Here is a 71,861-nt window from a genome sequence, read left to right on the forward strand (position 1 = left end):
ACAAACAACAAGCATAGCAGCAACAAAGCATAGCATCGAAACAACTCAATTCAAAAGTATTACAACCACAAACATAAAGCATCAGATAAAGGCATCATACAACAAGCAATCAATCACACCACATAATACGAGTAAAGCGTGGAACCTGGATTTGCAGTTTGTAGGAGATGACATCTAGAGATTGAGAGGTGAGATATAGACTCCTTGCTCCACTCCTAGCTCCACTCCTTCTTCTTCTCCGAAAATAAATCGAAAGTTTTGTGGTTATTATGAAATTTCACTTCTCTTGCACGTTATTGCGTTTGAAGAAGAGTGCTGAATTTGGTCACGATTGTCTGTGAATCGAAATCTGCAGAGTTGAAGAAGTTGTTGAGTTTTCGGTTTCCTTGCGATGAAGATGATCTGATCCGGAGCTGATGAAAGTTTGCTTGCAGGTTCTGTTTCAATGTGCTGAAGGTGATTAAATGATGAGGTGATGGCGCGATGATGTTGAGTTGTTACGGTTTTGAAATTGCTGGAATTGATACAGCTATAAGGATGCGGACCAGTGGTGTTGAGTTGGATTTTGTGCAAGTTTTATTGTGTGAAGATGATGATATGAAGGTTTATGGTGGCTTGATGGAGACTATGAAGGTGTGTAGGAAGGATTCTCAGGTTAACAGAGCTTGTGTTTGGAGGAGAATTTCCATTTCCATTTTGGCAGCATAACAGTAGTGTTTTCTCCCCCTCTTTTCAGTGTGATCTCATCTGTATTTATAGGAGAGTGAGGTGTGAATGGTGTGATCAAAATGAAAGGGAAAGTTGAGTGAAAATTGTTGAAGTTTTTCGGTGCAGAAACCGTGCATCCTTTGAGGCAATCCTTGTGATTTTGCTTAAATGAATAATAGCCTTTGATCAAATTCAAATGGATGGTGGAGATTTTACTTGGATGAAACTCTGAAATTGTTAATTTGTATTTGAATGAAGGAAAAAAACTTGCTGGAAACCGTGACTTGTATGAATCGTGACTTCTTGCTGGGAAGAAAAACGTGACCTTGCATTTGGAGTGTGGGCCCCACTTTGCCATTTTTGTTTCACTTATCTATTTGAACATACAAAAACATATAATAAAAGTAATAATAATAGATGTTAATAGTATTGATTAGTAACTACTTAAAAAAAATACTAACAAGGTGAATTAAAGAAAAGCTATAAAATGTGAATTAAAGAAATAAAAACTAAAATGAGAATTAAAATAAGACAATTTGAATTTAAAAAAAATAAGAAAATGAAACTTGTAGTTTTGATTTTAACTTGGACTTGAAATGTTGACTTTTGAGTCGAATCATCTCGCAAATCCCACTTTTCCTCGATCCAGTCCCTATGACAAAAATAAAAGAGAAACAAGACATATTTTTGCAAATTTTGAATTAATGGTTAGTAAACATAAAGCATAATATAATGGAATGAAATGATGCAAATGACATGGGATCGTAGGGTAAAAATCAGGGTGCAACAGTAGGGATCCGACACCTGGTTCCCTCTAAGGGGGGTGGAAGCACTGGCACGTGACATGACCTCTGTGTACTCTTCTACCTCTCCCTAGCCAATAATGTCTGGGAAGTGTTGTAGTATCCAACCCTAAAAAAAACACGATTATTTTCAACTACAATAAAAAACTATAAAAAAATAAAAAGTGTAAGATTGTTAACAACAAAAGAGTACAACTGCCTGCAACTGTCCTTGCCTTCCACATGCTTCCCTCTCCAAGTCTATGATAATTGTACGCCAGTACAGCCGCTCCCCAGTTGTACTCATGGATACGTGTTATATCTCATGAGTACGTCAGGTAGACAACGCCTGTGTACGTGGAGCACGTGTCCACAAAGAGTTGACGCAAATAAAAAGTAATTAACAAATAAAATGTACCTCTCCATTCCATATACATATAGCTGCATGCTCGTTATACTTTGTCAAAAGGGATGCGTCTACAGGACCCCTAGGGTACCAAATAGGCTCCGACACCAGCTCATCTTCGTGGCCTTGCGTAGGTGGCACATCAGATCCTGCATCAGGATTAGAAGTAGAAGTGGTGTCACGACGATGTCTGCAGGGTGGTGGCATCTGTGAGGAACCCTTAGCATCGTCCCGAGGCCTCCGTGGTGCAGTAGTAGAGGGGGGGAGTAGATGGTGAAGGCCCGACTGGGACGGGTGAAGGAGTAGGCCTGACTAAAGCGGGTGATGGAGAACGTATGGTTAAGGCGGGTGTATCAGATGCCGTAGGTGAATTTGGTGGAACAACTACTCCATTAGTGACCTGAGATACTACACGCGACCGTTCTCGTCGAACGGATGCGAGCTATGCGGTCCTCCCATGAATGTATCTATCCGGACCGTGGGTCATGATGTCTACATTATGATACAAAAAAGCACGATTTAGATACTGTGTATGTATAAATAAACATCAAAATAAAAACAGAAAATTACTCTTCCGTAGATGCATATATGGAAGTATGCTATTTACAAAACACTGGATTGTCCCGTAGATGCATCTACGGAATTACCTTTGTTTCAAAAAAATTGGGTGCTTCCGTAGATGCATCTACGGAAAGCTATAGCACCTCAAAATTTGCCCTCTTTATCTGAGCTATAAGTTATGGACGTCGTTTATTTCGTCAATCAAAAAACTGGAAAAATAATAAAGTGTTCTTGTGGTCTCAAGGAAATATGGTGCGAAATTCATTTTATACAGTGGAAATATAAAAATTTGCAAATCCTGTTTGGAAGGTGCTATGTGATTGATTCCAGTGGTGCTGGGAGTTTTTTGCCATTCTCTACATCTTTCATGTTCGGGCCGAAAATCAATTCATAAAGGAAAGGGACGAAAAGTTTTGTTTTCGATATTTCGGGTTTATTACGTTGGAGTCCCTTGGATGCTCAAAAATTCATATCTCATGATCCGCTTGTCGGATTTGTTTGAAATTTTAACTGCAACTCCATGCCATTGTCCCCGAGATTTCATATGTTCAGACTAAAGACCAATTATGCACCGAAAGTTCCCAACATTTTGAAGATTGTCGTGATTTTTCAGTTAAAAGTGTGGTTTCGGGTATGTCGCGGCGAGTTTGAAAATTCATAACTTCTTTGATTTTTATCGTATGAAGTCCATTCTGGAGGTGTTTTTTTTGAAATTCCATTAGCTTCGACTCATCGTCACATACTCAGGTTCAGATTTCGAGTGGAAAGTAGAGTTTCATCGCGTTCTTTGAGCATTACTCGTAAAATTCTGCACGTTTACGTCAAATGAACTGATAAAAATTCTCGTATGTCGGTGATTCTCATGGCCACACACACACACACACACACACACACACACACACACACACACACACACACACACACACACACACACACACACACATATATATATATATATATATATATATATATATATACACACACAACACACACACACACACACACAAATATATATATATATATATACACACACACACACACACAACACACACACTCATAATCTCAGATTAAGTGTTTAATTGTTGATCATCATGTGAATTTGAATATAGATCTATGATTTGTTAGTGATGATTGATGATTGTTGATGATTGATCTTTACTCTTATACCTTAGAACCTTGATTTGGTGATGATTTTGTGTGCATAATTGATAGGACCCATTGTTGTGGTTTGTTGTGAGCCTTAAGTGTTTGTGTTAATGCTAACATGAACTTAGGAATTGATGATTGATGTTGTTAGCATGTAATGCATGAAAATTGAGGCTTAATTGTGGTTGTTTGATGTTCGTAATGTTGTGCAAATTGAGGCAAATTTGTGCTTAGATATATCTTTTGATGGATGTGTGATTGAAGTACTTTTGGATGTTAATTTTGCGGTTTTTTTGCTTCTGGTGCTGATGTAACTGGTTACGCATCAGGCCGTAAACGATTACGAACCCGTGTTTGCCTTGTTACGCTGTTTCTGTGCACAATGTAACCAGTTACACTCCTGGCCATAACCGATTACGAACTTGTATTTTCTTTTTCCTTTTGCTTCTGTGCATATCGTAATCAGTTACACTCCAGGCCGTAACCGGTTACGAACCCGTGTTTTGCTTTGTTTGTGCTACTGACTTCAGCGTAATCGGTTACGCTCCTAGCCGTAACCGATTACGTCGCTGGTAAAAGCTTTGTTTTTGCTTTCAACTTAGGAAATGCATATCTTTTGACTCGTAACTCCAATTTGCACGTTCTTTATATCGTTGGAAAGCTTGTGAAATGTAATTTATTATGGATTGGTTTATCTTGCTGAATTATATATCCTTCATGATTGTATTTTGGCTCGCTTCCGATGTGGTTTTTGTGCGTTTACTCGCGTGTATTTGTCGTTTGTTTGTCGCGTGTTCCGACATGTTTTCGTATATTTTCTCATGCATGCCATTGCCATCCTGTTTGGATTTTGTTTACTTGTTTCGTGTTTCCGCACTTTATGTCGTTATCCATTTTCGGTTTAGTTTGTAGTATAATAATGCAATTCCGATTGCGATATGTTGTTATCTTTAACTTGTGTGCTAGTGTGCAAGGCATTTGGAAGGATGATTACCGATGACGCTTATCTCATTTGTGTTCCGCTTTATTTGCGGGACAAAATCTCATTCCCTCGTGTCGTGTTCTCATCTGGGAGACACATCTTATACTTTATACCTGTTTGTCTGAATTACTTATTTCCCTTGCAGGTGTATTGTGGTTGTGCTCGACGCACATGTCGACGCGTGATTTATTTTCAAGACGTTCACTCTTGTTTGCTTATGTGGCTAATCGGTGTGCTGACTATTTGTTGTTGCCTTTGCTAGCTCGCTTGCGGGATCTCTGGTTTTCTTTCTTATTTTGCTGCAGTTTACGGATCATAATTCATTTGGTATTGATCTCGTTTCATTTTATCTTCTTCCAGAATTTTATCGCTTTCCTCATCCTTTAAGATGAGAAGTAGGACTTTGGAATGCATTGTATCTGGCCAAGCCCTCGAATGAGGCTCTATTTTTGTAGGTGTATTTACGTTTGTGCTTGCAGGAAGTCCTAACAATTGTAAGTCCTCTAGAAGGCAAGCGGAAAGGGTTAGCAATCAACCCCCGCAACTTTCAGTCCCCATGTCGTTCTTATGCTCACTTTTTGCAAGTTCTGAGCTCTGAACACATGTCAAAGATCATCGAGTCAAAAGACATGTACAAGGCAAGTGAGAAGGGTTTAGTAGATAGACCCCGCACTTTCTATAGCTCGCGTCGCTCGACATAGATGTTCGGTGTACGCACGCACCGTTCCCCCCAGATCTTTTCTTGCCCTGGTGACATGATACCGTGGCAAGGGACCCCTTTTCCCACAGTGTGACGACTTGGTTGCTGAGAGGGATTCACTCCTCTTGTCTATGGCCCTATCTCCTTATTGTGTTTGGCCTAATGCTTGGCTGACCCGGGTGATCAGCTCCCCTTGGCTATGGCAGGACCACTTTTCTACTACTTGGCCTGCGCCAGTAGGTGTCTGCTTTACGAGCGAGACTCATTTTTGTGATACTTTTGTTTGCATTCGCTTTTTCCCCATAGGTCGCTAGGTTAGTTTAGACTTGTACCCTTTGTATGATAACATAGGTAGCAAACTTCCCCCCCTTAGCTTAGGTTTTCCTCATGCATCTTTTAAAATACAAACCAACTCTTTGATTTTCTTTTCTTAAGAGCTTATTATTTCTGCTCCATTCCCAAGCGTAAGCCTCTAAAGGTCAAGCAGCGGAGTGCGAATGTAACTCGCTCACCTAAAAAACATAAAACAAACAAAAATTAGTTAGCCGAGCTACGATACCTCTGATTCCTCAAAAAGGATACGTAGGCAGCGGGGTAGGGCCCATGCGAGTATAACTCTTTCTTTTTCCTATGTTTTGCATGCATTTTAGTCCAGATTAGCGAAGTTTGCTTACACACCCATAGTTTTAGACACAAGCGTGGATACCATCGAGTACGATGGGCGCGAGGGGTGCTAATACCTTCCCCTCGTGTAACCGACTCCATTACCCTCTTCTCTGGTCGTGAGACCGTTGTTTTGTTTCGTGGTTTGTTGGCATTCCCTTCCTTTTCAGGATAAATATATTAGTGGCGACTCTGTTGATTTTCGCGGGGTAGCGACAAAAGCCCCGACGTTCATCTCTTCCGTAGATGGATCTACAGAAGCAACTGAAACTCAAAAACGCAACAATGGCGTCTGAGTCAGTCCAGCCACTACGAAACCTATTTTTTGTGGCTTGATCATCCGTTTAAAACTTCAAACAACCCCTACATTGTCTCTAAACACTATTGCTAAATCTATCAATCCATTTCTACTCCTAAATATCAAATTCCAATTCAATTTCAAAACTACTCTAAATTAATTAAAATTAAAAAAAAAACTTACCGATTAAAGTTGATGTAGATGTTGCTAAACCTTGTTTGAAGTTGATGTTGACAAGAGATTTGAAGTAGAACTTGAAAGAGATTTGAAGGTGAGAGAGTATGAGGAGAGTTTATGTTTGTGTTTGAGTTTGAAACGAAGAGAATGAGGGAGGGGAAAAGTCTGACGCGAGCTATAACACCAAACCGTTCCGTAGATCCACATACGAAATACTTCCGTAGATACATCTACGGAAGCAAAAAAGATGCTTCCGGAGATGCATCTACAGAAGCACGAAGGCAAAATAGACAATTCAGTGGTGCGCAAGAGGGCCATGGAGTTGAGAGAGAAATTCTCTTAAAACAACTCAAATTCCCTCCTCTCCAAATCCCCCTAATTCGGAGAAACGCAAAAAATATGGTTTGGAGGGATTTTACTCCCCTCCCTTACCTTCCCCTCCTAAAGTTTAAATCAAACATATTTAATTAAAAATTTCCACTCCCCTCCATCTAATCCTAACCAAACACATCCTCAATAATTTCTCATCTGCCTCCCTCAACCCACGCCTCCTTACACCATCACCACAATCAACAACTCCCTCAACCCACGCCTCTTTACACCATCACCACCATCAACAACTTTACGATATCTGCATTCTTTTTCTCTCTTCTTAACTTTTTCTACCACTCACAAGGACAAAAAATGGAATAGACATCGTTCTTTCGAAACCTTCGATGATCTTCAGCAATGGTTACAATTTCTTGACTCTTTCCATTCCAACTCTCAAATTTGATTGATGTTAGTGTGTGTTGTGTTGTGTGTGACTCTTTCAGGTTAGCTAGCACGGAGGGCAGTTCTTTCATGGAAAACACATCACGACGAAGAGTTATTGTTCTCTAGTACTAAAGTAGATCAGGTTTTTTAATTTGTGTCTAATTTGATTTCTCATAAAAATTTGTTTGAAATATATAACAATTTTTTATCAGGCAATCTTTAGTCCTCCCAAACCGGCCAGAGGAGGTTAATTTGAGCAAATTGGAAATAGCTGCATTGCGGAGATATTGGCTGACACTTCAATCTGGTAAGCAAATTGTTTTACTCATCTTGTAGTGTGGAATAAAAGCACATTGTTTTACTCACCTCTATTTTCATGCATAGAAATTAGAATGATAGGGAACCGACAATAGGTGTGTCAAACTTCATCTTCAATTCGGTTCATGTTTTTATCAGCAAATAAGATTTGAGACTACAGTTTGTTTAGACTATTTAAGGATAGGTAGTTTAGGTACATAACTGAAACGAGCTTATAGTGTATCGTAGAGCATGTACTGGTGCATATAGGCCTCAGGATAGTGAACAGAACACTAAAGTTTATGTTCATATTTGTTTGGTATATATTTGGTTACCTGATGTGCTTGAGCATGAACCCCACCCCAGTCAAATTGTAATTACTAACATGAAAGAACAATACCACCGAGTATGCTATTTTTGTTCAAGTGGCAGCTTTTTAAAAAATATGTATCGACAGCTCTATTTACATCATTCCTTTTTTTTGACCAATTAATTATTTGAATGTAACTATTAGTTAATAATTTATAAGCATCTCTTGAAATCTCATAGTCATGTCTAATATCTTCACTTCTACTGCTAGGTTGGGATTGATCTAGAAAGAAATTTTGACGGGAAAGCTTCTAATCTTGTGGAGCAGTGTGGAAAATCATCTATGAATCTTGTTGCCCTTGTTGCACGTCATTTTTCTGGTAGAACATTTTCCTCTTTTCTTGTCTTCCATTGCTTAAGTTCTGGTCGGTATTAATGTCATATTTGGATCAATAATAAATTTGACAAAGTTATGGTGAAACCTTCGTTGAATTGAAACTACTAAATACCAGGAAACAACTATTGTTACACAAATAGCAGTAAACTCATCTTACAATAGAATATTTTAATTCTAACTATATTACAATCAATCTAAACATGCAAACTGGTAATGTGTGCTATCTTATGTGCTATGCTTATGTGCTTATGCTAGTTTATGGAAAATCAAATTTGTGGTATCAATTTTGTGCTTACTGAGTGAGAAAATGATGGAACATCACATCCTTAAGTTTTAAAAGACAATCAAAATGGTAATGTGTGCTATGCTTATGAAACATCATATCCTTTGGTTTTTCAATAAATTTTTTGTTAATTCTTGGAGTTAATTGCTTATGGTTGTGGTTGGTTGTCATAGTACATGAGTTAGGATTAAGTATTTTATTATTCTTGGTGTTAATTGCTTGAAAATTCATATATAGTGTTTACTATATATACTTCACTTCAAGGTTTATCGTGATATGGTAGGCAGTGCTTACTATGTTGCTCCTGAGGTACTGCGTCAGGGTTAGCAAGGAAATAGACATTTGGAGTGCATACATGATATTGTATATTCTCCTTAGTGGTGTACCACCTTTTTTGGCTGGTAAGATCAACTTGTAATTTCAAAATTTGATACTATATTTATAGTTTTTGGTTGAGATTTTGATTGAAAAATTAACACATATATGGTATGGTTAATTTTCTTTGCAGAAACTGAAAAGGGAATATTTAATGCCATATTTGAAGGAGAACTTAACTTTGTTAGAGAACCATGGCCATCAATGAACTTAATTTTGTTAGGGAACCATGGCCATCGTTATCAAACAGTGCTAAAAATCTAGGCAGGAAGATGCTCAATCCAGATCCAAAAAAGAGAATCACTTCTACACAAGTCCTTGGTACTAGACTATTGTTTATATTTTAGCTTAATCCTCAAATTACTCCAATCACAATTGTTCTTTAAATAAATTAAAAGAACTAATTAAAAGTATTAGACTATTGTTTATAATTTGAATTTATGTAGTCATTTGGATTTATGTTGAATTTAACTTGTAGTAATTTGTAGCTCAAAATGTGTTATTGGGCACAGTAAAAAATCAGCCCAATAACCCGATTAAACCGCTTGTATTAACCCGCGGCCCGTCATAACCCAACCCGGCCAAACCGAATAAGAGAATAGGCGGAAATGGGTATATATTGTTCAACTGCGGGTTCGGTTGGGTGAGGCTTTTGGGCCCGAAACCGTCCAACCCGGCCCGTTGTCGAGCCCTAATCATAATAATCTATTATAGTAATATATAAAAATTAAATAGTTTGAGTACAATTTAATAGCTTGAGTAAACCAGACATCACTTCCAAGAAAAAGCGACTCCCTTTTTCACCTCTTCAAAATCAATCATCTCTGAACTCCGAAACTCCCTTTAAATTTCTACATTCAATCAAGATCATTAACAACATCTCAAAACCCTAGTCAATTCCCATGTCGCTGATCTCATTTCAATTCTCACAAATTCAAATTTCTCTCTTCTTTGTTTTAGGCGGATAAGGAAATCCACAAAACCCACCAAACCCACTTTTGCTATTATTCTATCTTGTGCTTAGTTTGATTTTGGAAATAATCATGTTTTATTCTATGATGAAACTATTCTACATACATTTGGGTGCTTTTTCTGTATCTGAAAATACTAAAAATCTGTGCTTGGATAGATAAATGTAGGTTGAGTTGTTTGTTCTTGCTGGATTTGGGTCATCTTCTGTGATATGAATGTTCATTTTGTAAGAATATTGGAATTACGACGTATGCAATTGTTCGGATGGAAATGATCTTCAAGATAGACTTTTACTTCAGTGTGTTTTGTTTTTGAACCTTTCCTCATTTGTTTGCCTTGGTTTGACATTGTTAACTGAGATACTCCTGTACGTTTTTCTCGTGAATGGAACAGTAGCCCGAGCTTCTCATTCTGTGTTCACTGAATTTATGTCTATGGCGAAGGAATCTGAAAAGTACTATGGAGTCTCTTGGAAGGAGAAGCTCATTTTCCATTACATACAAGTATGTTTATCAGTCATTATTCTACCAAAACCAGATTGATAATTTTGAATATATTTCTAGCTATGTTATGTTTTACTAATGTCAATGTATCTTTTATTCGTCTGAATGCGATATATGTTTTGCCAACTTTTACTTAATACATTTTACTTTTTATATTATCAAGGTGTTAAAAACAAAGGCAGTGAATCCAATTACCATTGCCACAAACAAGTATGCATAGTATCTCATATGAGTCATACATATAGTGTCTTTACAAGGCTGCAATTTTCTACTTGTAGAAATATGTTAAGCAAGATGATGCATGACTATGAACTAGTATATTAGACTGAACATGAAAAATTGTAATGTGTGATTGCTTATTGCAATTTCCTTTTACTAGATGTATATATATAGTTCCACGTGCCTTGGATGAAGCTATGACATAGCTTAAACGTATTGAATTGAAAACTCGCTAGTGAAAATGGCATGACAGTCGTGGTAATAATTTTGTTGCATATGTTCTACAGGTTCATGTAGTTGTTAGAACTACAGGTGATATTTAGTTGTGTGCAGACTTTGACAGAAACACGGATACGCTAATACACCTGCAAGATGATTAGACGGGGCTTGGGTGGGTTTTGGTCTGGAATTCGGCATTTGGTAGGTTATATGTAAGTTCTTATGTAAATTCTTACTGGGGTTGTTGGTTTTCTCTGATAGAAATAGAAATATGATTCAATTCAAAATTTCGGCATTTGGTATATTCAGCAATTGGTAGGTTATACAAAAGTTCCATTCTAAATTCCAAGATGTTAACTATTTGACATGACTTGATTTTTTACGCGTGCAGAAAAACTTTACAATGTAAAAACATATAAGTTCATCTCTAACACTATTTGTGTAAGGATTTTGTTATCCTAGTGTAATGATATGAAAAAAAAAAAAATTAGAAGATTTGATTAAATATTGAGAGACTAATCTAATTATCAATCTTCGTTGGCCGAGGTATACACCTCAGGCAGCAGGTTCTTTGCAATAGATTCAAAACGCTCTAGATCATTGAGCCACAAAGTTTCTGGTGTTGTATGCTCCAAATTTTCAAGTTCCTCTTTCATTCTTTTCCTTTCATCTTTCATCTTCGGCAAACTGTCATCATCATCAAACAAGGTGCCAATAGGCATGGATTTAACAAAATTGTATACATCATCATGATTATGTTCTTCCGGATAATTATGTTCTCCCTGCTCTTTCTTTTCTGATAACTTTTCCTTGAATATAGAGAGCAATTCTGTTTTCTCCATAAAAGTTGTCAATGGAGAGTTTTTCTTCATATTCAACAATTCTATAAACACAATTTTGTAGTATAGACTCTTTATATCACGCTCAAGTTTGGCTACCTTATCTCTCTGCATTGACAAATATCACCTCAATTTGTATTAATTACTAGATAAGCTGATGTTAATAACTGTTCTATTTAAACTTTACCTCATAAACTCACCTTTTTTTTTCCATAAAAAGACAATTGATTTTCAGAAAATTCTCTAAGAACTGCAAAATAATAAAATAACATAATTAAGTTTATATACGACATTAAAAAAGTTATATGCAAAGGAATGTGAAAGAAGGTAACGTACTTGTTTTAGTATTATCATAATTTTTTAGTTTCATATTTTCATCCAGAAGGTTCATGTTTTTGATTGAAATGGAACCTTGAAGGCGAAATTTTTTCATTAAGTCTTCGACCTTTAGTGGCTCCTTATTCTCTCTGGGAAACAGGCGAACTTTAAAGTAGGTAATTTCTCCGGCTTTTTCTTTTATTTCTTCAAAACACTGCATTGAAGAAAATATTCCCATAAAATCATTAAAAAAAGTATGGTATATCTTGTGGCTAAATATATATCTAAAAAATTAATTATTTATTTAGGTCATTTACCTTGATGCGAGGTGTTTCTCCACGAGGCCCCTTAGTTAGAGATGTAAGAAACTTTTTGTAAGTTTCTGTAGACCACCGAGTGAAAGGAATCTCTTGTATTTCAAAGCTATTTAAACCTGTTATTTCCACTTTGCCATTCACCAAAAAAGATTTCTTGTCTCTAAATCCTTTGTACCATGGAACTAATTGCTTCATTGTCCTATCCTTCAACCAACTTTTAATATTTCTAATAATACGCATTGGATGATACTTTGGAATATATGAAATCCAACCCACACTCATTGCTACACAACCATTGACAAGAATCATGGGTATTATTGGTCTGTAGCTGTACCACATTTAAATACAATTTGAATAAGTTATGGTATTTCCACATTATATTATAATCACTAATATAAATACAAAGAGAAAAAAAATACCAATATGGTTCTACTGACACTCCATCTTCATTTAAGTAATCAAGAAACATATCATCATCTTTAAGGAATATGTATCTAGTAATACAATTAAGTTGAGTGCGTATGTATCTATAAGCTGCATGATCTTTACCTTGCTGAAAAGAGAAAATTATAGTTACTACTAAGACTAGATAGTATGATTACTAAATAAGATTAAGTATAAAACAACAAAAATGTTAATCTTCAACGTAAATAAATAAGAAACAGATTTATCTTACCAATTTAGAACTACCAAAATGACCCAATGGTAAGAGAAGATTTATGTTATTACTATTCATATGATCTTGCGCCATTTTAATAATTGCGTCGGCAATAGAAACTTCGTTATGGTGATAGCAGGTGTGCTCAGACACATAACCAATTAAATTGCCAACATATGTTGGTTTTACTAGTTTGATTTCTTCACGTAGAAACAAGGAAAAAATAACCTTTCTCTGAACTTTGTTAAATCCGTCAACTAATGAGGGAATCCTCCTTTGAATATTAGCTATTGAATACAATATTAACTCTGAGTGGATGAAGTCTGCATAGCTGGTAGTACTCGCTTGTAGGTAGGTCTTCGGATTCTCATGCTAAAACAAAACAAAAAAAATGAATCAGTCTCCTTAAATTTATTAATGATGTTCTTAAAGAATATTATCTCATTGATAAACATCACACCTTAAAATTTCTGATCCAATCTTTTCTACCCGATGTATTTTTAGGATCAAATGGCAGTTCAATAGCCTGATCATCTTCACTTTTCCAAATAAAACTTTTTTTATGCTCTTCAATGTTTTGAAAGTACTCCACCGCTTCCTCAGAAGTGTTTGTACTCAAACCCTACAAAAGAGAAAACAACATTAAAAGGAGAATTTATTTATGTAAATATAAAATTTTCATTGCAGCAACAAACCTTGTAGTAACTTATCTCCCAAGTAGATGAATCCTGGCATTCTTTTTCCCATGTTTCATATTGCTTATGGAAATAAAATGATTGTTTTATCCCCGATTTAGAAATCTGCATGAAAAGCATTATGTATATTTTTCTTCTTCATATAAAAACACAATTAGCCAGAGCTACGCAACGAAAAAATTTAAATCACCATATTTAGTAATAAGAAAACGACAATGATTCCTTCCAATTCCTTTCTACTATATTCCTTGCAAATTTTATCATCTATTTGTGGAAATACTCACTATATTTTTTATTCAAATATTAACTCATACAAGTTTGGATCCTATATTCAGTGGCATAATTTAATAAAATTTCAATAAGTACTAAAATTTCATATCACTCTGGTTGTTGTATTTAAGATTAAAAAATTATATAATAAAATGATTAAAATTGTAAAATGAAAACGTGAGAATAAAATTAATAAATTAAAATAACAATAACAAGAGGATTTATTAGATAGTTTAATATAAAATTAACCTTGACTATTGGTGTGAGAAGATGAGACAAAAAATTCGGACATTTCAGTAGTGAAGGGCATAACATGTATAACAAATTTATGACAAGTCCTTTAAAGTGTGAGCCGTCATAATCCTGTACACAAAAGACATGAACACTTTAAATGAGTAAGAAATTGAAAGTAACAAATACAATTGAGAAAGAAAAAGAAAGATTATTACAGGATCGCTCATTATCATCACATGACCGTATCTCAAAGAATTTGAGCCAGATTTATAAATATCATTTTCTTTTTTTCCTCTAAGTCCTAAAATAGTAATAAAACTTTGAATTTCTTCATTGTTTATTATGTCATTTAGCCTAGACCTCCTGCGTATGTTTGGAATCTTTCCTTTTAGTGGAAATACGCCATAGATGTCTTCACCGTTGATTATTGAAGACAATCCACTCATCTACAAAACAATAAAGAACATTAGAATAAAAATCATAATATTCATAACATATATTGAAATAGCGATTAACAATAGACAGAAACTTACAACAAATGCTTTGGCGGAATCTCCCTCCGTCAATATTAAGGTGCACTTATGAGATTTATTTGTTCCAGCAAATTTTGCATCTTCAAGTTTTTCTATAGAACTTAGAGGTTTGTATTCATTATTGAAAAATATCATATATTCTTGTTGATCGGCTAGAGTTAGCTTATCAACCACTATATTCTTGATCGTGTTAATAGAATCATTAGTTTTTACCTTCAATTTGAAAATAGACCTTTTGCTTAAAGTCTTAACAAAAATCTCCTCCTCCATGTCACAGGTTTGTCTTAGTTGCTATTACTGTATTTTCTAATATGTTTATAAAACTTTAGGTAACTCAATTTATAGAGTGAAAAAAAAATCTAGCCATCAATATACAAATATATTTTTTTAGATACGATATATATATAGATAGATAAAATCATATTTAAAAATATCATAATATGTAAGTAATATTTAATAGAGAAAAATAAAATATTTAAAGTATTAAATGATTTAAAATATTTAAGAATCAAAATAAAAAAAATAATATGCTTTTATTATTTGACAAAATTTGATTAGATATATACCCAAAGATTTGATTAGATACTGTACATTATTTCATACCTCAATAAATCCAATTTGCCAGATGTACTTACCTTCTTTACTTGTTAAATTGAATTTATTAGCAAGAAGTTTAGAGATTGTATTATTGTATATAATATAGTGCTAGGTAATAATATGCGCAAACATTCTTTGTCATTCAAGTTACAATGTCTCATGAACATTTCAAGGAAATTATGAGAGAAGTTAAGGTTGGTATTACACCTTCAGTGCTACCACGAGAAATTAAGAGAAAACCATGTAGGTTGCAATGGCTTGTAACTTTCCTCATAGCTAAGTGGTTTTAGTACTTCTGATACAGAAGCCAGAGTGGAAAATATAACATTAACATTGAGTTTTTATTTTACTTATATAAGCAGCATGCTATCATGTCTTGTGCAGTAACAAATAATAAAAATAAATAAACTAAATGGCTAGAATACTGGCGGTTTAAGAACGCTGCAAAATAAAACATTAAAGTCGCAAAATAAAATTATCGGGGGTTTAGAACTGCCGCAAATAGTCGAGATATTTTTTATAAACTGCAGCAAAACATGCTTTCGACCACAAGTTTAACAACAAATGTCAATCCGCCGCAGTTCTATTTTAACGACACTTAGAACCGTCGCAAGACCAAAAAATATCCGTTCATCATTACAAATTTTTTCTTATAGAGACTATATATTTATTACATAAAGATTTATTTATTTATTTTAATTTTTATATATGTATATGGTTTTTGCACAGATCTTGAACAGAAAACTACATTGCATTGTAATAATATTTTAGATGTAGGATTTGGTGTGGCTAAGTGTCTAGTGCTCGTTTGTCAAAAAAAGTGTCTAGTGCTCGAGAAATGAGAAGTGTTTGGTGCTCAAAAATGAGAAATGTAATATTTGTTGTTGTGCTTTTTCTAGTAAGTGGTTTTAAATTCCAATTAATGCTATGGTATTAATTGCGTGGCATATTTTTGAATTATTCGCAGGTTTATTTCTATCTAGCCGAGTTACTTCATGTTGGTAGATCATGCTTTGAAGCTGTTGCCAACTAAATAATTTTTTTTTTTAATAAATATGCAGGCATCTCAAAAGGGTTTACTAGGGATTACCTTAAACTCTGATTGGTTTGGGCTTGTCACTAAAGAGATATCAGATGGTGATGCGGCATAAAGAGCCCTCGACTTCATGTTTGGGATGATAAAGATTAAACTTGACTATGCCGAGCTCAACAAAGAGATTATATTATTTATTTATTTTTTTCATAAATAACTCTTGTATTAAAAAAGAGAGTACTACGGGTACTCAACCCTTACAAGAGAGAAGGATAACCTGAAGCCCAGCATAAAGCAAAATCAAATGCACAAAAATGGGTTTTTAAACCATTCGTAGAAATTACACATTATTCTATCTTTAGCTACTATTGCAAACCACCACCAAGTATACCAAAGGATCGAATAAAATAATTCATCGCTATCATACTCCACATTATTGAAAATCATGTCGTTACGAACCTTCCAAATGCACCAATAAATTATCACCCATATCGCTGTAACTCTTTTACTTTGAAACTTACTCGACAAGGAGGTTACGCCCATTCGAATTTGACTACAACAATCTACTGCAACATGGCTGTCCATCTTGAACCATTGAATGATACCAGTCCACAACCTTTGGATCTTAGGACAAAAATGAAAAGATGGTTTGGGTCTTCACTATGCTGTCCACAAAAAACACACTTGGCCACTTGATTCAACTCAATAATTCCTTTTCGTAAAAATTGTTTCCTCGTCGACAATCTGTCTTGTAGTAATCTCCAGCCAAAGATCTTTATTTTAGATGGCACCCGAGCCCCCCAAATAAAATTCAGCCCATGATTAATGCCAAGATGCTCCACTCCATCTACTTGCCCTTGAATTAACAATTTATAACAGGAACAAACCGTAAAGCATTAGGACACGTCAAAGGGCCAAACAATTACATGTTCAAAATTCGCTTGCAACTCGGTTTCCAGCAGCAACTTTTGCAATTCTATCAGCTCCGAGGATGCCTCCTGCCTTAATACCTCTTGAGCTCTAATAACATCCCAACTTCAAGAATTACCTCTTTAAAGCTCCAAACAGTGGGCAGTGTCATTTTTAAAGGTAATTTCTTGGTACAACATTGGATATAAATCAGCCAAGAAATTACTTCCAAGCCAGCGAGAATTCCAAAAGCAAGCCACATTACCGTTACCAATTTTGACAGAAATATTATGCAGAATTCCACGAGGAATGGCACACAACGCCACTAGGTCCCTCCACCAAAAAGAGTCATTTGAATCATACCTTCCAACATCCCTACTCCATAATCTTGATCTCAAGTTACTGTCCCATTTCACCCACACCACACTTCTCTTTTCCACGACCCCCTGCCACAAGAACCTCCTTTGAATTTCTCTAATATCCTTGATCACTTTCAAAGAAATCTTATAAAACGAAAGTTAGTAGCTAGGTGTTGCACCCTCAAACTTTCTCTCCCATATTCAAGATAATTGGCTTCAACATGATCTCCTCATATCCTAGGGTTCTCAAATGTTCAAGAGGACTCAAGGTTCATCAGGCAAAGCTCCTCCTAAGGGATAAACCCTCAAACTAGGGATTTTGGTTTAATCAAAGGAAATTGGACCTCTAAGGCCTCAACTGGACTTCGTGATATCTCATATAACTCAAATTATCCTCATGCCAAGTTTCAAAGCTTGAATCATAAGATTGCCCAGTCAACTGCTCAAATGATCAACGATCGACCATGTTGACCTAAAAGTCAACTAGATTCCACTCAGAATGGAAGAAGATGTTCTCGCTCTCAAATTTGGTTAAACCAGACATGGACAACCTAAACTCCACCATTATGTGGTCACTGCCATTCCACCTTATGTGTTTCCTGCCAAAATCAACAAAAAACCAATGGTTTCATATGTGCCAACATCGAGCATTCGATGGTTAATAAGTGTAGAGAAGAGTTCTCTAAAGCTAGACTTTCATTCATATAAAACACTTCCGTCATAAATGCTTAGCAACCATGAGAGACAAAAGAGTGTGACGCATCTTTTACAATCATAATGAGCAGTAACACTTGTCAATACTGAAAAAGAAAATCTCTCAACTTCGGTTACTTTATAGAAAATAAAAATGAAAGGTGAAACTCCTATAACAGAACTTAAGTTTAAATTGTGAGTTGGATGTTGAGAAGAAATTTTACTATCGCAATGAACAACTCTTTGAAATTCAGTTACTCTTTCCCAAACATGAAATTAATAATATATAAAAATAAAAATGAATGGTTTATAGAGACTGAAAAGTGAATCTCCTATAACTGATATATCGTCCAAGTTAACTTCTTTTTCAAATACTATAAATAATGTTTGTCATTTTCACAGTATAGTAAAGTACTCAAATAAGATATCATATTCACATCAAATTCTATGCATCAATTTTTTCAAAGTACATTAAAGTACTAAAAAAGACAGAACAAACAAATTAATTTAAAAGTCAGTAGACTCAATAAGCACCACAACTTCAAATCAGTAGACACAAATTTCTCAATAATAATGTAGCACTAAATTGTTGTTACCGAGAAGAATTTAACTCTCGCATACTCACTCAACTACACGTAGTTCCAGCAGGCAGCACACTGTCTTAGCTACTAGTAGTTCTATCAAGGCAGAGCAAGGTTATTTCCACAGCAAATAAAACAGAAGAAGAAAAATTGATTAAATCATAAGCTAGAGTAAAATTAACTAATTTTTATTGTGAATCAAAGTACTGGATGGAAGTTGAAGGAGAGATTATACGCAAGTTGAAGGAAGCTCTTACCGAAGCGACAAATCTTACTCATCATGAAAATGAAAAATCCACCTCACGACGTGCTATGACCCTTGCACCTTCCATGGAAATCATTGTCACCGTCGAGAGACTTACATTAAACTTTTGATTGAAATGTTTCTTGAAACCGTTGAATGACATAATTTCGTGAAGTAGTTGACTTTTGTGAAACCCTTGATAAATCCTAATTATGTGTATGCAAGTTGAAGGGTTCTAGAAGAAAAAGAGAAGGGAAGAAAAGATTAGGGTTAGGGTTTGGGAGAATAATCATTCACATATTCTGAAGAATCAATGGAGAAGGGAAAAAGGGTTAAGATGAAGGTTTGACGAGTTTGGGGGAGAAGAATTTTGAGTTTCAATTTCAGCACAAGTCATGAAATAATTTGTTTTAGCGCTCTATATTTCAGGGAGGGAGGGAATGAAATTTTTTGTTTTAGCGCGCTATGAATTTCATATAGGAGCGAAATAGTTTGGAAGAGGAACAATTGATATTTGTCTTAACGAGGGCGTATTTCTTTTTCCAAAAAAAAAAATCTAGCAAGAGCTACTGTTCGATTCTAGTTAGAAGAATTTTTCAGGAATAAAATTTATTTTTAATTAAACCTAGGAGAACGGTCTCCTATAATTACTATTGTATTAAAATATTGTTAATAAAAATTACCCTTTTGTCATATATAAGTAGGGCTGTTATCGGTCCAGACAGGACCGGTTATTAGAATTATCAGAAATTGAACCGATAGGGCTATCGGGTAAAATCGGGCCGGACCGAAACAATGTTGGGCCAAAAAATCAATCCGCTACTCATCCAATCATTTCGGGTAAACCGAAACCGGTCCAGAGACTCGGTTCGGTTCCCAGGCCCAACAAAATATCTATTTTTTAAACAATTTTTTAAATTTTTTTTAGAGGTAATAAATGTAATATAATGCAAAATTTTGATTATATTAAAAGTTGTACAATTCATGAGTTTGTACAATTCAAAAGATCCATGTTAGAATTCCTTAGAATTCAGTGAATGTTACAAAAGGATCCAAAGATGCAAAATACATTTGTCCAATCATACACTCATACTGATGCCTCAGAACATACTCATCATTGGCATTGAATTTTCAACATTATAAAGCAACAAAACAACAAAACAACATCTCTAAGAAGCGAAGCCACACCCAGATTTTCTATTGCTGACCAAAATCATATGTAAGAGGGTCATCTTGAGGTTCCTCAAGCTACAATGACAATGAAACATTAATGTTAAAATCAATGTAACAATGAATATCAATGTAACAAACTAACAAGGACAGATACTTACAATACTTGAAGTGCATCCCTTTTTAATCCCGTATCTCTCCTTGTCCCAATCACCCCCACAAAGCACAATTTCAACGGTCTTAGTTTTCATTGAAGCTCATTTTGGATCAATAATCCTTTTACCAGCACTAAAAGTTGCTTCTGAAGCAACTGTTGTAACTGGAACAATTAGTATATCTTTTGCTAATCTACTAAGAACAGGATACTTGGCCTCATTTCCCATCCACCAAGTTAAAACATCAAACTTGGTGTTTGGGGGAACCTTCAATGGAGACTCCTCAAGATACAAGTCAAGATCTGATTTTGTATTATAACTACCAACCACAGTTTCTAAAAACCTCTCAAAACTTCTCTTTCCTAATCCAGAACTACTTTCTACTTCAAGAGTTTCAGAAATAAGGGCATCATTAACTCCAAAGGTGTCTTGATATAATTGGAATAGAGTGTGTAAGTTGGTTGCCAACTCTTGTTCATAGGAAGCTGCTTGAGTAGCATTTGGATACAAGAAGGGATATACCCATTTGATGAAGATCATTTTATACCTATTTTAACAATACGAGTTGTCAACCACCTTAATCAATTCCAAAGTATTTTTAGCCTCAGAAATCATAATTCATCCTTGGCCTCAGACATACAATACTAATGTCACACAAAGAGGTAACATAATTGGCCTCAAACAAGGGCAATTAAATCACAACTGACAAAGGAAACATCAATACAAAAAAGGGTACAAAAAACTTAAATAGACTAAATAAACAGCTGCCAATAGCCTTAGGTTCAGAATTCATCATTGGCCTGCCTGATATACACTACTAATGTCACACAAACAGGTAACACAATTGGCCTCAAACAAGGGCAATTAAATCACAACTGCCAAGGCAACATCAGTATGCAAATAGGCTACAAAAAACTTAAATATGATGAACACTCAGAATGCATCATAGACTAAGTAGATAGCTGCCAATAGCCTCAGGGTTAGAAATCAGAATTCATCATTGGCCTGCCTGATATACACTACTAATGTCACACAAACGGGTAACACAATTGGCCTCAAACAAGGGCAATTAAATCACAACTATCAAAGGCAACATTAGTACAAAAAAGCTTACCAAAAAGCCTCAGAGTCACTGAGTCAGAATGCATCATAGGCTAAACAGATTCACTGAGGCAACAAAATAGTGACAACATAAACCATCAATAATCACAAGGCAACATCAAGTATATTGTCATACCTTGGATCAAGAATTGCAGCAATAGAAATCAATGTATTAGACTCTGCCCAATATTTGTCATACTTCAACTTCATCTCATTAGCAAGGGCCTGTAACTGAGGATTGTTTGAGATCCCGTAGGGGTTATCAAGTAAAACCTTCACCCTGAAAAGCTCAGCCAAAAACAAATTAGCAATAGGGTAAGATGTACCACTAATAGTTCCTGTCACATCAGCAAAAACTTCCAAAACTTGCAAATATCATGAACATCTTCCCAATCATTTGCATCAGGCAAAAAATTAAGAAATGCTCCATTTTCTTCAGCATATCTAGGCCATACTTCTCTGTAATGATAAGTTGTGGACAACATCAACCAAGTTGAGTTCCATCTGGTCTTGGTATCTAATACTTGCATCCTGCCCTCAAGTTGCAACTCATCAACAATTTTCTTGAATGCTTTGCCCCTTGTTTCAGAATTCAACAAATATTTAACACCATTCCTAACTTTATCCACAATCACCTTTATCATATCAAGCCCATCCTGAACCAACAGATTTAAGATGTGTGCACAACATCTAACATGAAACAATTTTCCATCCAGTGGAAGATTTCTCCTACCAGAAAAATCTCTCTTCAATCTAGAAAAAGGAAATTCATGCCCTAGAATCATATGATCTGTAACCTCTCTAACCCTAGCATGGTTATATGTCTAGGTGACCAAACTAGGAGTACTATCAAAACCTACACTTAACCTAGATTGTGCTACCTCCTTATTAGTATTACCTCTCATCCTCAGCTTCCTTTGGATGCAATTTTCTAAGTGTTTTTTTTACCATTATAAGTACTTTTCTATTTAGTGTCATAAGTATAAAGCTTACCACACCATTTGCATTTCCACTTCTTGACACCATCTGGCATCTCAACAAGAACCATATCAGTATGAACAACAAACTTTTTGGGACGAGGAGCTTGACCAAAAGCATTGATTTGGCTCTGAGAACTCTGAGCTGGGTCAACTGGAAGTGTTGGCTCAACAACAGTTGTTGTGTTTTGAGTGGTACTTGTATTTTGGGTAGTGGATCTAGTCTCAGTTGTAACATCAGTTGGGATTGGTACTGAGTCTAGAATCCCCAAGTCCATAATCTCACCAATCTCTAAATTTCCTCCATCCATTGTCTCCTTTGCCCCATCAAGCAACAAGCTTATATCTATCAGATCAGCCATGTTGGGAGTCTCAGAAGAATCTTGAAAAGACATCACAAAAAAAATTATATCAATCAAACAATAATAGAATGGTAATCAAGGTAAAATACAACCTCAAATCAGCAACACCGCCAATTATTTTTAAGCATCAAGGTAAACCTCAAATCAGCAACAAAACTTACAAGTTACAATGGATGCAAACCTTAAATCAGCAACAAAACTTACAAGTTTCAAAACCTTAGGCCGAAAAAATTAATCTCAACTCAACTCAATAGAAAAGTAAACCTCAACTCGGCAAACAAACATGCAAACTATAGGGCAAACTATGTAAACCTCAACTCAGTAAACCTCAACTCAACTCAGCTCAACAGAAAAGTAAACCTCAACCCATAGGGCAAACTATGTAAAATGTGTTAAAAAAAAGCAGTCATCTTTAGTACCTCCAACCAACATGCAAACTATGTACAATACAACATAAAACAATAAAAAGAATATAGAGTTTGGATACATTACACAAAAATTTCAGATGATCACAGTTTGCCCTAAAACGCACGGTTGACCTAAAACAGCCCTAATGGTGAGACGTTGATTTCAGACGAAGCCTAGGGGGAGAGAGACATATGGAGATTGCATAAGAGATGACAGGGCCGGTCCCGACATTTTAGAGGCCCGGGGCAAAAAAAAGCCCCCTATCAAAAAATCGGCTTTTTATTCGCCTCCATAATGAAGAAGAATTTCGGAAACAAAATCAAAAATATAAAGTCTTAATTGTTTCTAACAACTAAAAGAAAATTATGTTCTGGCCCTAATACGCTGTTTTTTTTTCTTCTGATTAGGAAATGTATGAGTAGGCCTAAATCATGTTCATAAACTATGTAGGAATAAGCCTAAACCATGTTCTAAATCATATGACTTGAAAATGTAGGAGTATGCCTAAACCATGTTCTAGACCCAGTACACATGTTTTTCTGGTTGGTAAGAAATTTATTGCTATGATCAAAAAAATAATAAATCAAAGCATAAATAATAATAAATTTGATTTCATCATAAAAATTTGAGAAAAAATAAATTAATTGTATGATAAAATTTTAAATATTTAATTATAACATGTAAATAATGTAAAATTTATACTAAAATAAATTAAGATAAAATTATAACAAGAATAAAATTTAATTTAAAATGTCATTATAAATTTTAAGTGCAAAATTGTAGTATTCTTGTAAAAAATAATAATTATCTTTACTCAAATTTTATTGAGAAATGTTGTCATCTTTGCCGAGTGAAGTGCAGTATTCTTGTAAAAAAACAAAAATTAAAAATTTGGTATCCGTCAAGTATCGAACTTGGTCAATTAACTTCCAAAGGCAATTAGAGTACCGCTGGGCTACAAGCATTAATTTGTCTAACAGTTTCGCCAATAAATATATAATATGTTTTTAGGTATTATTTTTTAACCATAATACTCAAAATTGAGGCCCCCTTAGTTTTGAGGCCCTGGGCTATGGGCCTGCTTGCCCGGGCCCAGGGCCGGCCCTGAGAGATGACATGATTATTGATGAGAGACGAGAGATACGAGGGGGGGACTGGGTGGGACTTAGTATTTTCAGGTGAAGTCTGAGTAGTGTGAGCGAGAGTCAGAGACAAGAGAAAAGAGAGAGACGAAGGAAGAAAAGAAATGAAGAAAATTTAAAATTTTGGTTTTTATATCAAACACTACCGGTTCCTTATTGGATTAATGGATCCTGTTCTTTGAGTTGGATACGGATACATTTTTGATCCATTACTTAACTAATGTCCTTTTCGGTCGGGCCATTTAACCGGTTCTGTTGGTCCGGTTTTCGAACCGATTCTGAGTTTTATCCTTCCACTAACAGCCATATATATAAGAACAGTTCTTAGCCGTTGTTTAATATTTACAAGAAATATATATCCTACTGCAACAGAATGTATCATTTATGTGGCGTTACTTTGATTTTATTGGTCATATATTTGTGAAAGATGTTCAAAATATTTTTAGTTTATAATTTTAAATACACACCACAAAAGAAAAACTCATTTATGAGCCAATATTTTGAACATCTCCTTTTACCTTCAATTAACCTATCACCAATAAATTTAATTTAAAGCATACATTGCAAAAAAAATAAAATAGTATTGTGTTTTTTTTTAAATATTAAATGCTATATTATGTTGTTAATTATATCTTTCTTACACTATTTTTAATATATAGTATAATATAGATAAAAATATAAAATTACATGAGTAAAAAAAACTCTACTTTTAATAAACATGTTACACTATTTTAAATAAAAATATAATATAATATTTTTAGTAAACACATAATACCTATTTTTAACATTATATTATTTTAAAATAAACATATGATATATTGTTTTTAATAAATATATAAAATACTATTTTTAGTATATATTATAACATGTATTCTATTTTTAATAATAATACAATATAAATAAAATTGTTATCAGATTTTTAATAGAAAAATGTTTTATTGTTTTTAATAAACATATAATATACTATTTTTATATCAAATAATATACTGTTTTGAATTAAAAATATATACTATTTTGGATAAACATATACATACTGTTTTTGTTTTTAATAAATATAAAATATATCCTATTTTTATAAATTTAACATATTATATCATTAATTTATATTTTCGAATTTATATCATTAATTCGTTGAAGATATTTAAATATATGCTATTTGGTATAATTGACTCAGGAAGGTTATAAATATCATATCATTTTATATTCAAAATGACAAACTCATTTATGCAGCATTACTTTAATGTTAACACGTTTAGGGGGCAATATTTTGAATGTTTCCTTCTTTTTGTATTAACCTAAGACCAATAAATTAACACTTATTGGAAAAGGAAAACTATTATTATGTTTTTTCAAATATATTATATAATATATTATGTTGTTAATTATATTTTGCTTACACCACTCTTAATATATATTATATTATAAATAAAAATATAAAATGACAATAAAAATAAAATTTTATTTTTAATAAACATTTTACACTATTTTAAATAAAAATATAACAAAATATTGTTAATAAACATATACTATAATATGTTTTTCTAACATTATTTTATTTTTAATAAACATATAATATATTGTTTTTAATAAATATATAATATACTCTTTTTAATATATTATAATATTTATTCTATTTTTAATAGTAATATAATATAAATAAAAATATATTCCGATTTTCAATAAACAAATAATATACTGTTTTTAACAAACATGTAATATACTACTTTTTATAATATACTGTTTTGAATATAAATCATATACTATTTTAAATAATAATAATATATATTGTTTTTAATGAAAATAAAAATATATTATGTTTTTAATATGATATTAAATATATATATTTTTAATAATATATAATATTTTTTGTTTGTTAAAATAAAAGTAACATATATTCTACTTTTATAAACCTAATATGTATTTTCATTAATATATATTTTAGAGTTTATATCATTGATTCGTAGAATATGTTTAAATATATTATAAATATATGCTATTTGATATGTTTGACTAAAGAAGATTATAAAATAATATTCAGATTTTTAATATATTCGGATTTTTAATAAACAAGTAATATATTATTTTTTAAAATATAGTATTTTATATAAAAAATATACACTATTTTGAATAAAGATATATATTGTTTTTAATGAAAATAAAAATATATTATGTTTTTAATTTAAGAAAATATAATATACTGTGTTTTTAAAAATAAAAATAACATACATCCTACTCTTATAAATCTAATATATATTTTCATTAAGATATATTTTCGGATTATGTCATTAATTCGTTAAAGTTATTTAAATTTATTATAAATATATGCTACTTATAAAATAATATATTCAAAAGAACCCAGATAGTTGATATATTATTACTAAAAATATTAATTAGTATATTATATGCATTTAATAAAGTTAACAATTTATTTTATCATAAAATTTGTTTTCCATCTCACAAGCCATTATATCATATTACCTATTTTATTGTAATCAACGATTATCTTTATTTTAGAGACAACATTTATATTTTTATTACAGATAAATAGTAATGTTACTAATCCAATTTAAGAAGTATTTATTTTTTACTTTCTATCTTGAATTATATTTTAATTACTATTCATTAATATTAAATAATTTTTTTTGAGTATTATTAATTGATATTAAATAATAAAATATTTTAATTCACGAGTCACTATCAATATAATACATATATATATATATATATATATATATATATATATATATATATATATATATATATATATATATATATATATATATATATATATATATATATATATATAGAGGGCATATCATATGAGAATGTGAGAATGAGTCTGAACCATTGAATTTTAAAATAAATGGTTGAGATTATGTGTGAATCTTTTTTTTATCTCTCTTCAATATTTTATTTTAATGATGGAGGAGAGAGAAAAAAAGATTCACACATAATCTACACCATTTATTTTAAAATTCAATGGTTAAGATTCATTCTCACATTCTCATATAAAAAAAGGCATTCTCATATGATATGCCCTCATATATATATATATATATATATATATATATATATATATATATATATATATATATATATATATATATATATATATATATATATATATATATATATATATATATATATATATATATTTTAAATATTAATAAATTCAAAATGTAATTAATGATCCTTAATGAGTGTCCGGAGGCACTCTTTAGCATTGCCCAATAAATAAATGAAAACAAAAAGATAGAAGCGGATTGATTGGAGAGATATTCCTAAATTTATTTGAAAAGATAAACTAAATAAAAAATTAAAGTTAATAATGCTAGCTATCCTTTTAAATATTCAAATTTTCGTTTTTTATTTGGAAATAACCAAAAAAATAATTTTCATTTTAGGAAAAATAACATTTTTAACCCAAAAATTTATTGCATCATTTATAGCAAATAATAATGAATAAATTCCAGTTGATTTTATAGATAAAAAAACCAATGAATCAATTTTGGAATTTTTTTGTATTGAAATAACTAAAAAAATACTATAGAATTATTTTGGGACCGTTAATATTTTGAATCCTAAAATTTATAATAATAATGGATATGTGTGTATAAGGTCGAAACCCACTAATCGTCTTCTTCTCAAAAGGTCATTATTTTCATCTATAAATATCACCCAATCACACCCAATTCAACAATAGTTAGTACTGAAAAATCCACTAATATAGATGGCACGTTCAAAGCAAATAACCCCCAAATCCACAAAGGGCAGAAAGCAACAACAACAAATGGCACCAGCCAAGAAGATCAAGAAATCCACAAAGGGCAGAAAGCAACAACAACAAATCGCACCAGCCAAGAAGGTCAAGACTCTCGCATCAGCCAAGAAGGCAAAGGCTCCCATCAACCAACAGCAACTCCCACCAGGTTCCTCGTTTCTTCTATTTAATATAAAAGTTAGGGTTTTCAAAATTATCTGTCAATAAGTTGTTGTTAATTGAAATTCATACTGCAATGATCGGAGTCAAGTTTGTAGACTTTTTTTTATAAAAAAAAACCTTGAAAAACACTAATGATGCTTGATTTTTTTATGGATTAAAAATCTATTATTACATTATTAATTTTTTAAGTTTGTTAGTGATTTTATTTGCTTTACTCTTATCACATTCATTTGTATTATTTTTACTTTGTAGATATGATCAGTGATTTGTCCGATTGTATTCTGATTCACATACTGTCTTTTTTGGAGGCACAAGAGGCTGTTCAAACTTGTATTTTATCCAAAAGATGGATCAATGTTTGGAAGAAACTTCCAACTCTTGTAGTATTATACTACTCACAATTCATTGATGGAGTTTATGAACAATTTGTACACAAACTTTTGTCTCTTCGTGATGACCAGACTGATATTCATTCTCTCAAACTTCACCCTCCTTTAGACAAAAAGCGAAACAACTCTTTAGTGTCTCACATTGTGAAATATGCTTTTTCACACAATGTCCAACACTTGTTATTGAACTTCACTTATTTTAAGCCTAATTGTTTTTCCTTTTCATGTCCTACATTAAAGTCTCTAAAACTTACTAGTGGCCATTCTGTGAATAGTATATTTCCAAATTCCCTTGATTTTCCAGCATTAGCCACCCTCTCTCTAACCCATTTTACTTTTTTACCCAATCAAGATGGTTGTGCTAGGCCATTTTCCACATTTAACAGGTTGAATACTTTGATCCTTGATAAATGTAAGGTCTTGCATGAACAAAATCTATGCATATCAAATACCAATCTTGAAAATTTAACCATAGCTATGTATGGCAATACTTATTCCGGATCTTATTTCGATATAGAGTTATATGCTCCAAATCTTATTACCTTTTCTTTTAAGGGTAATCATATTTCAAAAGTTCTTGGCACCAAGAGCTTTTTCCCTTCTATAAAACAGTTGACAATTAATATCAGGTGTTTTGATAAGTACAAGAAGAACTATTCAACCCTACTCAATTGGCTAGACACTTTTAATAATGTTGAATCATTGACGGTTGATACAGATACTCTTGAGGTACTTTGTAATATTTTAATTTACTTTTGTTATTATATTTATCAATTTTATCAAAAATATAATTACAAGTAACCCTACTTTATTATTTATTAGGTTCTTTTCAATTTTCATAATTTATTCAAGGATAAGTCACCTTCCCTAATTAATTTGAAGTCACTCAAAATAGAAACATACGATCTTATAACTTTGTCTCAATTTGATGAAGAGGTGGACTTTTTGCTTCAAAACTCCCATTCTGCAAATGTTGAAAACATTATTGTAGGTGCGTTTTATTTTTATATTCATCCTCATCCGTTTTATATTAAAGTAATTTTTTAGTGGATAAATTATATATTGTTAGATACTATATCATTTATGAATTTTAAAAACAATCTATATATTAATCTCAATAATTCTTTTTGTATGCCTGTTTCTATGATAGTGCTAAATATTTTATAATCATTTTATTTGTTATTAAAATATTTTACAAAATATTATCAAAGTTATTCGAGAGTTGAAATTACTGTTACAGATATTTTTTTTACTAGATTTTGATTCATATCTATGACACTTAAGTTATTAAAGATGAATTTCACACAATATATTACTTATTCATAGTAAACATATTTATCTGATCAATTTTATTTGTCCTTTTTTTTTTTTTAGATATATGGAGCAAAATGTAGAGATCGTGCTTTGCTGAATTTATTTTGATACAAAATAAGAAGTTCAAACTTTTTGTCTCAAAGATGTACAAGTCTTTGGAACACTTCATTTAGATTCCCTCCTTAGCCATTATGCATTTCCTGTGTTCCTTGTTTAAAAGTGTAATGATTCTATGTTTGTGAGATGTTTATCTCCTGAGGTTGTTTAGCTAACATCTCCTTTCTTCTCCTACCTTCTTTTGATAACATGAGTGTTACTTGGTTAAGTGTTTCATTTGTGTTACCTTTGTTTGAATGGTGCATGTTTAGGTGGATTACCTGTTGCTTATGTTTGTGTTACTTGGATGCTTGCTTATTTAAGTAGGTGTTTGTTAAGTGTCTTGTTTAAGTATCTATGTTGGTAGCAAATTTTTTTATTAATTTTTCTTTTATATTTTAAAATATTTTACATTCTAAAGTTTTTATAATCAAGTATTTTGTTTAAGTAGTTTACAACATTTTATATGTAAAGTTCCTTGAAAATAACTTTTAAACTAAAATCAAGTTTTTCTATTTTAACCACAAATAAAATGTTATGTTTTTAATATACTAAAAATATATAATGTGTTTAATAAACTAAAAATATACTAAAAAAAACTAGAATATACTAAAATATCCATATATAATATATTATGTTTTTATATAATATATATAAAATTAAAAATCTATAATATATTCTGATTTTAAACACATTCTAATTTTGAAAATATATTCGTTTTTAATAAAAAAATTAATAATAAATTCTGATTTTTAATACACATATACTGTTTTTTACAAAAAAAAAAAAACTGTTTTTAATTAATATATAATATTTTCGTTTTATAATAAAATATAAAATTATATATGTTAAAAACTATAACATAAAATCTGCAAAGACTATATATTTTTTATTTTAATTAATATATTTTTAATAATATACTTTTAAAAAAAGAAATTTTATAAGATTATATATATTTATAAAAGAAATTAGAAAAAATAAATTATAACATTATTATATATATAATCTGAACCATTTAATTTTAAAATAAATGGTAAAAATTATGTCTCATTCTTTTTTTATCTCTCTTCTCCTTTATTTATTTTAATAATGGAGGAAAGAAAAGAAAAGAATGAGACATAATCTCCACCATTTATTTTAAAATCAAATAGTTCAGCTTTATTATTATATTCTCACGTAAAAATGTCATTCTCATATATATATATATATATATATATATATATATATATATATATATATATATATATATATATATATATATATATATATATATATATATATATATATATATATATATATATATATATATATATATATATATATATATATATATATATGGGGACGTATCAAATGAGAACTTTAGCTATAATGAGAACTGAGAACTTTTAATAATAACCGTACGATTTAAAATCAATGACTCAGATTTGCTTTAATGTGATATGTATTGAAACCAGAATCTATCTATTAAAATCAAAGTTCTCATTTGATACGTCCCCTATATATATATATATAATCTTTTGGCTGAAAAAATTAATCATCTTAAAAGTTATATTTATTATCTTATATTGTTATGCATGAACCTACGCCGCTACTTCTTTTGGATGAAAAGTTAATGATCTTAAAAATTATATTTTATTATTCTAGGAGACACAACATTGTTATGCATGGACTTTTTCACTCTTTGTAAAATGTCAACTGCTTCTCGTGCTAGAAAATCAAAAGTGTCAAAGACAAATTATATGAATTGTGAAATCATGTAGATTGTCGGAACACACTTTTTCATGTTTGACCACTTTACTTGAAGCGACTTTGAGAGTTGTATGCCCAGTAGTAAAACCTACACACGGTTTCAATCCCACCAGCAGAAAAACCCAATCAAGTCTAGACATGCATGTTTCCCCTCTTACCCACTCATATCCCAGAATATCTGTTGGCATAATGTTTGCAGTGATTTCTGATAAACAACCGCTTGTCTTCCAAATTCTTAAACGTATTTTTGTAACTCACAAGATCGACTAGATTGATCCTAGGACATGTGTCTAAGTGTTTCTATCTTAATGTTTAAATTCATCTTCTTGACTCTATTCTAAAGGATACTCGAATTTATGACTGATGTACAAACAATGTAACAACGAAATTTAAAAAAAGACTCAAAAGATTTCGATTGTAAATGTAAAAGACTTGACTTGAAAAAAAGTATCTAAATGACTTGTGTTTATAAAACGAAGAATAATATTGAAATAACAATGGTGTTACACGTACATTCTCAGCGAAAACTCGTTCTCTCACACTTGATACTTAAGTAGTTTTGAGTAATTTTGTACAAAATAAACACCCCGAATTCTAACACTAAGATCCATATTTATACTAATTCGACCCTAACGGTCTCCTTCTAACGAAATGCCACGTAGCTTCCACGCGTCCTTTCGACGAAGAGAATAATTTTTGAAATTCAAATCTTCCCGCCCAATGCCTTTGAAAACATGATCCACGTGACTTTATTAAAAACATGTATATTCTTCGAAATATCCTGCAAATACCTTCGATCTCTGCCAAAATATTTCGAAGACCCTTTAACAAAAGCTCCAACTCATTATGAAGAAAAAACCTTTTTATTCGAAGGGACTTGAAGAAACCTCTTTGCCTGATCTCTTTCTTATTTTCTCTTCGAAGCATATAATCTAACAACTTTACTTCTGGTTGTCGAAATCTCCAACTAACACCTAAGTGTCAATCTCCCCTCTAAATAAATACCCAGACACACGTGTATATATATATATATATATATATATATATATATATATATATATATATATATATATATTAAATAAAGGTCAATAATACAGATTGAGTTGAATGAAGGAGCAAGAGTTATCTAACAGTCGTTTAAAAAACAAGAAAAGTAACATACAAGCAAAAAGTAACCATCCACCAATATAAATGATAAATTGGGAAAGCTCGACAATGATTATGGATCTATTACTGGTCGTTTCTCCATCCCGATGAGGATCTTGGCCTTCTTGATCGCCCGGGAAAAAGGGTTTTGGCATTCCTCGTCACTCTCCATTGTTGATGATGAATCATCATACCGATGATGTCGTCGGCGAGGAGAGTCTATGGGTCAACGTTTCTTGTCGATGGTTTTCTTCTTGGGAGGGGCGGCGTTCCTTGCGGGGAGGTGTGCGCCCATGTTTCTTTGGCTCAACCATGATCTTCCTTTCTAACTCCTGCCCACGGGTGCGTGGTTGTGGTGAAGGGCTATCAGAATTTTGTCGTCCTCGTCCTCGTCTCGGGGACGGAGTGTCCTTTCGACGAGAAGATGGCGTGTAGGACCTGTGTCGATAAGTTCTTCTAGGGTGTGTTGAGGAGCGGGAAGGAGAGCCAAGCCGATGACGTCTTCGCGGGGGAGAGCGAGATCGTTGCTTCTTTTCTAGCGTGATGATTCTCTGGTATTGTTGGAACAAGAGGCGGTTGGTCCGGTTGATGGCGGCGAGCAGGGTTATTGTGGCCGAATCAACATTCTCGGGCACAGGGATATCCACGTGGGTGGAGTGGTTGTCATCTTGTTGATTCTCGTGCTGCATGGAGGCTTCCGTCGAGGATGAGGCTGGCTGCCCATCCCTGGAGTCGGTTTCGTAGCGCCTAGACTGAGCTTGCCCGTTCGCAGCAGCGGTGTCTTGGAGCATGCTGTCAAGGTTGAAAGGGTCACCATTACGGTGAACGTTGTTGTTGTCGCTGACCATGATGATCGAAAATTAAACCGAGTTGCTTTGATCTTATTGCGCAGAAAAGATGGGGAAGAAAATGATTCCCACAAACGGCGCCACTGATCTTACCAGATTAGAAGAATCGTCTATGTCTGCTACGTGTTGGACTTCTGTGAACTGGGGGGTGTACCTGTAAGGTACTCTGATGCTGAAGTAAGTATATGAGCAAGTACAGAGGTTAAAAGAGTGAAATTATGAATACCCGGACCTCTAATGAAAGAGGATATTTATAGCCCCATCGTTTGACCAAGGTTTCCTATTTGGGCCAGATTTGATGGAGGCCCACATACTAGGAAATTGTCAGGATCCTACGTGGTAGGGCTGAGTCAGCAAGTGACTCATATCCTGGGTAAACAGATCGTAGGGTTAGGAGGGAGTTGTCGGAATTCTACGCTAGTGGGTTTGACCATGTGCTCTTTTTTGGACATGTGGGATTGACGTTTGTAACGACTAGTCTGCGCGTTATTAGGCCTGAACCATTAATGGGCCTGCTCGATCTAGGTACAAGCATTGGGCCTGTTCGGCTTTGGTATAAGTAGTGGGCCTACTCGGTCCAAACCAGAACACATACCATATATACTCAGGAAACACATTGATATTGACTAGGCCAATGATGTTAGCTCTACCTCTAGGGTCATAGACAAATTTTATTGTCACAATATTGTCTCTTAGAGCTCAAAAAACAAGAACTTGTTGCTAGGTCAAGCACAAAATGCAGACACCATCATTATTGTGTGATAACCTTAGTGCGTAACACTTGCTCATAATCCTATCCTTCATTAGAACCAAACATATACAATTTCACATGCACTTTTTGCCTGAAAGAGTGATCTTTGAGAAGCTGGTTATTACTCATGCGCGCCTATAGCTTACCCACCTTGCAAACTCCTTCACTAGGCCTCATCCATCTCCTCAGTTGCAGCTTTATGAAACAAACTTAAGTTTGAGGTGAGCCTATTGAAGTAGATGAAAGTGGGTCCATAGGCCACCCAGTCCCCTCAGTCCATGAAAGCCCAAGAGTTTATCTCACTCTCATTTGCTATATTGTTATAAGTTGTTGAAATTCAGTTAGAGATGTAACTAATTAACTGATCTCAGTTAGTAAATGAATACTAGATAGAATCGTATATAAATTAAAATTCTACTTGTAAAATCATTAGTACAAGAAATATTGATCAATGAGAATATGTAGAGCACAATCAATTTAATGAATCAAACATCAACCAACTAAAAAAGTGTGTTGGAAAGTATGTTTCTATCATTATTCATCGACACAAATGAATCACAGAGATGCCATTTATCTTGCTTATCGTTATGGCCTTAACTTAAGGGCACATAAAACTATCAGCACGAATTTTTTTGGCTATCATTGATCTAAAGATTTTACAACAGCAATGGATTTTTACACTTATCTGATGCATGGTATATCATGAAAAGCTTACCACAAAACCATTACCTCCCCTGGATGCGAAAACGCAGCATACGTCTAAATATAGCAAAATCATGCTGCATTTTCTACTTGCCTTATCAGGAATGTTCAGTATTCAATAGAACAAAGAGACAAATTACAAGAAGATACATAGAAATTGAAGAATATCTTCCTTTCTGTTGAGAGGATGAAGTTGATGACACCGCCCTTGCATTACCTCCTGATGTTTTATTATTGCTGCAAAAACACAAAGGAAGGAAAACCAAAATGTCATATTTAGCCTTAATAACAGTAAATACTAGAAAATACTATTCTCTCTGATCTTATTTATGAAAGTTTACTTTTTAGATTCATTGAATAATCAATGTCTCTGGCCTATTATATTGATCAGAGATACATTGGTTATTCAATAAATCTAAAAAATAAACATTCTCTTACAAATAGGACCAGAGGTAGTAGTTATCATTATAACTGAAATTCATTCAAAATAAAAAGTTTTATTTTGAACTTACCCATCTCTCATGTAGATGCAGTTATCATAACCTGCAAATCGAAAACAAATAGTCTGTCAGTGACTCAAACCGATATTTTTTTACTAGCTTCTGAGCAAAAAACAGCATGTAAACAAAGAGAACAAAAAAGCAAAGGAACATACTTGGATCCTTGTCAACCTTTACACCTGTACCACCAAAACTACAAGCAACATCAGAGGCCCCGTTTTGTTGGTAATAGCTATTAAAAACAAAAGATGCATGTGAGACTAGATTATCCGGCTCAAAACAAGGCTGGCTAGGCTGGACAGCAGTACAATCGACATCGCCAGGACCACAGGCCCAATCCAAAGCATTCTGCAAATCAATTTCGGAGGCTTTGCTTGAAGCAATGCACCATGATGTTCGATTTGACCGGGTTACATTTGCAGCCGTAGTCATGTCAATCGCACCTCGTCCGGTGAAATCTAGATTATACACACTTGTTTGATCCGGATAAAACAATCCCCAGTTCCTCTCTGATTCTAAACCGGGCTTCCTGTTTTCGTTAAACAATGAGAAAATATAAATATCTAGCTCCTTCCCAGGTTTTGCTGGAGTACCGGTATTATTGATAACATGCCTTATGAGATTAGTGTTATATGTTTGTGCATTATCAGGAGTTGCGGCTTTCTCCTTAGGCGAACCTTTTGAAGGCCAACCTGTTTCGGTGACCATAACATTAATTGTTCTGAAATTTAGGGCCATGAGTGCATAATAAATAGCATCAATCTGTGCGTCGAACATGTTTTTGTAAAGCAAACCGGTGTTTGGATCAATAACTTCAGAGGATGCCTGAAAAAGAGCATAGTCTAAAGGCACTTTATTCGGGGATTCCCGATAAGCGTAATAAGGATATATATCAATCATAAAAGGCGATTGATTTTCTGCAAGAAATTCTAGCATCGGCTTCAGGAAATGAGCATGGCTACTATTGAAAGCCCCGGCTGAAGGCGGGAACGATCGAGACAGAACACCGAGAGAATGAGTACTAGAAACTTTTATCTTTTTGTGCAGCCCAAGTTTCTTGAGTGCTGTAAGTACATTGTTCATCGCAGGTACTACTAACGAAGAGGTATTATAGCTACTTTCTGTGATTTCAGCACCAACAGTTATGTATGTGATCTTTGTGGCCGGATAATAAGGAAGGACGCTGTTTTTCAACCAAGTGTCCGCGTTAGATTGGTATTGGGAGAATGAGAGCAAATCTGAATTTGGAACACCAATCATAAGTTCAACTCCAGTGTTCGCAAATGCCCTTAGGACCTGAATGTTAGAATCATAAATCCTAACATATTTGATTTTATGAAGTTGAACTAACTGTGCCACCTTGTCGGGTGTAGGGAGGTCGTCGGCACTTCGTCCATAGCAAATCCCAATGAAACTCCCAGAACAACAATCTGACAAAATAGTTTCAACAGAATTAACAAAATTAAGAATTACAAAGGCAACTAATTCTACTAGCTATATATGATATCTGCATGTCAAAACAATCAATTATTAAGGAAAATTATTAGAATTTATAAAATCGGCTTGTAAGATGCGTGGTACTACTTTATATTAATCTTTTTCAAGTTCTATGAAATCTTTCCAATACACCCCCTTCACGCCCAACACTCTATTGGGCTTAGTACGTATAAAAGGTGGGCACCCATGGTAAGATTGATAGCTCTGATACCATCTTAGAATGAGTGGGTTGAACCTAACTCATCCCTACAAAACCGACTTATAAGGTGAGGGCTGCCCAAAACTTTATAAAACTCATCCCCTTCAAACCCAACACAATGTAGGCATTGGAAGCTGCAAAAGAGGCAAGCCAAATGCCACAATTAGGCAACTAGGGACAGGCCTCAATGAAGCGGAATTTCCATCACACCCCTCTCACGCTCAGGTCTCGACGAGCCTAGAGGGTGGACGATGCGAGAAGCCTAACAACAAATCTAGAATATGCTCCGATACCATCTAGAATTCACAAATTGTGTAAAAATCAATCCATATAATTACTCTAATCAAACCATAAAGCAGCAAGTGATTTTATATATGAACTATTTAACAAAATTAAATAATAATTCCACCTAATTGAAAGCATATTTCTAATTCATCCTCCAAATTTCACCTCAGTTTGTTTGAAATTGAATACAGACCCCCCTCAAATACAATACTTAAGAAACTTCTTCCAACAACCAAGCACATGCAGATGCATAAATCTACTTATTAGATTTGACTATTGAATAAGCCATTTTTAATATCAAGCCACCAAAAAGGGAATATCTAGAGAACTGAAATTCATTAAAATTACCTACTTTTTTTAAATAAAAAAATTAAAAAAGAGGAGCACCGACATTCTCTCAAACAGAGTTAGATAATTGAGGCAAAAATAACAATAATTGAGATAAATGGGTCCCAAATCCCAATAAATAACAATTAAACATAAACAAAATTGAAGGAAAGAGTAAGATTAACGACGAACCTAGAAGAAGGAAGAAGAATGAAGCTGAAAAAATGAAGCTGAAGCTGAACCTAGTAGCCATTGATGTATTGTGTTGTGTTTGCAACTGTAATATATATGTTAGAGAAAAGAATGAAGAAAAAGTGAAGACAAAGTTGAAGGTAGTACTATAGTATAGGAGTAATAAATTACAAGTTGTTTGTTAATGTAATTATGTTGTTGTTATTGTTCACAAGTGTGCAAAGGTTTTACCTAATGTTTTAATAAAGCTCAGAAAGAGAGTAACGGCTCTTGTCTCTTTTCTCTCTCTTCAGATTGGAGCATCAAAGTGGCAAATACAGTTTTTGTTTTTGTTTTTGTTCGGTTAAGGAAGGGTGTTAGTTAACTCACACACATACAAGTCACACAAAAAGATACCTCTTTTATCTTAAGTTTAATCATAAGATTTCCTTTTTACTAGGTTTTTTTTCTTCTATCTCTTTTAAAATATGTTTTATTGTGTTTATTGTAAAAAGTTTGTTCCGTTGAGAGTGGTATTGAAATTTAAAAAAAGTAATTTATGGTTTGAGTTTTAAAAATTTTAAAGACCAAATGTAATTTAAGTTTAAAATTATGGAATTTTCAAAAGGAAAAATCAATTTTAAAAATAAAACTAAATTTTCATCATAAATATTTCTTTTAATCCTAATGCAATTAGATTTATAAAATAATTAAAATATTATAAACATTTTTACCCGCATTGAAAAGCTCATGAGTTGTTTTCATAGTTGAGTCACCTTTTGTCGCATAAATAAAGGGTTCCTTTCTCATTTCTAACACACCAAAAAACGTATTTAAGATGTCTTCTCTCATTCTCCTCCCCTTCCTCTTTATCTATCTGTCTGTCTGTCTATCTGTCTATCTGTTGGATGAGTTTGAGGAATGAATCTTTTGTTTCTAGATCTCTAAAGGTTCAATGGTCAGGGGAAAGTTCTAGAAGCTTTTGTTTCCTCTTGAGATGGATCTGGGACGTTACACTTGGAAGTAACCAAACTAGAAAACGAGTCTGCTTGGATCGGACCAATCAGGGGATCCAAGAAGGTGCGGTAAGAATTCTAAGTATGTGGCCGACTCAGAACAATTTCTTCCAAGACTTCTAGGATCTTAGGAACCAGGAAGTATTTTCAATATTGGTCGGATGTGTTGAAGGTATTTCCCAGATGTTTGAAGAAATCGAGACGTCTAAATTATACACTGAAGCGGTACCTAGTGCATTTAATGTTTTCTTTGTTACAGACATGCTGTCTCTCTAAGTTGTCAACACGTCACCTCATATACGTGGGTTAGGGATCGATTACCCTACTTAGGTGACTCAATTGCTTATTTATTTGAGGAAACTTAATGGGGGCAAGAAACACGTTATTTTGGTCTTGCTTGTCTTCTACATTTTTTTTTTACCTTATCCCTCAAATCTTCAGTCTCGCTTATCTTATTAGTGTTGATGGCGGTGATTGCCATTGAAGATAATTCTTGGATAGAGTCATCATATCTTGGAAGGAAATACCATTTGATTTTACTAACATGTTTTTGTAATTTTTTTTAATAAGTGTTGAGGACATGAAAATAATGTTTCGCATAACTTTTTATGGTAAAAACCAATTTTTTGGTGTTTGTAAGGAGTACATTCTTAAGATATTTTTCTTAGTTATTTCTATGTTAAATTATATATTTTTCCTTTTATTTTGGCCAACTCACAAAATCAGTCAATCTATTTATGTTTTAAACAGTTTTGGTATTCGTGTCCACTAGGTGCTATTTTTTAGACACGTGTCATACTTTTATTGACTTTGTATAAGAAAAATTAATTATTCATTACATTTTCGACGATGTTTTATTCTTTCAGTCGTCTTCTTCATCTTCTTTCTCTCTTCGCTTGGTCATTTGTCTTCTTCGTTCACCCAAAAAATGCTCTCCATGTTCTCTCTCGTTTAGAAAGTATGTCACTTATACAAAAAATGACACATCAACGTTTTTTAAGATGAAAAAAATAGACATGGGGGACCAAAACTATTTAAAAAAAAGGCTTAATTGCAATTTTGGTCTCCCTATTATTCATTTTTTTTTGGATTTTGGTCCCCCTATTTTAAAATTTGGAATTTTAGTCCCTTTGTTTTAGTTTTTTGAGGATTTTGGCCCCCTACAAATCCGAAGGCAATTTTTAATGAAATAGAACTCAGATTAATGACATGTTCAACATGAATCTTAAATAAAAAGAGCTTTTATAAACAGATTACTGCTGAACTGGCACTGACTAATCATCAATTAGAGCGTCATTTCATTTAAAATTGCCTTCGAATTTGCAGGGGTACCAAAATCCTTAAAAAACTAAAATATAGGGACTAGAATTCCGAATTTTAAAATAGGGGGACCAAAACCCAAAAAAATGGATAATAGAGGGACCAAAATTGTAATTAAGCAAAAAAAATAAATAGAAAGATTGATTTTGTGAATTGACCAAAATAAGAGGACCAAAACCATAATTTATCCTTATTTCTATTATAATGAGTCAGACCGATATATTTCACCGATAGAATACCTTATTATCTTTAGAATAGAGCATCCACATTTTTATTAGAGGTCAGATTTTAAAATTAAAAAAAAATCTTCAAATTATGATCTGTTTTGAAGAAGATGAAGAATAAAAAGAACTAACTCATCTGCTTAATAAAAGAAAGTTGTGAGTTCCTTTTGGTGTTTCTTCATCTGCTTAATATTAACCCAATTTTTTTTTTTTACAACTTCTGTCCCTCCCACCCTCCAAATCTCTTCTCACTCATATTAGTACAAGCCTATTAATAGTCTTAGTTTCTTATTGCATAAGCAACACAAATTCTTTAAAGTTAATAAAATAAAATGTTGCACTTAATTGATATGGGTCAAATGACAATTTTGCTTAGTAGTGAATTATAATATTCAAGGTGGCACTCAATTCTTGTAGTAGTTTTGATTTATATTTCTCTAACAACCTTGAACTTTAAAACAAAGTTTTATAGAGTTCACCAACATGAGACAATTTTACATGTAGTTGGATTGATGAACATTTCCTCCTCCTCCTCCCTCTTTGCACTATGCATGTGGTTGTTAAGGTTAATGGTGATATGAGATTTGATCTGGTTTTGGTTCTCATTGTGTCAAACAGCTTTTACAAGTAGAAACAAGACAAAATTCTAAAGAACCATATTCACGAGGTCTAGTAGTTCATTGCAACTAACAGTATTGAACTAGTAATACTAGTGAGTGAAATGAATGAAGCAATGTTTAAGAGAATGAGTTTTGTTATTGAACTCCATTTTATTCGAGCAATTCAAAAGGAATTCTAGGCAGAAAACTAAAAAGTTAGTTAGAATGCAAAACTAATTATAAACTAACCACTAGCTTATTTTGTTACAAACTTGCTTAAGATAATTATTCTAACTAATCTTAACAGTCCCTCTCAAACTGAGCATCGTGAATATTGATAATGTCAAGCTTGGAGACAAAAATTTTGTAACAAACTTGCTTAAGATAATTATTCTAACTAATCTTAACAGTCCGTCTACAAGCTTCTTGGTAGCGGACCATTGTGGGATTGTGTAAAAATTTGACTAGGGACTGTCATATGCACATGTTCTTGCAAATCTCAATGCAAGAAAGCATTATTTACATTTAGTTGATGTAAGAACCAGTTGTGAATATCAGCAGTTGTAAAAAGTGTCCTAACTGTTGTGAGTTTTGCCATAGGTGAAAATGTGTCAAAAAAATCCAAACCCTTAATCTGATTGTATCCATTGGCTATCAGTCTTGCTTTGTATCTCTCTATAGTGTCATCAACTTTGTGTTTGACCTTGTAAATCCATTTGCTTCCAATTGGTTTCACATGACGTGGTAGATTAACTTTGCTCTAGGTCCAATTCTTGTTCAATGCTTCCAGTTCAAATGACATAGCCTTAAGCCAATGTTCAGACAATCAAGCTTCTTTGTAACTCTTAGGCTCGGTGTTGCGTGTGATGGAAGTGGTAAAAACACGATGAGATTTTGAAAAATTAGATAAAGAATTAAAATAAGAAATAGGATACCTTTCTTGTACCCAAAGAAAACTCATGTGTGACTTCTTTATCATGGTTAGACATATCTAAGGGCAATTGTTCATAATGTGTAAAAACAACACCCTTCATACCTTTCTTGTACCCAAAGAAAACACATTTTTACCTCTATATATGTTCAAGTTTTATTCTATGAACCTAATGTGTAGATGCATATGCCAATGAACCAAAGACTTTCAATGTATGCATATGAGGAATTTCATGATTCAAAATAAAATTTGGAGATTTAAGAATAGGTGTAGGAGTTTTGTTTATTATGAAAGTAGCATGTAAAAACACTACTTGGATAGCAAGATAAACAAACCAATAATGTGATGTCATAAAATGAAAACTAAGTAAAACAAATGGATTATTATAATAATAAACGAATTTGTAGTGTTGTTACAGTCACACAAACCCTCGACCACTCTCAAATGGTCACGATGCTTCTCGTGGCATTAAGTTACTCTGAAGCACATATACCTATAACACGACATCAATACTGACACCGGTAATAATTTAAAAAATGAATAAATTAAATGAAATTATAAATGTTGGTGTCTGACGCCGACACATGTTTTTTCAAAGGTGTCGGTGTTACATAGTTGAGTTATACTTTATAGTCATGTCTCAGAGACCTGCAAGTGTCCAGTTTTTAGTTTTAAAATGTCCAAGAAACAAAGGACATATAACTTAATATGGTGGTTGGCACTAACATAAAACACATAATGCTGGTTATAATTTACCTGCAAAATCCTTCTATTGATAATGCATCAATGCTTGAAACATTCACTCCGGTCTCCATAAAATTTGCATATTCGAATTGAATCATTCTCATTGCATGCAGGGCCAACGCAAACAATCTAAAAGCCCTGTTCTATTTTAAAATTAAGCCTTTAATAGATGACACACGATAAATTTAAAAAATTATATTTCGTTTAAATTTTAAATAAAATTAAATATATAAAGATAAAAATGATATAGAAATATTTTAAAGAAATTAGACTCGTCGGAGTTTAGATTTTTTCGCATTTTTCTACTCTTACCAACTTCGATTTATAGAAAATTTCATACTATTTAATGAAAGGAAATAATTCTTTGAACAATTTCGACAATATTAATAATGAAGTGTTTTATTTAATAAACAACCAACGATGTGAAATTATAAATTTTTAAGTCTCACAACTACTATTTCAAATTTATTAATATGTCGATTTCTAATAATAGAAAATATAAATATTTTCAAATTTACAAAAAATTTTCATACACCTATAAAATATAATAATAAAAGAAAAAATTAATTAAGTTAATTACACCATTAAATTTTAAATAAAATAAAATACTTTTATTTAGGTTGTAGGTTGAGAGATAAGATTTACTTCAATATATTAATAAAAGAAAAAGTTAAGTAAATTAATTGCAACATTAAAACTGTATGTTTTAAAAGCTGAATTCTTATCTACCCAATTCAAAAAGTTGGGTAAGGTTACCTCATTTGTAAAATGCTTTAAAAACAACAAATATTTGTAGTATTTTAATAAATAATTAAATATATTAAATTAGATGGAATTATGTGATTGGTTGGAGGTATACTACCCAACTTTTTGTGATGAGTAGAGAAGTTGTACCCGTTTTAAAAACTATGCCGTAGATTTTTTTAAAGAAATAGAAAGTATACATACATAATGGATACCACTATGCTAGACAACTACATATAATAAATAATGCATTCTATTGACCATGCAATCAGGGCCGGCCCTGTGGGGTGCAAGGAGTGCAACCGCACAGAACCTCCGATTTTTTAGGGCCCCAAATTTGAAAAATGGGCCAACTATAAATTGAAACATATATATTATATACCTTTAAATCCTTTAAATGGGCCAACTAAATCGGAGGTTTTGTTAAGAGTCTTATAAAAGACAATATATGACCTGAGCATGTGTTTATAAGCAGGGACAATCATCATCCTACAACTCAATTTTGTAAGATTGAGTTAGACTCAATCATATTTCTTAACATAGTGTAAAAGTCTCGTTTAAGATTTAATTGTCTAGTTCTTAGCGTTAGGGGGTGTGCTAACAAAAACACATGTTAAAAACTTATGGTTGTTTTGCCAATCACGATTGTCTAACCAATCTCTTAAAACATTTTGACTATTATATCCAGAGTGACATGTAGATATCTTTGCTTCAGAAGGATGTTAATCATTTCCCGGTGAATATGGTGTTAGTTTGATTTTTAAACTTAAAAGAGTAAGATACATGGAACACCCTGATTAACATTTCTCGCATATCAGTTGTGCATAGTATAACATGTCACTAATGCCACCAATTCTCCTACCAATAAACACCCCCTAATTAATTCTAGAGTTAATAATGAAGATAACATCAATTCTGGAGTTGCTTCCATCACTATTAAAGAACGTATCCTTGAATTGAGCTTTGACTAAAAATTAGTGTTAAATAACATTTAATAAAATAATTTTTAAATAACAAATATCATTCCATTAAAATGTCATAGTCTTACCAATCGTTAATTGGTCTAGTGATGATTGACAATAAATTTGATAGGAAGGACGATCTCCCACAACTGTGATCGGGAAAGAGTTGGACCAATTTGATGCATACAATTTGTAAATATTATCAAAAGAGAGAAGGAAATTCTTAACAATCATGAATATTTCCATTTTCAAGATTTTTAAACGTATGATGAAAGATACTTACCATGCACTGATCCAGAATATTTGACGGTGATCCATCCTAAGCATACTTCATAGAAAATGAAATTAAAAAAATAGTGCAAAATATTATCAAAAGAGAGAAGAAAATTCTAAACAAAAATCAAGAATCTTTCCATTTTCAAGATTTCTAAGGCTAGGTTTGGGAGTTTGAAGGGGAGGGAAGGGGAAGGTTTCCGAAATCAAATTTTTAAAAAAATATAGAAAAATGATTTTGTTTAGAATGATAAAAGAGTCATTATCGTTACAAAATTTTTAATTTTCAAAATAGTATAACAACTTAAGACCATGTGCAATGGTGGGTTTATTTGAACTCAACACCACAAAATCATGTGCAATGGTGTGTGTAGTGTAGTGTTGAGTGTGTGTTGGAGGAGAGAGATGTTGAGAAAATTCAACACCATGTAAACTGACGCAGGGGCTGACGTGGCAGCGGCTGGTTGGTTCAAGACTGGCGCGTGTGGGCCACGTGCTGGTGAGAGAAAGAGAAAGGGGATAAGTGCAGCCACGTGGCTGGTCTTGATTGGCTGGCCAGATTTTTATCCATTTAATACTTTGAACTCAATTATTTCGTTGCAAATTAATTTTTTTTTTTTACCAAAATTCATGATTTTTTTTCTCTATAAATAGAGACTTGGTTCATTTGATTTGGACACAGAAAAAAAACCAAGTTTTTCACTATCTTTCTCTATTATTATCTTTCTATTAGTGTTTTTTTTGAAGTTAAATGTCTTTTTTTTAGTGAAATGGATCCCAATAATCATTTTAACACTCAAAATTCTGCTAATTAAAAATAAAAATAAAATTATTAAGTATATGTTATTTTAATTTAATTATTAAGTATTTATTATTTAAATTTAATTTTAATCGATAATTGTAATTTTATGTAATCATAAAAATAAAAATAAAATTTAAATAAGAATATGAAAATAAAAAGTGGTGGGGTAGGGTGTTGAGTAAAAAACCATTGGAGAGGGTAAAAGTTGAATGGGTGTTGAGTTATTAGGTGGAAGAAAGAGAAAATGATGTGGAGTGTTGGGAGTTGAAAAAGTGGGTGTTGAGTGTTGAAACCATTGTAGATGGTCTAAAAGATATTTGGAAAATTTATGTAAGCCCTCCAAAACCCTCCTTCAATACAATTTTTGAGTTCCCTCATTTTATGGGGTTTTTGGTGTTATGAATAAAATCAAATCCTCCAAAACCCTTCTACCCAAAATCTTTTTATTCTTTTCACCCAATTCTTCCTATTTTTCAAAACCCTCCCTCCAAACTCCCAAACATAGCCTAAGAGTATTATGGAAGAAGCTCACCATGCATTGATCCAAAATATTTGACAATGGTAGATCCACCTTCGGTTATCTTTGGAAGTTTAACTTTTAGAGTTTGCAGGTGTGAGATAATTAGTTGCATTGCCCAACTAAAAAGTAGTCTACGATTAGAGTTTTTTTTTTACTTTCCGCAGTGTCGTTGATAAATATAATTCGATATTGATTTGCAACATAAAAAAAAAGCATTGTGTGAAGATTAATCATTCTCTCATGAGGAGGATAAAATGGCAGCTTTGGTTGACAACCCTTGGTTCATATATGATCACTACTTGACTGTAAAGGATTGGACTCTAAACTTTCGACCGGAGCGTTAGACCATTGATGCGGTGGCAGTTTGGATACAGATTGCCGGTTTACCAATTGAATAATACGACGCAAGGATACTCACAACACTAGGTAATCGTATTGGTAAAACTGTGAAGGTTGACAAGAATACTACTCAAATGGAGAGGGGAAAATATGCTCAGTTATGTGTTGAAGTGGATCTAACGAAACCGCTATTAGCCATGTTTAACATTGAGGATAGGATGTTCAAGTTAGAATATGAAGGGATGCATATGTTGTGTCTTACGTGTGGTCGATTTGGTCATTTTAAAGATGGTTGTCTCGACAAAAACACACTGACTAAGGAGGTGGGTGTGGATGCCAGGACTGAGCTGCAAAATGGTCAAGTACGAGTAACAGGTGGAGACGATGATGGACCTTGGAGTGGGGTGCATAAACATCGTAGGGGAAAGAAGGTTGGCCTGGGTAAGCATGTGCAAGGATTAGTGAAAATTAAGCAAGGGCATCATCTGGCAGGCACTTCTACAGGGCCACAACTTAAAGGTTCTAGGCTTGCTAGTTTGAGTGAGGATATGGTGACTGTTCTAGAGCAAATTTTGGGTGACCAGTTATTACCAACCAATGAAGGCAATGTCGTAGCAGAGGAAGATCTAGATACAATGACTCGTATGGAGACTAATGGTGAAAGGAGCAAGAAAAGTGGGAATAAGAGTCCAAAACCGGTGAAAATTTCCAAGGGAGGGAAGGAACCAATAATGCATTTGAATGAGCTATTTACAGAGCATGCAAATAAGGGATGCGAAGATGGCAAGGGAAAAACCATGAGTGAAAGAAGGAAACTGGATCTAAGTGGTAATAAGAGAAACATTTCATCATTGGCTACACGTGGCAACACGAGTTTCAAAATTAAGAATCATGGTGCGGATAAAACAAGTACAAATTTTATAGGTAAAAATAGAGGACAAGGTACATTGAATCAGTCAAAGAGCCTGGAGGTTAAAACCATGCAACTCGGTAATAAAAGTGCAAATGTTAGTAACTTCCTTCCACAAGAGTGTTGTTGTAAGGGACGGAGGAAGTAGCAGCACAAGTATCCCTCCTGATAAGGAGCAAGAGTTACTGGAGGGGAGCAAGGATACAAATACAAGCTTACAGTTAGTTGGGAATAAAGTTGTGGAAAGCAATCATCCCTCAGACCACAAATGAGCTGGAAATGGATATAGGTCCGCCCTATGCAGGAGGCTGCTAATCCTGGCCTACGTTAAACTTATAAAGTGTTTTTATGTTTACACATAGTAATATTTTTGTTTGGAACTGTAGGGGAGCCGCTAGTAATGTCTTTTATAGGTACTGTAATCAATATATCAGGATGTATAAACCCAAGGTGGCAGATATAATGGAAATTAGATGTGATCCTAAAAAGCTTGAGTCTCCTCTCAAAAGCATGGGATTTGATAAAAATTTGGCTGTTAACAATAATGGTTATGCGGGGGGACTAGTGATAGCTTGGCAGAGTTGTTCCTTCAACATTGAAGAGATAATCAAAAGTCCTCAATTACTACATGTGGTTATTAAGAAGGCCAATATGAATGAGTGGTACTTCACCGCAGTTTATGCTAGTCCTAGTGATGATAGAAGGAAAGTGAATGGTGGCAGAATCCAAAAAGAAAGGTCTTAGAATTCAAGTCCTAAAAATGGCACTAGCCGAGACGGTTTATGCGATATGGAGGAGTAGGAACGACAAGATTTTCACTTAAAAGGAGCATAATCAAAGGATCTATGAGGAGATTATACATAATGTAAAGATTCAGAGTAGTTTACATAGGAAATTAAGTTTACATATTACACAATACGCTTAATTAAGTCTACTTTGTAATACCTGGATCCTCGCGATCGGTGTGTATGAACTGTTTTTGGATAATGAGAAATTATTGCTTTGACTTAAAAAAAATATATTTATCAAATATTAGTTGAAAGGTATAATTCTAAATTTTCATAAATTAAAATAGAATATATTGAATTGAAAGCAATGAAAATAGTATTTTTTTATACAGTACAATCTTAAAAAATTAATATTTTTTGTAAGTTGGAAAATGTCATTTATTTTAAAATAAAAAACAAATTACTTGTAATGAGACGTATATAATAACTATTATATTATCAAATAAATATCGATATAATACAATTATTAACTAGACATAATTATATCAGAGGTCCTTTAAGTTATTTTAATATAATAAGTTGATCTTTTAAGTTTTTTTTAACAACTTGATCTTTTAAGTTAACAAAAAATATGTGCACATTTTTCTTCAATCTTCAATTAAACCGATCACCGAAAATACATAAAATTGTAACAAATACATATATTAGCATCCTAAATACATAAAGTAACATTTAAAAAACATAAATTCAGATCATAATACAACAAAAATAAACTTAAAGAACCAACATGTTACAATAAAATAACTTAAAGAACTCTGATGTAATTATGCCTATTAACTATAAAGATAAAATAAAATTTATATATAAATAATTTTAAATTATATACATATTATTTTGAAATAACGTTATGAATAAGATTTTTTATAAGTGCGGCACTAAACGATGATGCATGATAAAGAGTGCTGCATTATACTTCTTGATGTATTTACATTTCTTTTCAAAAATATAATATATTGATTTTTTTAATACATTTTATTTTAGAAACTTATCTGTGAGATATTGGATCGAACTCTAGTATGGCCGAAGGGTAGCTTCTTGGTTCGACAGGGTTAAGCATGATGTCGAAGGTTGTTCACATGCTTGTGTCGAAGATGCTAGGGTTGTTAGCATGTTAAATTAGGTTTTAGTGTTTAAACCCTAATTTGTTAAGTTAGCTTGTTTATTAAGTTGGCTTGTGTAATGGGCCTTGTGGAAAAAGCCCATTAGTTAGTATGTTAGGTTTTATTATAAATAGCATACTAGTCTCTCATCATTGCTAAGCTGCAAATCCTAATTTAGGGTGAGAGAGGTTATTTGTTATTCTTGTAAACTTGTAATCTTGTTTTAAGAGAAAGTAAAAGAATAACGGTTATAACCAATTATTGTGTTCTTCTTCTCCCCTATAATTCCCTATTATACTTTTTTATTGGTATCGTTTTTCACAACAAATTGGTGCGGTGAGCGTGGAGAAGATGCCTTCAACAAAGTATGAGATTGAAAAGTTCACCGGAGTGAATGATTTCGGTTTGTGGCGCTTGAAGATGAAAGCTCTACTGGTTCAGCAGGGTTGTTTGGAAGCGTTGAAGGGAGAGGCAGCCATGAATGCAGAATTGACGGCAGCGGAGAAGACGAATATGATCGAGAAAGCACACAGCGCAATTTTGTTGAGCCTTGGTGATAAGGTTCTCCGGCAGGTATCAAAGGAGACGACGGCATCAGGGTTATGGGTGAAACTTGAAAGTTTGTATATGACCAAATCGCTGGTAAATCGACTCTACCTGAAGCAAGCTTTGTATTCATTCAAGATGATTGAAGACAAAGTATTGGCTGAGCAGTTGGATATGTTCAACAAGCTGATTCTTGATCTTGAAAATATTGATGTGAAGATCGATGATGAAGATCAAGCGCTGTTACTATTGTGTTCTTTGCCTCGATCACATGCTCACTTCAAAGAAACTCTCTTGTATGGAAGGGAGTCCCTGACGTTTGAAGAAGTTCAATCAGCCTTGTACTCTAAGGACTTGAATGAACGAAAGGAGCATAAACCTTCGACTGTTGGCGAAGGTTTGGCCGTTAAAGGAAAACTCTTACGAAAGGATGGTAAGTTCGACAAGAAGAAAGGCAAAAGCCAGTCGAAGTCTTACAGTGGCGAAGCATCTGGCATTCGATGCTATCATTGTAAGAAGGAGGGTCACACAAGAAAGGTGTGCCCTGAACGCCTGAAAGATCATGGAGGTAAGGATAATGGCAATGCAGCCATTGTTCAAGATGATTTTGAATCATCTGATGTTCTTGTAGTTTCAAGCAGTGACTCGAGAAGAGAGTGGATTATGGATTCAGGGTGCACTTGGCACATGACTCCAAACAAAGACTTGTTCGAGGAATTATGTGATCAAGATGGTGGATCAGTATTGCTGGGAAACAACAAGGCTTGCAAGATTGCAGGTATTGGATCTATTAGATTCAAGCTCCATGATGAGTCAATAAGGTTGTTGACTGAAGTCAGGTTTGTTCCTGATTTGAAGAGAAATCTGCTTTCTCTTGGTGAATTCGACAAGAAAGGATATGTTTTCCAAGGAGAGAAAAGTATCCTAAGAGTCATGAAGGGTTCGAAGGAAGTCTTGAGAGGCGTGAAGAAACAAGGCTTGTATACCCTTGAGGCTGAAGTTGTAAGTGGTTCGACAAATGTTGTATCCACGAAACCTTTGTCGAAGACAGAAATCTGGCACATGAGATTGGGCCATGTCAGTGAAAGGGGTCTGGTCGAATTAGGGAAACAAAATCTGCTTGGTGGAGACAAAGTCGAAAAGCTGAAGTTTTGTGAACCCTGTGTACTTGGAAAATCTTGCAGAGTGAAGTTCAACAAAGGCAAACAAAGAACACATGGATCCCTTGATTACATCCATGCTGATCTTTGGGGGCCTGCAAGGTGTGCATCACATTCAGGAGCAAGGTATTTTCTATCCATAGTAGATGATTATTCCAGAAAATTATGGGTATTCATCCAGAAGACTAAGGATGAAACTTTTGAGAATTTCAAAAGTTGGAAGACTCTGGTTGAAAATCAGACTGGCAGGAAGGTCAAGAGGTTGAGAACCGACAATGGCCTTGAATTTTGCAATGAGGCATTCGACAGTTTTTGTGCTGCCTTTGGTATTGCAAGGCACAGAACTACTGCAGGTACTCCACAGCAAAATGGTTTGGCTGAAAGATTTAATCGAACTATTTTGGAGAGAGTCAGATGCATGTTGACTAGTGCGGGGTTAAAGAAGGTGTTCTGGGCTGAGGCTGTTTCGACAGCAACATATCTGATAAACAGATGTCCTTCGACAGCGTTAGATATGAAGACACCTGAAGAAGTTTGGTCGGGACATCCACCAGATCTCGACAAACTGAGAGTATTTGGCTGTGTAGCCTATGCTCACATTAGGCAAGACAAGGTCGAACCTAGAGCTCTGAAATGCATGTTCATGGGATACCCTGAAGGAGTCAAAGCTTATAGGCTATGGTGCCTAGAGCCAGGTCACAGGAGGTGTATCACCAGTCGAGATGTAGTTTTCAATGAAGCTGAAATGGCTTTTAAGAAAACTGATGATGTTGGTCGAAGTACAGAAACATCTGACGAAGAGCTGGAACAGGTAGAGATTCCTGTTGAGGTGGAGCATGTTGATGCTGAATTGCATATCCCAGATGAAGTCGAAGAAGAAGCAGAAGATGCTGAAGTTGAGGAAACTGACGATGACTACCTATTGTCGAGAGATAGGTCGAGAAGAGTCATCAAGCCACCTCAGAGACTTGGATATGCAGATCTTATAGCTTATGCCTTAATCTCTGCAAGTGAGGTTCTAGACGAAGAACCTAGAGACTATAAGGAAGTTATGAGGAGTCGAAATAAGACTGAATGGCTGAAGGCCATGGATGATGAGATGAAATCTCTTCATGATAATCATACTTGGGAACTGATCAAGAAACCTGTTGGGGCAAGGTTAGTCAGCTGTAAATGGATTTTCAAAGTTAAGGAAGGAATTGAAGGAGTGACGTCGAAAAGATACAAGGCAAGGTTAGTTGCAAGGGGTTTCACTCAGAAAGAAGGTGTCGACTTCAATGATGTGTTTTCTCCTGTTGTGAAGCATAGGTCCATTCGAATGTTGCTTGCCATGGTGGCACAGTTCGATCTTGAACTGGAACAGATGGATGTGAAGACTGCGTTCTTGTATGGTGATTTAGATGAAACGATCCTGATGAGGCAACCTGAAGGGTATGTCGAAAAGGGGAAGGAAGATTATGTGTGCAAGTTAAAAAGATCTTTGTATGGGCTGAAACAATCTCCTCGACATTGGAATAGGAGATTCGACAAGTTCATGGCACGCATAAGTTTCATTAGAAGTCAGTTCGACCACTGCGTTTACTTCAGATTTCGACCTGGTAATTCATTTGTTATTTTGTTGCTTTATGTGGATGATATTCTCATAGCAAGCAACAATGTTGAAGATGTGACGAGGGTGAAGGCTGAACTCAATAAGGAGTTCGATATGAAGGATCTGGGAGCTGCTTCCAGGATTCTTGGAATTGACATTCGAAGAGATAGAAAGAAGTCGAAGTTATGCCTATCTCAAGAGGCATATCTACGGAAGATTCTTGAAAGGTTTGGTATGTCAAATTCGAAGCCAGTTGTGACTCCAACAAACCCTCAATTCAAGCTGAGTATTGATCAGTGTCCCAGTACTGATGTCGAAAGAGCCTATATGAATAGCATCCCATATGCTAATATAGTCGGTTCTTTGATGTATGCTATGGTCTGTACTAGACCCGACATAGCATACGCAGTAAGTCTTGTAAGCAGGTACATGGCGAATCCTGGAAAGGCTCACTGGCAAGCATTGAAGTGGATTTTAAGGTACATAAATGGATCTCTGAACAGAATTCTAATTTATGGTGGAGCCTTGGGTGAAGATAGTAAAGCAGTAATAGAAGGATATGTCGACTCTGATTATGCAGGTTGTATGGATTCCAGAAAATCTATTTCTGGATATGTTTTCACTATGTTTGGCACTGCAATTAGTTGGAAAGCAACACTTCAGAAGGTTGTTGCTCTATCAACCACTGAAGCGGAGTATATTGCCCTAACTGAAGCTGTGAAAGAAGCATTGTGGCTTGAAGGTTTTGCAAAGGAGCTAAAACTTCAAGGTCGAGGTATCACTGTTAAATGTGATAGTCAAAGTGCAATACACCTGTCGAAGAATTCAGCCTATCATGAGCGAACTAAGCACATTGATGTGAGGCTGCATTTCGTCAGAGGAGTAATCGAGCGTGGAGAAGTCCAAGTGCTGAAGGTTTCGACTGAAGACAATGCTGCTGATATGATCACCAAGACATTGCCGAGTTGCAAGTTTTTCCACTGTATGCAGTTGATAAAGCTGCATGAAGAAAGCTAGTGTGTTCCCTTGATGTTGTAGAGTTAGATCCAAGGTGGAGATTTGTGAGATATTGGATCGAACTCTAGTATGGCCGAAGGGTAGCTTCTTGGTTCGACAGGGTTAAGCATGATGTCGAAGGTTGTTCACATGCTTGTGTCGAAGATGCTAGGGTTGTTAGCATGTTAAATTAGGTTTTAGTGTTTAAACCCTAATTTGTTAAGTTAGCTTGTTTATTAAGTTGGCTTGTGTAATGGGCCTTGTGGAAAAAGCCCATTAGTTAGTATGTTAGGTTTTATTATAAATAGCATACTAGTCTCTCATCATTGCTAAGCTGCAAATCCTAATTTAGGGTGAGAGAGGTTATTTGTTATTCTTGTAAACTTGTAATCTTGTTTTAAGAGAAAGTAAAAGAATAACGGTTATAACCAATTATTGTGTTCTTCTTCTCCCCTATAATTCCCTATTATACTTTGTTATTGGTATCGTTTTTCACAACATTATCGTATACATTTTGTATATTTTCTCCACATTTTTTTTTTGCTAATTTATAGTATGAAAATTGGGACTACAAGTTGATAGCAAGAATAATATACTCCAAATTTGCATAGCATGGTCCTGTAAGTAAGTGAGTTTTTTTCTTATCGTCCCTGTAAGTTTTTTTTGGTATGAGTCCCTATATCTTACTTTTTGCTTGCGGTTTAGTCCCTAAAGCCAAAATTCGCAGGAAAATCTGCAGATTTTCCTGCGGATTTTGATTTTATGGACTAAAAAACAAACACAAAAGTGAAATATAGGGACTCAGACCCAAAAAAAAATCAAAAACTCACTAACTTACAGGGACCAAAGATTCATTTAAGCCTAGTATTATTTATGCTGACATCTTTAGTAGTGTGATACTTGTACTCATATTTTATTCCTGTAATCGATTTCGAATCTCATATATGCTCTTCACTTTTTATGTTTTTTTTCCATGTACAATGTTTTGCTACATCAATATGCATCATGGTAACATGAAAATGGTAAGAGGTGCTTGATCTCATAATATTGTGAAATTTTGATTTAATCTATTTTACCATCAATCTCAACAATTTCATTGACTCCTTTATCATTTATGTATCTAAATTTTGAAAAAAATTATTCAAACACGGTTATTAGCAATAATCTATCTCTTACACTATATATACAGTTTATATACACAAAAATAAGATAAAACAATCTAAAATACTTTAGTTTAAAAAGGGAGATAAAAAACTTACTCTTACCTATAGATAACTATTGATTTCCACGTCAAAGACATAGACATTCCCTGATAGATACAACCATTAATTTTCTCATCACGAACATTATGTAACATCTTCCTTTTTTTTATAGGTCAAACGTAAAAAGAAAATAAATAATTTTTCACAAATTGTGTTATCAATTCCAGATCAATTTGACAACCTTGGATGCACGATATAGACTTATACATAAGTTTACAAAAACCTTATCAACCTAGTCACAAGTATCATTCTATTTCAATTAAATGTCATTTCCTAGACATACTCTTCGTATCATCTATTTTGTCCCAAAAAGTTATACTAAATTATCATCACCTGCCTCACTTTCATTGCAATATGCATAAATTTTTTATCACGTATCTCTTTTGCACACCTAAATATTTAATTATTATATTTTTTTCCTCTCTTTTCTTATTTAAAATTCAACATTGTTTCTCTATATATTCCCTTACTTTTTTTAAATGAAGATTGATATATTCACTTACGTCAACAATATATCTTTCATCATATTTCTATTTTTAAATTGTATTAGTTTTCTAAATTTATTTTTTTCTTTGTGCAGGATAAATAGCTCTTTTATAAAATTATTTGTTATCTGGTAGATTCATGGTAGCTGCAGATGGAGAAAGTTGTTTAGTTAAAAATAGAGGATTTTCATTTTCAAAGTAATAATAATAACAAATTTAATGATTTAAAATAATGAAGATAATAACTAAATTAGTTTTAATTTTTTTAAAAAAAAACACAGATATGTAAAGAAGAAAACAATTATATTTGTTTGCAATTTACTTGTTTGAAAACCTATTTTTGTTTAAAAACGATTATTAGGCTTTTTTATAAAATAAGATATACTTTTTTATAAAAGTTACTTTTATCAATATTTCCGATCTCACTAGATAAAATTTTAGTTATTTTTATTTCATGTGAAGAATATATAAGCATAATATAAAATAATTTAGACAAAACAAATTGATAAAAAAGAAGACTGAATTAAATATAAATTTTTACAGATTAACATAGATATTTTTATCATATGTTTCGGATCAAGAAAATAAAACTAGCAGTAAAGAAGAAAGAAACTTAAATCAATCTCTATCTAAAAAGTTGTTATTTTCACCAAAAATCTATTTGAGTGTTTTGAAAAAGTGATAAATCAAAGGAGATCGGAGAGTTTGATGACATTTGGTTTGAAGCACCCTCATAACCCTAAAAAATTTCTTCCATCTTCACCTTTTTCATCTCTCTTCTTTATCTATTTCGATTCTTGAAGATTATCTTTTTGAATGAGTTTATTGGAAATTATTCTTGGAAATTTGTTGTGATATTTTTGGGAAAAAAGAGTGGTTGTGTTTGTGGTTCTGGGAAAAGAAGCGATTGTGTTTGTGGTTCTTGAAAGTTATGAATATGACCGAGTTGATAGGGTTATGATTATTAAAAGTGAAAAAATGAGAGATAAAAATTGTCTTTAATATGAGATTACAAGGAGACAAGGATAATGTATTAGAATGTAATATGTTGAAGCCAATAAAAACTTCCCTGCAAAGTGTGATGATGATCTTCAGAATCTAATATTGCATGTGTAGAACTCATGATACACATTTCGGATCTAATCATGCATGTGCAGAGCTGATGATACACGTTTCGTAAAAGAGAGAAAACTCTCAAAACAACCTAACATGTGTTTACTCTTCATACCTTGATAATTCATTCTTAATGGCATGAAAAAAATGCAAGACAATATAGAAAAACTAATATTATTATTTTTCATATTTCTTAAGATCAAAACTTAATATATAGGTCAATTAAATCTTTTAAATAAAATTAATATATTTTTTAATATTTTTGGTTTTTTCTCTTCCATACCATACTTTTTGAAGAATTTTCCATACCATACTTATTTATAGTAATATAAAGCAATTTACATTCTCCTTTATAGAATTCAAAATTAACTAATTAATTCACTTATTATCATAAAACACTTAATTTTTAATGAAATTTTACTACGATCACTAAAAATGATTATTAATTGCATTTAACATGATCTTTAAAATCTTAAAAGAATAATAACTCTGGTGATATAATAATTTAAATGATTCGAATACAAAAAAATACACGGATCTTTAAAATCTTAAAAAAATAATAACGATAAAATAATTAGATGATTCAAATACAAAAAATACACGGAAAAATTACTGATTCACATGTAAAAAAAGTGTGTTTACTTATCGAAATTTATATCATTAAAATAATAATTTATTAAATGTGTTTTTTATTTTTTAATAGAATTAAAATTGCAGAAATAATGAAATAGAAAAAAAAAATGCATATTTTTCTTTATTTTTTAATAGAATTAAATATATTTTTTTTATAAAAAAAAAGACAAGGAAAATAGTAGACTAAGAATAAATCCCATTGAATCCATCATATTTAACAACTTGATATTTGTTGTATTATTTTTGTATGTGTTACAAATCACAAAGTAAAAATAATCACAATTTGATCTTTAACAAATTATATATTTTTCTAATTTCAAAATATTTTTTATAAAAAAATTAACCTAAAAAAATTATACTAAAATAGGCGCTTTAAATAAATAATTTAGAATCGTTTTTAATTTAAGATACAATGCTTTAAAAAAATTCTATTAGTTTAAAAATATTTTAAGATGTATTACTAATTGATATTTACACCGGAAAAGTGTGATTTGAGATTTAAACTAATTGAGATTTATCAAAATTTATATGTATTATAATAATTAATAATAAATCAGCTAATACTTCTTCCGTCTCAAAATAAGTGTTATATTTAAAAAAATTATTTGTCCTAAAATATTTTATGGATTAAAAAAGATTTTACGGGAGAAATAATTAACTATATTTTTTTTTTGGAAATTATATAAAATATTCTATTATAATATAATAGTTTAATTTGAATAAAAACTAAAGTTTGATAGTAGTGAGTCAAAGGTAATAAAATGTTATGGGTTAAAAATGATTTTACGGGAAAAATAATTAAATCTAATTTACTTTTTCTTAGAAATTATATAAAATGTTCTATTATAAATAATTGTTTAATTTATAAAAAAAACTAAAGTTTGATAGTTGTAGCGAGTGAAAGGTAATAAAATTTTGGCTAAATTATTTTTAGGGTCCTTTAAATTATTTAATTGTAATAAGTGAGTCCTTTATGTTTTTTTTTGCAACATGTGAATCATTTAGGTTAACTAACGCCTGCATCATTGACATTTTTCTGCTTTATTTTATTCTATTAATTTTATTTTAACTTCTAAAATTCATATTAAATTTGTTTTTGGTCTAAAAATTATGAAAAAATTCATAAAAATATGTCTTCTCATTTTACACATCGTGTAATTTTTTGAGAATTTTATTTTTTACTTTACTATTTTTTTAATTTATTCTTTTGCGTGTATTTTAATTAGTTTAAAAAATACTTTGATACACTAAAAATTCTGAAAATTTTATTATATGATCCAATGATGGTCTTTGATATATGTTAAAGGGACATATCACTACCATTAGTTCCACTTCAGCTTTTTTGGATAGGAGTTTGAGAAAAAGGTCAATAGTGCAGGCGTTAGTTAACATAAAGAACTCACATGTAGCGAAAAAAACATAAAGGACTAACTTGTTACAAATTAAATGACTTAAAGGACCATGAAGGTAATTTAGCCTAAAATTTTAAATAAATTGTTTTCTCCTATTGTGAAAAATATATGAAATGACAAAAATAAAATTACTAATCTAAATATTAAAAAATTGGAAATTTATCGACCTTTTTCTATTATCGACCTTTTTCTATTATCGAATAATTTTCGTATTTCTAAAATACTAAAATAATAATTTATTTAATACAATATTTAATAGTTTTTATTTTTAATTATTCTATTAATTTATATTGCATAAATTCCATTCAATATGTTTTATTATTTATTATGTATTGAATATTTTTAAGATCATTTATTCACCTGTATTTGCTTTGAGTTTTATTATCTAATTATAAAAAGTATAATTAATTTTGATATTTTGATTAAAAATAATAAATTTTACAAATTGCTTATTAAAAAAATGTTCAAGTATAAATTTTATTTGACAAAACTAAAAAAGAAATTAATTTTTTTTATTTAAAGAAAATGAAACCATCTTTGCTGGTTAAATAAATACATTTTTTTATTTAAATTCGAACCTCCTTCATTCCTTATGATTATTCATTTTTTTTAAAAAAAAAATCTCTTTATTAAAAAAAAAAGCATTCTAACATAATATTAAAGTAATTTATACAAAAATAAATAATTTTACTTATATATATATATATATATATATATATATATATATATATATATATATATATATATATAAGAGAAATAAAAAATATAACTTTGAATTGAACCTTCTGAAAACTTTTGATGATTTTTATAATTATTTCTCTCCCTCTCTCTATATATACATTAGTCTCATCAAGAATCTTGTGAACTGAGTTTGTTAGCTCATTTGTAAAACTTTGCGTCTTTTATTTATGAATTTGATATCACCATATATTAATGACTTTTATCATTAATTGTTTGCGGCTACTAATGCCTTTGTAAAGCTGTTCAATTATGTTTAGGTAAATTTTTATTTATTCTACACAAAAAGTTGGGTAAAGTTACCTTAGTGTAAAATGTTTTAGAAACAACAAAAAAATATACTATTTAATAATTAATAAAATAGGATAAAATTAAATGTTAATTTAATTTAAAATTGTTTGTTTTGGATAGAACATGGCTGAAAGCTATTAGAAAATAAACTACAAATGAACTTGACATGGAAAGGAAATAATGCTAAAATTATTAGTTAACGTCTAGATGATTTAATATAGAAGGTAGTAACTAAAACTATTAGCTCACAACAAGGATGTTTGTTTGTTTGAAAATTTAATATAGAAGCTAGTTAGGATGATTTATGGGTAGCTAGTTATAACAACTTTGTAGTCTAGAATTAACTTTGTAATTAGTTAGTCACTGAACTAGCATATAAAAGATATAAACAAACGATGTATACGATGTATGATTCATTCATTTTAATAAAGATAGATTTACCATTGTTCTCTCAATTTCATCTCTTTATTTTTTTTCTTCTTTATATCTTTTAGCTATAGGCATGATAATAAAACCCATATATACGGATACTCATCCGAACACGCCCTAAAGTTAACGGGAAAAATCCGCTTTGACTGGATTTGAGTTTGAATTTGGATTTTCTCTGATTATAAAATATGAGGATGAATCGGATAATGAGGACACTAGTATCCACCCCGAATCTGCCTCCGAACTCACCCCATTTATTTTATTACATACATTATTATTTATATTTCATAATTTATATTATTTAAAATAATTGAAATGTATGTATAAAATTTTTTGAGATTATTTTATTTTATTATTTATAATGTAATTTGATTTTTGAAAAAGTAAATATTTTTATTAAAAAAATTGATTTTACTAAATGAATGATGGCAGAGCGGGGATACCCGAATTTAACCCGAACCTGTTGGGACGGGTTTGGATTTTAATTCTCCATCTCCTTTTGAGTTTGGGGCGGGGAACGAGGATTGATTGGGGATTCGGGTTTGGGTTTGGGGAAGATAAAAACTGTCCGCGACCCGCCCTGTTGCCATGCCTACTTTTAGCAAGTTCTTGCTCTAACATATTTGGTATCTCAAAGTATGATTCTTGATTGTGTAGGATAAAAAGATTCACAAACTAATCAATCACTATCAACCAATTAAAGATGACTGCAAGCTCAAACTTTCACGAAAAATGGTAGTTTTGAGAAACATAAAGGCAAAAAGATCCTAAAGAATGTTAAGAAATATGCAAAATCAAGCTCACATAATATTAAGTTTAATGGTAAACCCGAATCTTTTAGGAAAGGAGGAGATACATCAAATTGAAATCAACAAAAGACTTAAAAGTAAGGACATAAAACACATTTAGTACTATAGTTGTGAGAAATGGGGTTTTAATTATGCCTAAAATTGTTGGTACAACAAGGGAAATGGGAAAGCTCAAGACAGTTGGGACGATGAAGCCAAGATAGTACCAGATGAATCGGATCATGCATGACATTGTATAGTTTTCACGACTGTAATGTTTGAAGATCAACATGTTAAGTCATGGTTTCCATATACATGTTTCTTAAACCATATCATAGGTCACAAGGACTAATTGTTAAAATTTGATAGCACAAGAATGAGTAGATTAACATATAGTAGAACCTTACAAATTGAAGGCATTGAAAACTTGGTGATCAAGAGGAATGATGGGAGATCTGCAGTCATTGAGGATTCTTAATACTCATGAAGAATGATTCCTTTGAACTATGAGATCATCCCAATATGCTTGTCTTGAGGTAATCATTTGCAAAGAGTAAGGCCTTTAAGACAATGATCAACACCACATAAGTATAGTGGTTGTAAGAAGTAGTGGAGCACAAGAAGATCTAGATATGACATATAAGATTTTGTCACCTTAAATTTATATCCTTAAAACAGTAAGTCGATTAAGGTATAGTGTGCTAGGTTTTCCTAGTTTTACAGTTATTGATAGGTGTTCCACTTAAAACAGACTTGAGTTTTTTACATGATCACCACACAAACCTTCAACAACAAACATATAGAGGTTTTACACCTAGCTTAAATCAAGAACCAACAAACAAAAATTTTACATAGTTTTTTCTTAAGAACATACAAACAACACTTTAGCACAGGCTCAACTCAAGAACCTTCACACAAGCTTTTATCGTATTTAACTTGCAACCTTTAAATCCTTTACAAAAGATATTGAACATGAGAATCACACTATTGAATACAATAGATTAAGCACAACACCACATACAACACAACTCTCTAAAGAAATATTTAGCCTTTCAGCATTACGCTAATTCTCGTGAAAAAGAAAATTTTAAAGATAAAGATAGTAGAAGAATAATAGAAAGGTTTCTATTCACAAATCTGGTCTTAAATGGAATGAGGAAAATCCCCATTTATATAGAAGAACCTTTTCCTCACAAATGAAATAATTCAAAGAACACATTAATTGATTTAATCAATTAACACATATTTTAATAGATTAAAACACGTGAGAAACATCAACCCTAACCCAAAAAAGGAAAGCCTAAAACAACTATATGAATTAAACACTTAATAGATTTTCTAATCAATTAGAATGTGTAATGATATATTTTTGAACGACTCATCAAGGGCGAGGAGACCATGCCATCATTAAGGGGCAACATCCTCCTACCTCCCACAATGGAGATAATATTGCTAAAGACACTCCCCACTCGCGCAGTATAGGAAAACATAGGAAATGACATGTCTTGGTTAGAGAGAATTTAAAGAGAAACTAAACCATGTCTTCCTAGGAAATAGGGAATAAATGGTCCACTACCTATACACATTTCGAGACAATTGGGTGAATAACTCTTTATTTTAATCCATCATATTAATTGTTTTTAACTCTTGCTTCTAATTGTTTAATAGTATTGAATTTTAGTTCAATTAAATTTGACTAAAAAATAAGCAATGGAAACTTACTTTTATTCTTTCGCTTCTTACTAATATAAAAAATGTACGCAGAACCCGCATTTATCATATTAATATTGACGAGTGCTAACTTTTCAGAAAGAATTAACTCAATATTTAATTGAAGGAATTTTAGTAAAAGATCTCATTGGCTTATGTATCTCATAGAAAACGTCTCTTACAATAATTATATATCATGCTTCACACATATATAAAAAATTAAAATGATATATTATTTCTCTTAACACAATTGTTCTATAAAGCCAATGAGAGAACCTTTGATGAACCCACAAACGAACGTGCTTCTCCAAACCTTGACCTTCATGGTTGTCTTCTTTTTATTTTTCCTTCTTGTTTTCTTGAAGACATTACATTAATGAGAATATTAAAACTGGAACCCTTACACTACTTTATCAACATTTGATACAAAATCGTTTGTTCAAATGCACAATCGTCATGATAAATATGTATAATATACTTACATTAATATATACAAAATCACAAGGAATTTCTTATTTTAACGAACACTCGATTTTAATCGTGTACAATTCATATAAATATGTTAATGGATTGATCAAGATCAAAACATAAACAACAACATCTATATTTAGTCCATACAAACAGGTTATGCAATGAGTGATTGTCCCACCTACAGTACTAGATGTGAACGAACAAAACTCTTAGAGAGAACACGGGCTTAGAATCCTAATTTAACTAGGGATTACCGAATTTTTGAATAAGTGATTGTCACTTTGGTATAAAGGTATTATTTATAAAGGGAAATGCTAACGAGTTCCCCCGGGGCACTAGTTAAGAGATTAAAAAGGTAAGTTCAGTATTGTTTAATAGATTAAAAAGATAAGTTTTTTTACCCGAAATATGTGTATTCAATGCATTGAAAACTTAAATAATTAAATTTTCTAAAGAATATTGTGTGTATTCAATGTATTGAATCTAGAATATTATCTTTATTTAGAATGCTTAACCAGTGCCCTGGGGAACTCGTTAGCATGACCCATAATTATAAAACTCAATTATATATATATATATATATATATCTCATACTACAATATGTTTAGTGCATTTTTAGAATGCACCGTAGAATCATAAATGAGTCTTATTCATTTATTTAATCTCTTTTAAATTTCTTATTTGTGTCACCTTGTCGATTCTCGTAACAGTGACAATAGTAAGTCGTTTATTTAATATTGTAATAATAGAGCAGTGTCTAGAAACACATCAATGTTACGCAAGTGAAGATAATGTCTTGTGATCTAACATAACCTTTATGTGATAAAGATCACATGTATAATTATTTTTTTCTTATATCTATATAGAACACAATGCATAGACTGTGTAACCCTTGTATAATCCAATTTATATTATATACCTGATTATACTTAGTTACAATAAATGAGGTCAATGATTCATATTGACTTATTTCACCATGGTCAAGCATTTTTACAGTCATACATGATCAAGAGGTATGTAAATATTATTCCTGCAAATGTAGGAGGAGAATATCCTACATTTGTCACCTACGTTCTTCCACAAGGCCCTTTGAGTACTCAATCAACCGACTTTATAATTGTCTTGCTACAAACAACGTTTAACGACACAAAAGTGGTCAACTCCTCAAGTAGGGACTATAGTGATTATAGGTCAAATGGTAACATTTTTTGGAGGAGCTTTTTACTAGGAAGCATTGATACATAGTGTAGGACTAGGCATCTTTGACTCCTTAAGTACGGACTATAGTGATTACAGGTCAAATGGTGGAATTTGTTGGAGGAGCTTTTCACTAGGGAGAATTGATACATAGTGTAGGACTATGCATCTTTGTGAGAGTCACGCCACTTATTCACCTAAAACCTTAAGGTGATAAGTGAGGTGGGTCTCCTACTTATAAATGTTCAAGCCACCACATTCCTATCTAATGTGGGACTATTTCCCCACTTACTCACACTTGCATTATTATTATAACACCATTCCTCAAGTGTGAGTCCACAATGCTCCCCCTCACATTTGTATCGTCGTTGACACCTTGCAATAGGACACCACTTCCTGGGCTTTTCGATATAAGTGAGTCAGTCCCTTTCTCGAACCAAAGGCTCTGATACCATTTCTTGATGGAGTTTTTCACTAGGGAGCATTTACACATAGTGTAGGAATAGACATATCTTTGTGAGAGAGACACCATTTATTCACCTAAAACCTTAAGATGATAGGTGAGTGGGTTCTCCTACTTATAAATGTTCAAGTCACTACATTTTTATTCAATGTGAGACTATTTCCCCACTTGCTTACACTTGCATTATTATTCTAACATTCACCATTATTACTATGAGAATAATTTATGACGCTTGCATAAAACAATATGTAGTATCCTTATGGCGAGTCATTTTAGTATAAATATTACTCCTAATATTTATACTTAATTACATGAAGACTCAATATCTCATATCTATGACATATGAGATATTGTCATCAGTCTACTCACATAATAACCTCTAATACGCATTATCGTTATTCTATTGGACATTGAGAATTAACTACATATACTTTTACTATTAGAATGAAATTAAGGGATGACAATGGACAGCGTTCGGACAGAGTACTATAATACCTGGCCCCATATCTGCGGTTTGAAAATATCCTCGTCCCCGAGCTCAAACCCGCGTGGGCACCAATATCCATACCCATACCCATATTCATATCCTATGGGTACCTCAATACCCGTACCCGTTTACCTGCGTTTGTAGTAAAATTTAATCAATTAATTACAAAATAGTCATATAATTTAAGTTTTTTTTTACAATATTAAAAAAATTATGAATGTTATAGCTGAGTTAAAAAATAAATAAACAATTTTAACATAACAGTTCAATATCACTATTTTTTAAAAAAATTGATAAATGTGCATTTTCATATATTAATATAAATGACATTAGAGAAATATGTAGTGCGAGTATGGGACGGGATAGATAGTAAGGTACCCGTCCCCGCACCCATACCCACTTATTTTAATAGATAATTGCCCGTACTCGTGCCTATTTCGGGTTTTTATCCCACCGGTTATGGACATTTTTTTTGGTATCCATAGAATATGAGCCAAATTGACATTCTAATAAAATTCTTATATTCAATAGTGTCTGACAATTAAATTACTATTAATTAAATAAATTAACTATTTTGCTGACTATATTAGTTTAAAAATAAACTTAAGAAAACTCTCTTATTATAAAATACAAACATGACTTAAATTTTAAGTTTTATTTGTATTCCAATAAAAATAACAAAAATAAAATATTTTGAAATATTTTTACAAAATTAAAATATACTTATCCTTAAAAAATCATTATTGTAGGAAGAGCTACCCCATTTAGCTGAAAGAATGTGCCCCTTGTTGCTCTCCACCCCATGTTTCCTCTCTTCTTCTTGTTAAGTGACATCTGACTTAGAAAGCTTCCTCTTATCCTAAAGTGATTTTCATAGAAAATTTCTTTACCCCACCTTCCTATGGGGGTCACCCCGAGCGAAATTCCCAACTTACCCCTGCTTCGGAGATTCATTTCCGAAGTTTTTTTTTTTTAATTTTTTTATGTTTCGGAAATGCATTTCCGAAATGCATCAAAATTCATTTATTTTTTACAGTCAGGTAAGAAATGTGGACACATGTGCCTACGTAAGCCTTCTAAGACGGTTACCTTCTAAGAAATGTGGTAACACTTTCCTACTTAAAAGCCTACGTAACAAAAATTGGGAAGCTCCACAGCCACGCCCTATTTAAAAGAATAAAAACCTTTTGAAATTTCGAAGTTCCCTTTTCCTTCTCCCCACCACTCTCAGACGGTTAACTTCTAAAACACTTTCCTATTTAAAAGCTTCTCACCCATTTTTCTTTCAAAATATCCCAAATCATTTTCGATCCTAAGTCTTCTTCTTTGCTTTAACGTTTTCTATCTCTTGTTACTGCTTTCATCACAATGTCTCGCCGCGGTGGAGGAAATCATCCCGAAAATCGCCGGAGTCAACCATCTCCTGCACATTCTCAACAATCATCCATCAATGCTGCAGGATCAGGCCGTGGTGGTGGTGGCCGTGGCTCTCGCGGTGGACGTACCTCCAATCCTTCTTCCTCCGAACATCCACCTCCTCCGTCATATGCTCCGGCCCCGGTTACCTCTCCTTCGTCTGTTGTTGCAGCTCCGGTTGTTCGTCCATCTATTTCAGCGCCGTTTGTTCCATCTGTCGCAGCGCCGGTTGCTTCCTTGAGTTCGGCTCTGATCTCCATCGAGAGCCTGACTGCCGAAGTTAAACAGAAGGCTACTCTAGAGTCGGCTCCGTCGTCTCAGAAGGAAAATTGGGAAGGAAAATTGGGAAGGAAAATTCAAGTTCGTGCTAATCATTTTCAGTTGCGAGTGGCTGATAAGGATCTACACCACTATGATGTAAGTATAGTTTGCTCATAAGTTTTTTGTTGTTGTTTATTATGTTGGTAAGTTACAATGTGGTATGGATTTCTAGAGGATCAGGACTTTCTAACCTGTTGCAGCGTCTCCTCCATCGTCTTCATCCGATTAAATAAAGCGAATCGTTCTTGTTTGTTATTTTTCTTCTGTCCAGACCTTTTTTCGGAAGTGCATTTCCGAATTCCTTCAAGGGGGGTGAGTTCGGAGATGAACTTCCGAAACACCACATTTTCTGAAAATGTAACTTTATTTCGGAGATGCATCTCCGAAATCAATATTTTATATTAAAAAAAACACGTTTTCGGAAGTTCATTTCCGAAAACACCTATTTTTCAAAAAAAAGTACCTTTTCGAAAATGAACTTCCGAAACAAGGGGTAGTATTGTAAATTCAACAGGGGTGAGCAAGAAGGTTAGGAGGTAGGTGAAGAAATTCTCTTTTCATGATTACATTATTACAGAAGCAAGGGTTAGAAAATTCTTATTTTAAACTTACATTATTATATTATATTATATTATTTATAATAACTAAACCAACAACTCTCAAGGGAACAAAGATGTATGATGTCGCAGGAAACAACTGAAAATGGAATTGTTCAATGAATCAACGATAGAGTTCTTCTAATTTTAAAATTTAAAATCATATTGAATTAATTAAAAATTGAGAAAAGGTGATAATCTAAATCTAATGGATATGGTGGGCACAAATAAGATTCTATGAGAGCAACATTTTAATATTCTCGATTAAACAACACATTAATTGATGTGGTCCAGTGGCACTGCAATTACAATATTATGGTGGCACTTTGATTGCCACCCAATTATCAAAATATTATGACCTAACAAAGTCCACCTTATCTTCACATGTCATATCCTTCTTTTTTACTATAAATATAATTTTATGGTAGCACTATGTATCAATCCATCTTATTGTGAATGAGATTAATAGATAACATATATACCTTTTTACTATAAATATATTCCTTTTTCTTTTTTGGTTTAAAAAATTCATTTTTATATGCAATAAAATATAATTTTTAAACTATTTAATGCTAATATCATTGATATATTCTTTATTCAATTCAAAATTATTTAATGAAGAGTAATTGAAGTAGAAATACTTAGGGTTTGAGACCACTAACACTTTTTAATATTTACGGAGTAAAATAAGAACTTTTAAATTTTAGAAAATAAGTTGAAATCTCATTGAAAAGAAATTTTTGTTGTCGGCTTTTTCAGCTGAATCGTAGTTTTGGTTTCAAGTAAATTAGAGTGGATTCGATTGATTCCTATTTTGTAAGAAAGGAGAAACAAAGAGAGAATAGAAGTGAGAAAATTCATTATCAGTTTTCTTAAACCAAATTCATAAAAAAAATAGAAACTCGGAATTTGTTATCTATTGGATCAGTTTAATATTTTGACTTAAGGTTTGTGAGACATAGTGCTATACTTTAGTCGCTTAGATCCTCGAAACAATATCTGAGGAGAGAGCTATTGCATTCACATTGCACCTAGTTTTTAGGAATTTTTTGTCTTCTCATTCATAAAATGTTTTTGCTCTACTAAGGTTTGGTTACGTAAACCTTACTTTCTTATATGATCATGCAACCCCCAAATATTTTATCTTGGGGCTTCATTTTAAAATTGGATCTTCTAGTTATCCACCAATATATATTTCCCCTTCAGTCACCGACTCAACGAGAGAGTGTTGCATATGTGATCTCACAATCTGCTGAACCTCTTTCACAGTTTCCTAAAGTTTATGTTAAAGAGGATGATGTCTCGATGAAGATAACTAAAGAGGAGTATAAAAAAAGGTACTTAGGTATGTCAAGCTAATATGCATGAGAGACTTATATATTCTTCATAGGGGTGTAAAGTTGATGAATTTCAAAGACCTTCACCTCAATAAACACACACAAAGAAAACGGGCCACAACGTGGAAAATATCGACTCACTCCCTCTTGGTAGCTAGCCACTCTAGAGGTAGTGGCGAGTCTTCCATACGTCGACCACGAATTAGGTTTTCACCTAAGAGAAAGGAAAGAGTATCGAACCTTGGCCAGGTAGGATCCTTAGAGATGTAAAGTAAAACTTTGAGCACAACCTCAGAGGGAAAGATTTGTCTCAGAGAAAATAAATTGGGATTGGAAGTAATACAATGTAGACAAATAACATTGGTAAGTAAAAAATTGAAGTGTACATTGCAGAAAAAGGATGATAATAGCTACTTATTCATTTAATTAACATATGTTGGTTACAAGCACACCAACTAAAAAATGTATATATATATATATATATATATATATATATATATATATATATATACATATATATATATATATATACATATATATATATATATATATATGGGTTAACACTTTAACGAAACCACCTTCTCATATTCAATGACTTGGTCAAGACGAAATTTCTCTCAGGAGATCAACCAAGTAGAGTAAATATTATCCACCTCCTTCTAAGAACTTTCAAAAGAGTCTTGGGTGATATAGTAACTTTGTTACTACGATTCTGATAACTCCTTAGACAGACAAATATTCTTGAGGCAAATCTCGCGAAGGTCGTCTTGATCTTTCTCCTGACCATCATGAGACTCCTTCTAAGACTTTTTAACTCTTCAATCATTTTTTAGGAAGGATCCAATAAATGTTTTTCTCTGTCAAGATGGGGCTCCACCTTGGATAAAGATGTCTAAGTAGAAACCAATGCATCATTCTTCCCCTTAACTTCTCGAGTAAGTCACTTCACCTTCTTGACCATGTTGTTAGGATATTCAAAGGGCCTTACAAAAATCTCTATAACCAGAAACGAATTAGAAGTTGCCCGAACTCCCTCTAAAATTGATTTCTTTCAATAGTGAGGGCATCAAACTGTTCTTGGAGTGTCTCCCTCTTACTTTGAAGATGATCAAGAAGAAATATTTCCTCTTGCCTAAAAGTCTCAAAGGCCAAAACGGGAGACTCTTGACGAGTGTGATAGGCTGATTACTTCAATTATTCATGACGAGCTTCTTAGGAAATATTTGAGAAGTGGGAATAATCATCATCATAGATGGAATACATAAAATCCTTGGTCGTTGTTGGGCTTGGAAGAGCTAGAAATAAAGAAGGAAACCTTGCATGAACTAAAGCATGCTATCCACCAAATCTAAGTCGAGGACCTTTAGTAAGCAGTATCTTAACCTGGAGTTCTTCGAGTTCATGGTAGGAAGCCGAACCTCCCTTGCCCTCTAGCTGCAGTGGGGGTAAAACATCATATATCACGGTCGAGTCAGGAGAAACCCATACTTTCACTTGAATGGGGGAGAAGAGTAATCCAAACAATTGGCCTGACTTGTATTCATAAGGTATTATCTCTTCCTAGTAGATGGAGTATTTGGTATACCTGTGAGAAGAAAGGCATATCGAAGGTCCCTCCTCATCTATCTCATTGCTTCTTTACTCTTCATCGCATCTGCATAACCAACAAGAGAGATGTTAGAGGAAGGGTAGTTCAAGAAAAAAAACCTACAAATCAGATTTCCATGCGACTTACCAAAGATAGCCTTCCTATCTATCTCTGATCTAGCATCCTCCAACTAGTGGGTGTAGATGAACCATTTCAATTATTCCTTTGATGATGCGTCAAGTGGAATGATACCTCAAACATATACAAGAGCTCCTTTCATAAGGCCTCCATTTATATCTTCAAGTATAACTCTTCTTGGAATAGGTCACCCTCCTTGTAAACATAAGATCCAACCCCTGTCAAGAAATAACTCTGACTCCTAAACTTACAGAATATATCCATGCACATTAGTGGAGGAACAAGTTTTAGTTTACATATCATCGTATGCAACTATTTGCTAAGAGGGGTAACAAGAAAGAAGCAATCCCTGAAATGCTTCACGCTGTCAAAATAGTTCTCAAAGAATCATGAGTTATGGCTCCAAGAAAGCAGGCCTGAATTGTGTGCATGATTTGAACTTTTTGAAGAGAAGGAAGAACATCGTCACAATTGGCTTACCTCCGTTATGCTCACACCAATATTGGAAAACCTTGACAAACACCCAACTCACTGGATGCAACTGTAAATGGGAGATCATCATGTGGTTAATAACAGTGATTTCAAATTCATTAACTGGAATACGAAAGAAAATGAAGAGAATAATCGTTCGCAAAAGGGGAACACACCCATCATGTTGGAAAAATATCATCAATCGAACGAAGGTCCAAGTCAATCGAAGCATGGTCCAAGCCAACTTCGCAAGAAAAAGAAGAGACGATATGTAATATCTCTTTGTCAACCCTACTGCCCGAAATGTCTTTTTAAGCCTTGCTAGTTATAGTTGGTACAATCTCTTTAAAAATAAGCTTCACGAAGAAGAACATGATGTAGACAAGATAATATAGACAAATAAGTTCAAATGCAGATACCCCTACCAAAAAAAAGTTGATAATAAGATAAATCTCTCGAGAAGAAAAACAAAAGTATTAACATCTCATTATCTAGAAACCCTAGAAAAGACGCAAAAGATGAAAAAAATGTTGGCTTTAATTAAATGGATCAATCGATCATGCATGCCAAAGGCAAACAAACAAAGATCTCCTATGAACGTGACAAAAAATTGAGACAAAATTCACAAGAAAAAATGACTAGAAGAACCAGATATGGTTCCTTTTGCAGATTACTAATGGTAGAA

The 71,861-nt window shown here is 32.8% G+C and overlaps 7 protein-coding genes and 1 long non-coding RNA gene across 11 annotated transcripts; 3 read left to right on the plus strand and 5 right to left on the minus strand.

The window, feature by feature from the left end:
• Positions 1-6,909: 6,909 nt before the first annotated feature.
• LOC131603807 (uncharacterized) lies at positions 6,910-11,083 on the plus strand. 4 transcript variants are annotated; one of them, XR_009284505.1, is made up of 7 exons: positions 6,910-7,321; positions 7,392-7,486; positions 8,057-8,165; positions 8,730-8,866; positions 8,974-9,161; positions 10,206-10,315; positions 10,822-11,083. It is a non-coding gene; the product is annotated as an uncharacterized LOC131603807 (long non-coding RNA). The 4 variants fall into 4 exon arrangements; XR_009284504.1 differs by having other exon boundaries at positions 8,749-8,866; XR_009284507.1 differs by having other exon boundaries at positions 8,753-8,866.
• LOC131603806 (DNA topoisomerase 2-like) lies at positions 11,029-12,134 on the minus strand. Its single transcript, XM_058876242.1, has 3 exons — positions 11,929-12,134; positions 11,793-11,842; positions 11,029-11,700 (listed from the first exon to the last, which is right to left on the minus strand). Exons 1-3 carry the CDS (start codon positions 12,128-12,130, stop codon positions 11,281-11,283), a joined length of 672 nt encoding a protein of 223 aa, XP_058732225.1. The 5' UTR covers positions 12,131-12,134; the 3' UTR covers positions 11,029-11,280.
• A 72-nt stretch (positions 12,135-12,206) lies between these two features.
• Positions 12,207-14,887, minus strand: LOC131605973 (DNA topoisomerase 2-like). Its single transcript, XM_058878260.1, has 8 exons — positions 14,618-14,887; positions 14,300-14,530; positions 14,100-14,213; positions 13,581-13,685; positions 13,346-13,507; positions 12,904-13,257; positions 12,647-12,780; positions 12,207-12,555 (listed from the first exon to the last, which is right to left on the minus strand). The coding sequence occupies exons 1-8, from the start codon at positions 14,885-14,887 to the stop codon at positions 12,207-12,209; spliced, it is 1,719 nt and encodes a 572-aa protein (XP_058734243.1).
• A 5,573-nt stretch (positions 14,888-20,460) lies between these two features.
• LOC131605974 (zinc finger BED domain-containing protein RICESLEEPER 2-like) lies at positions 20,461-22,410 on the minus strand. Its single transcript, XM_058878261.1, has 4 exons — positions 22,358-22,410; positions 21,826-22,212; positions 21,596-21,739; positions 20,461-20,905 (listed from the first exon to the last, which is right to left on the minus strand). The coding sequence occupies exons 1-4, from the start codon at positions 22,408-22,410 to the stop codon at positions 20,461-20,463; spliced, it is 1,029 nt and encodes a 342-aa protein (XP_058734244.1).
• A 5,602-nt stretch (positions 22,411-28,012) lies between these two features.
• LOC131608150 (putative F-box/LRR-repeat protein At3g18150) lies at positions 28,013-30,514 on the plus strand. The gene is made up of 4 exons (XM_058880082.1): positions 28,013-28,277; positions 28,544-29,409; positions 29,503-29,671; positions 30,055-30,514. Exons 1-4 carry the CDS (start codon positions 28,079-28,081, stop codon positions 30,072-30,074), a joined length of 1,254 nt encoding a protein of 417 aa, XP_058736065.1. The 5' UTR covers positions 28,013-28,078; the 3' UTR covers positions 30,075-30,514.
• A 2,659-nt stretch (positions 30,515-33,173) lies between these two features.
• On the minus strand, positions 33,174-33,833 carry LOC131605975 (uncharacterized). Its single transcript, XM_058878262.1, has one exon. The coding sequence runs from the start codon at positions 33,831-33,833 to the stop codon at positions 33,174-33,176; it is 660 nt and encodes a 219-aa protein (XP_058734245.1).
• Positions 33,834-34,193: 360 nt separating this feature from the next.
• On the minus strand, positions 34,194-38,656 carry LOC131603809 (glucan endo-1,3-beta-glucosidase 13-like). The gene is made up of 5 exons (XM_058876243.1): positions 38,518-38,656; positions 38,287-38,371; positions 35,942-37,216; positions 35,799-35,829; positions 34,194-35,523 (listed from the first exon to the last, which is right to left on the minus strand). The coding sequence occupies exons 2-5, from the start codon at positions 38,345-38,347 to the stop codon at positions 35,385-35,387; spliced, it is 1,506 nt and encodes a 501-aa protein (XP_058732226.1). The 5' UTR covers positions 38,348-38,371; positions 38,518-38,656; the 3' UTR covers positions 34,194-35,384.
• An 8,217-nt stretch (positions 38,657-46,873) lies between these two features.
• LOC131605976 (uncharacterized) lies at positions 46,874-48,393 on the plus strand. The gene is made up of 3 exons (XM_058878263.1): positions 46,874-47,648; positions 47,752-47,869; positions 48,036-48,393. Exons 1-3 carry the CDS (start codon positions 46,874-46,876, stop codon positions 48,391-48,393), a joined length of 1,251 nt encoding a protein of 416 aa, XP_058734246.1.
• Positions 48,394-71,861: the final 23,468 nt, after the last annotated feature.

This window comes from Vicia villosa, linkage group LG5, assembly GCF_029867415.1.
Source record: "Vicia villosa cultivar HV-30 ecotype Madison, WI linkage group LG5, Vvil1.0, whole genome shotgun sequence".
In the NCBI taxonomy this organism is placed as follows: Eukaryota; Viridiplantae; Streptophyta; class Magnoliopsida; order Fabales; family Fabaceae; genus Vicia; species Vicia villosa.

Bases quoted from the DNA above. Each gene is read 5' to 3' on its own strand.
- LOC131603806 (XM_058876242.1), bottom strand. From the start codon at position 12,130: ATGCAGTGTTTTGAAGAAATAAAAGAAAAAGCCGGAGAAATTACCTAC. The intron at 11,843-11,928 runs GTACGTTACCTT...ATTATTTTGCAG, and splicing joins TTATGATAATACTAAAACAA to TTCTTAGAGAATTTTCTGAA. The intron at 11,701-11,792 runs GTGAGTTTATGA...TTGTCAATGCAG, and splicing joins CTTTTTATGGAAAAAAAAAG to AGAGATAAGGTAGCCAAACT.
- LOC131605973 (XM_058878260.1), bottom strand. From the start codon at position 14,887: ATGGAGGAGGAGATTTTTGTTAAGACTTTAAGCAAAAGGTCTATTTTC. The intron at 13,508-13,580 runs GTTTGTTGCTGC...TCTCTTTTGTAG, and splicing joins GGGAGATAAGTTACTACAAG to GGTTTGAGTACAAACACTTC. The intron at 12,556-12,646 runs GTATTTTTTTTC...AATGTGGTACAG, and splicing joins GTGTCAGTAGAACCATATTG to CTACAGACCAATAATACCCA.
- LOC131605974 (XM_058878261.1), bottom strand. From the start codon at position 22,410: ATGGTAAAAAAAACACTTAGAAAATTGCATCCAAAGGAAGCTGAGGAT. The intron at 22,213-22,357 runs GTAATACTAATA...TCCTTTTTCTAG, and splicing joins AAGGAAGCTGAGGATGAGAG to ATTGAAGAGAGATTTTTCTG. The intron at 21,740-21,825 runs GTTTTGGAAGTT...TGAGCTTTTCAG, and splicing joins GATGTTCATGATATTTGCAA to GGTGAAGGTTTTACTTGATA.
- LOC131608150 (XM_058880082.1), top strand. From the start codon at position 28,079: ATGGCACGTTCAAAGCAAATAACCCCCAAATCCACAAAGGGCAGAAAG. The intron at 28,278-28,543 runs GTTCCTCGTTTC...TTTACTTTGTAG, and splicing joins CCAACAGCAACTCCCACCAG to ATATGATCAGTGATTTGTCC. The intron at 29,410-29,502 runs GTACTTTGTAAT...ATTATTTATTAG, and splicing joins TTGATACAGATACTCTTGAG to GTTCTTTTCAATTTTCATAA.
- LOC131605975 (XM_058878262.1), bottom strand. From the start codon at position 33,833: ATGGTCAGCGACAACAACAACGTTCACCGTAATGGTGACCCTTTCAAC.
- LOC131603809 (XM_058876243.1), bottom strand. From the start codon at position 38,347: ATGGCTACTAGGTTCAGCTTCAGCTTCATTTTTTCAGCTTCATTCTTC. The intron at 37,217-38,286 runs GTTCGTCGTTAA...CTATTTTGTCAG, and splicing joins ATTCTTCTTCCTTCTTCTAG to ATTGTTGTTCTGGGAGTTTC. The intron at 35,524-35,798 runs GTAAGTTCAAAA...GTGTTTTTGCAG, and splicing joins TGCATCTACATGAGAGATGG to CAATAATAAAACATCAGGAG.
- LOC131605976 (XM_058878263.1), top strand. From the start codon at position 46,874: ATGGAGAGGGGAAAATATGCTCAGTTATGTGTTGAAGTGGATCTAACG. The intron at 47,649-47,751 runs GTACAAATTTTA...TGCAAATGTTAG, and splicing joins TCATGGTGCGGATAAAACAA to TAACTTCCTTCCACAAGAGT. The intron at 47,870-48,035 runs GTTAGTTGGGAA...TTGGAACTGTAG, and splicing joins GATACAAATACAAGCTTACA to GGGAGCCGCTAGTAATGTCT.